Below are 72,089 nucleotides of genomic sequence, written 5' to 3' on the forward strand. Positions count from 1 at the left end.
TCATGTAAATAGTCATTTTCTTCTAAAGATCAAAACAATTTCATGTATTTGTTGTACTTATATTAACTAGAACTGAGAAAGTAGAACTTAGTTTATGATGAAGGAATGGGTTTATACTCGCCCTATGGGATTTACAACCTTTCCAATCTGGTAATTTATAACCTGAAGTTCTCTCCTAGTAACTCTTATCCCTATGTTTTAGTCTATCAATTAAGCTGCAATTTCTTATTTCTCTCTATTTTGAAAATGACTATTCTGTGTAGGTTAATTAAAGGAATTGAATTTGAAAAATAAATGACAATCTGCCTTTGAAATTCTATAATTCTGTGGCATATTCAGTAATTGAAAAGGAAATGAAGAGCATGTTAACTAGAATTTGAAAAGCTGTTTTTTAAAAAAATATGAGAAAATGTTCATTGATCAGTTTTGGGTACTGCCATGCAAAGAGGCAAGAAATTAAAATAGTAGTAATGATCTCCTATTGAACCATGTCACAGTTCCATGTGTTTCAAATTTCTTAAGTAAATTGGTATGTTTTTTCTTCTCTGTGACAGCCAAAAGCCTTGGATAATCATCCTGTGCATGGGTCAATGCATTAGCCCTGTAACTTCAATTAACTATACCACCACTGAGCGCTGAGAAATCTCCTGTAACATGGTTGAAACCATTAGGTTAAAAATATCCATAAACACTAAGTGTTGTTGTAAATGGAGCCTACTTTAGGATATATCATCTGAACTTCAAATCCTCATTGAAGTTTATGTATTTAATATTAAAATGACCAGAAAAATGCCAAAAACATCAAATCTGCATTTATTCTTTTGTGTGTGTCTGTGTGCTTTGCTCTGACAGAAGAACAGGAAAAGACCATTTGTTCCAGCATGTAAAGAACAGGGCGATATGTCAGACTAGATAACCTGACATTTCTTTTGAAAAAGTTGTGTGGTGATTGCTGGGGGGAGGGAGGTATAAGGGGACTAAAAGGTAATGTAAAAAAAAATACAATAAAGATTAAAAAAATAGAAAAAAAAACTACAATAAGACTTAAAATGCTGTATAAGTGATCACAATCTTTCTTCTTAATACATTACTGAGTTTTAAAAAAATATAAGGTCATTACCTGAGAACCAAAACTGTAAAGGGCATTGGAAACTCAGGATTATAAATGCAAGGTTACTGTGGCTGCCCTAGAGAGGAGACAGGCATTGCCATTCTAGATCATTTGAGGTCCGTGGGCTTATGCCCAAGTGGTACCTGATATCTACAGACATCAATCAGGACAGGCCGGTAACAAATTTGCCCACTCAAGGGAGAGATGACATTGTTTGATGATATTATCTTTCATGTCAGATGGCCCAAGCCAGAACCTTTTCATTTTGTCTTGAGAATACTACCTAATAGTTCATTAGCACAGCAAGGGCAGATGTGTTGTGAAATGAGAGAAGAAGGAGGGCCTGAAGTCATGGCCGTAGAGATAAGTTAACGATGTCATAAGTGGTTGAAAGGCTAAGAGGAACCCACAACCATAGCCCCCTTGGGGAGAGAAAGAGAGACAACTGGCTTTAACCCTTTGGACCAGAGCAACCTCAAGCCCACCAGCTTCCTCATGGAACAGTGAAAATCTCACCAGAGCAAGCCACCTTTGAGATTTCGGGGGCTGAGTCCTTCAAGTCGTATAGGTACAAAATATGTCATGGGATGGGGTGTAAAATTTAATTTAGAGACATTAAGAAATGGAAGAGGTGAAGTAATGAGAAAGGCAGAGTTTGCTTTAAGCTGAAGGCAAGGCTCCAATGGTAAGGGAAGGACTGAGAATTCCTACAGGAGACCTAACAGGTGAAGCTAGGCAATATTTACCTCATTGCATTATGATGACTATAGAAGGGGTGCGAATATGTTCTGAAACCAGCATACTGTGGTTAGTCATAAGGCATCCTTGGTTCTTCTGTCCTCTGAAGGTCAGAGATCAATGTTAACTAACAAGTAAGATACAGACATAGACACACCCACTAAAATTCAGTAGTAGCCTAATAGTAGAAAAATAAGAAATGATGACCGCTTTAGCAATTATGCTTAAATTTAAGAACCAATACAATAAATCCAAAGATTCATATTAGCGTTATAACAGAGTTGAAGTGCCACAGGGACTGGGCTATATGAAAACACTCAGTGAGGTAGCTGGTCAAAACTTTTAATGTCCTCACCTGGGAGACTTAAAAGTAAGTGTAAGATGGTGTATTTTAACTTTATTATTCCTATAAAATTTAGATGCATTTAATTTTAAATGATACTTATTTTATAAACAAAACCTTGAGGACATTTGACAGGTTCTAGCATTTGCCCCTGTTTATTCCTATCCAATATGTCCAAGAGAAAGAAAAAGCTATGTATTTTAATATTTCTCATTTTGTTCCTCCAAAGGGACTTTATTTTTTTTTGTAGTGTTAATTACCTTTTAGTATAATATCATGCATATTATTAAATTTTAAATTAATGAGGTTTTAAAATGATAGTGCTAAGTTAACCTAATATTTATGGTATTTAAACTGCTTATTTTCTATTAACTTCATTAAAATTATTTTTTAAAGTTAACATGCAGGCCTGTATTTTCATTGGCAATAAAAACTCATATGTAAGGGTGTTTTTCAATGGATTCTTTAGACAGCTAAAAAAATAGTTATGGACTTTCTCAAGAGCTAAGCAGAGAAGTGAATTAGACTCATTCAAGCTCATGGGCTGATAAATCAGCTGGCAAATTATTGGCTTCCAGTATTACCAGAAATTTGCCCAAAGCTTAGCTTTATTCATGCATGGGTTCACTCAGTCATGTATTAACCTAACATTTGAATAGGTTTCATGTAACAGCACTTTGCTGGCTTCTGGAAAACTGCTCACATTTCCTTAAATGTGCTAGGATTTTTCATGGCTACATGCTTCTGACTCTAATCTTCTCCCGAAAAGACTTTTTCCTCCTGACTGTGGAGCGAGTTCCTACCCAGTTTCCAGTGCTCTGAAGCAGCCTCTGCCTCCCTCTAACCCCTTACAGGCGAGTGGGCTCAGTTTCTTCTTTATGACTCTGTACATATCTGGCATATGCCTCTCTGGTGCTACTTCTTACGCAGCTACATACTGTGCTGGCGGTTGCTGCTGTCGCCTTTGTTCTTGTATTTCTATGACTTTCTTCCCAACTAGACTTTGAATTTTCTCATAGCAAGATATCCATATAATTAATGTTCAGCTTCCTCGCATTTCCATTGTAAATGAATGAACCCGTCAGTAAACAATGCTACGCATAGGACCTTGTTTTGAAATTGATGTAAAATATTTGCCACCCCTTCAGTGAACCTTATTGCTTATTTTTAGGTATCAGTCCCTAGTCCTACTGAATCGCTACTTCGCACCTTATTTCTTTTATTCACTCACATTCCAAAGTCCCATGTGGAAGCCCCCAACTGGTTAAACTTGGGTCACATGTTTAGTATAGAAGCCAGAGGGTGGGAAGAGGAAGTTTCCAGTTATTTGGTCTTCCAAGGAAACAGACTCAGCCGAGATTCACATCATAGGAATTTCTTCCAAAGAGGAAGGTGTTTGGGTTGCCAGTCAAATAATTGTAAATAGTTTCTACAGCCTGTAACTATTGTCTTCTTAATCACATGTTTCCCTATAAGCCTTTCAAGAATGAGAGTTTTTTTAAATATGCTCATGGGGATCTGCTTTTTCCTTAGAGACACCAATCTTTGCTAAGATTGGACTCTTCATTCATATAAACCCCATTTTAGTAGTAATTATGAATATAATAATAATGACAATAATAGCGGTGGCAACATTTATTGAGCACTTACATGTTAGTGCAGTCAGTACACTTGGAACATGCTATTCTCAGAGCATTTATTTATTAATAAATTTAATCCCCATGTTAAAATCATTCACAGGTGTGGTTATTCCCATTTACTTCCTAAAGCGATTGTCCCTGTGAAGCAAACCTTGAACAATTATTTTTTATTTTTAATATTATTTACATTATTTCAGACATACAGAAGGATTTAAAGAATAATATAAAAAACATTCTTGTACCCACCACCCAACTTAAATAATATCACCAATAGTCTCAGCTCCCCAGACACCGTACCCTGATGTTCATGTCCTTTCACACTGGTATTTTCATCAATCTGTACTTGATCTTTATCAAGCCTATTCATCTCTTCCAACTTCTACACATGTGTATGTGTCCTTAAAAAGATATGTGGTTGATATTCATAATATAATATTTATAGACATTACATACTCACATACCCTATGACAATTTACTTTTTGCTCAGTGTTAAATATGTAATACTTATATTTATCACATGTGTAATATTTATGCAGTTTGATACTTGCAGCTATTAATTACATATTTTTATTAGTTGTATAGTTTTCTATCAGGTGTAAATAATGAAATTGTCAAGTAGTGTCTATAGGATGGCCACACTACAATTTGCTTATCTTTGCACTAGTTGAAGGACATTTTGGTTGTTTCCAGTTTTTGGTGAATATAAATAAATCCACATAACATCCATGTTTGTTTGTTTGTTTTTAAAATAATTTATTTGTTTGTTTGTTTGTTTTTAGAGAAGGGAAAGGAGAAAGAGAGGGAGAGAAACATCACCGTATGGTTGCCTCTCACTCGCGCCCCCAACTGGGGACCTGGCGTGCAACCTAGTCATGTGCCCTGACTGGGAATCGAACCAGAGACACTTGGTTCGCAGGCCATGTTTGTTTGTTTTGGGGGGAAATGTTTTTTATTGCTCTGGAGAATAGGAATATAACAGAAGGGTCATTAGGAAAGTGCATATTTCCAAGAGGCTGCAACACTGTTTTCTAAAATAGTTGTACCATTTTGCATTTCCAAATTAACATATACATTATTTCATTAGAAATTTAGTTACCCCAGACAATGGATGTTGTATGGATCTAACTATATTTTGCTTTCCAGTTGGTTACGCAGTTGTCCCCCCTCAATTTATTGATATATATCTGTTCCCTACTAATTTGAAATACCATCTTTATCATATTACTAAACTCTACATCTATTTTTTTTTTCACTTCTTATTTTACTCTACTGATGGCTCAGTATGATGGATGAAAAATGATTCATGTTCCACGACCACACTTTTCAAATTACTGAGGCTTTATATTTTAAAACACAGAAAGACTAGTTCTCTATCATTGATCTTCTTTTTAATTTTTTGCATGTTGACTTTTCCATATCCATTTTAGAATTATTTTATTAAGTTACAAAAAGATTTCTTTTTTATCTCTCGGGGAAAGGTTTTATCTTCATGGTTTTTGATCCTTCTATCTAGGAATATTATTTTCCTTTGTCTTTACTCAATTCTTCATGCATGTGTCACCTGTGTCTGTCACCAGGACCCACCACAATCTGGCCCTTTCCTACTTTTGCACATCTCTCTCCATCCTTCTGTTCCTGGGATGCTCCAGGCTGTCCCCAGTCTCAGGAATATTATGTAAGTTTCTCTCTTCTATCTCTCAGTCTTTTTCTTTCTATGGCTAATTGTCTTTCATCATTCAAGACTTTTCTCACATGACAGCTTGTCCCTGTGTTTTCTGTCAGCTGCAGCCATCTTTTTCAGATTCTCATGTTATTTCTACAACGCTTATCACTATTGGAAGCATGCCTACTTATTTCTCTACTTGTTTATTTAAGCCACCTCGAGGGCAAGGGCATTGTCTTCTGGTTTCCTGCAGAGTCCCTGGGGCTGGGAACGGTGCTGGGCCCTTAGTAGGTGAATGAATGGATGACCTTTCTTCAACTCCAACAACCATATCCACTGTCTTGCTCCTGATACTTATGTAAAGCAGTTGTGTGGGTTTTAAACTTGAAATGTCCTGGCTGCTTGAGAAACCCAGTGAAGTAATAACTGGTAACTTTCCCAACTGAGCCCCAGAATCAGGGGTCGGAGTTCAAGCCACTCCGCTGCCCAGGCCCTGTGCTCTCATCTCTCATCTCTCAGTCTGGCCTTCGCTGGGACGCTAAGATTGCCAGGACCACCCTTTGTGACTCCTCGCAGCAACAATGTGGAAGAATTCAAGCAGAACGTACACTCAGGAACAGCTGAACAGAAGGCACAGTTTGCTGTCTGTGCCTCAGCTCTTTATCATTAGAAGTCATTGTGAGCAGAAAATTCTCTGAGATAGCAGTTTCCGTGCCTGGCTGGTGGTGTGTATGAGTCACCCAGAGTGTTTAAAAATGCAGCCGTTTGAACCTCACCCTGGTCCTGCTGAACACAACCTCAAGAGCTTATTCGAGTAGCTCCTGTGGGATTTGGATGCCCTTTGACATTTGGGGATCGTTGTTAAGCTGGACCAGGCAATTGACCAGGGTCAGAAGCTGTGTGTCAGCAATGTGAACGGGTGTAGTTACCATACATAACCGCCCGCAAACTATAGGTGTGATGGAATTGTTAAATTGATGGTTAAATAATAAACTAAAAATGTAACTTTATTGAATAGTCTGCATTGGTGAGAAAGTTCTATGGCATCTGCACAACACCCACAGACCAGAATAAGCCTTGGTTTTACAACACAAAGCCTCCCTCCTGCTCTCTTCCAGTTTCTATTCTCCCAACGTAATCACTACCTTGATTTCTGACAGAATAAATTAGTTCTGGAACTTTATGTGGTTCTGTAGAAAGAGCTTCTTAGATTTGTGGATTTCTAAGTTTCATCAGTGTCAAAAATTTCCCCATTACTATCTCTTTAAATATTTCTTCTGGCCCGTTTTCTTTCCTTCTTCTTCCATGACACCAATTACACACATTTTAGACCTTCTTACTGTGTTCTCCCATCTCATCTTTTTTGATCTCTGTTTCATTCATATTTCCTGTTGACTTATCTTCCAGTCCTCTAATCCTCTCTTCTGATTCATCTAATCTGATATTAAACCCACCTATTAATTCTTCATTTAGGTATTGTAGGTTTTAGTTGTACAGTGGTCCCTCTCTATATCACAGTTCACTTATTGCGGCCTCTCTGTATCACAGGATTTTTAAAAATATTATATTTAATTATTTATCATGGGTTTTTCGCTATATTGTGGGGTTTTGCGGTACTGTATACGTATATTGTTAAAGTTACGTAGGTTTAAGAGGGTAGAATATGTTTAAGAACATAAGTACTGTTTATAAAAGTGTGGAAAAGGTTAACAAGGGAGTGGGAAAGGTTAATAAGGGACTGAGAATGGTTTATAAGTGTGTGGGAAGGGTTTATGAAGCCTTAAAATACATAGAAATACGAAAATAAATGTAAGGTTCCTACTTCGTGGATTTTCACCTATCGCGGGGGGGTCTAGAATGTAATACCCGCAATAAGTGAGGGAATACTGTATAATTTCCACATGATTCTTTTTACTGTTTTCAGTCCTCTGATAAAATTTCCCATCATGTTGTCTATACTTTAGCATATTTATAATAGTTATTTAAAAGTTTATGTCTAATAACTTCAGTACACAGATCTTTGTGTGCTCGTTTCGACTGCGTATTTCCTTCTCTTTTTGTGTTCACCCTTTTATTTTTGTGTCATGGGAAGCATTGTAAATTTTTACTGAGTGCTCCGTATAACTTATGAAAACATTTAGAGATAATGATGTAATATTCGTCTAGAGAGTATTTCGTTTTGCTTCTGGTGGGCATTTCAGCTAGGAAGAGCTCCCCTAATCCAATCAAGAAAAGATCGGATTTTAAGCGGGATTCCAGTCTCTGTGAGAACCAACTGATCCATTTGTTTATACACAGTGTTAGGGTATAGTCCGCCATTAGTTTCCACTGAGGGTCTAGAGGGCTGACCAGATTCCCGTTTCCTTTGGGGGCCACATGCTCCAATGTTTGCTCGCTCCCAGTCACAACATTGCCGGAAGCTCTGCTCAGCTTCTCAACCGCTGTCACCTCTTCAAAATCAATAAATGCCTCAAGAAAAATGTGGTGAGGAATAGTGGACTTATTTATTTGGGTACTTTTGTTTCTTTTGGGATTGTTATCCTTTTATCTTTTTTTTACCTCTTTAATGCTTTCTGACAGATGTTTGTTTTTAATCAAGCCTTTCTAGTTGTTCTCAAAAAAGAGTTGGTTTACCAAATGCCACGTTGCAGTTACTAGAAGCAGAAATCCTTGGGGCCCAGTTTGAGAACTTGTTTTATAAGCATATAGTCTTCTTTACATGGACTTTTAGTACAAAAATAGAATTAAATGCTTTAAAATTAGACATTTCTCCATTAGTTGCTCCCATTATATTATTTTGGATGTCTGCATGAATCTCCTATCAAGAATTGAAGTTTTCTTATAAAAGTTAGGTGAGCGACCTAAATATTTATTTATCCTGAGCATCTTCAGTAACAAACAGAACAAAATGACCTGTTTATAGACTCAGATCTCTAAGGTTAAAATGTTTACAAAGCCAGGTGCTACCACAGCTACTATTTGACTGACTTATTTAATTCAGTGACCCATAAATTAAGAATAAAATCTTTTAATTATGTTAAATAAAAATATAATAAGAAATTGGGTATTTTCTCTTTAAAAGCCATGTCAAAGTTATATTCCAAAAAGTAATTACTCTCATATAATATGAAGATTCATACTTTGGGAGATATAAACTGCTTACATTTTTTTTCTTCTTTTTATCATTAAAAAAATAGTGAGTCTTATATCTTATAAGATGTGTCTTTTAAAGGCCTGAGAAAATAGTTTCATGATATTTTCAAATCATTTTCTTTGGTGCCCTCAAAGACTGGTAGCCTAGTAGGAGGGAAAAATGTAGTGTCCTTTATTTGAAAGGAAATAGAACCCCTTATAATCTCTGAAATTGTCAGGAGACTTTATGAAAAGATAATCTTATGCACGCAACTGCAAGTCCATCTGTTGTTTTAATTTTTCTCTCCAATAATTCCCAGGAGTTTCTCCTGGTTTGAATGCTGGAATAAACAGAAATGAATCAGGTTGTTTTCTTTTAATATTACTCTGAAAATCCAATGTGGTGTATTAACCACCACCTACATCCCTTCAAGGTTGTTTGATTTCATTAAACTTCACAATATTCCAACTAAACACAAATATATTCATTTTATCATTTGTACTTGATTTCGTTAGATGATCAAACTGCAATTCTCAGTGATTCTAGATGTGCATACTGCTGCAATTTATAGAATGTTTTTTCTTAAAACAATGGCACATATTTAAGTAATACAGCAGTACAACCTATTTATTCCTTATCTTGGGAATAGGACCATCTATTTTTATTATGTGTTATATAATTTGAAGGAAAATCTTTAATATATTTTAATAATTTTAAAAGACCATTTACTGTGCTCTATCCATACATCTTGTGATTTGACAAACATGTCATATGCCCAAATTTTCCTATACATAGATTACATAATGTTGTTTTTATGTTATGGATATTATTAGTAAGTTATATATATATTTATTGTTCAACAAGCATACTTTTTTGTGTGTTAGAATCTGCAGCACTTCTTCGACAATGTTTATGAATTTAGAATATTAAATATTTTTTCTTATTTGAGGTATGATCAAACACCTGTAATGAAGTTCTTTGGGGCACAATTCAGTGCCTGGTCTGTTGCTATAACTAACTGTAAGCCACCGCAGATCCACTTTTGATTCGACCTTCACACCACTGTTTAACTAGAATAATTATGTTCCCGCCACTTCCCGATGTGAAGACCATATCCAATGCCAGGCGATGAGAGGAAGGCCAAGTTAAAGTGAAGTGAAATAGATGGTCCTCTCATTTCTTTTAAAACTTCCTTCTCCTTTGCTATTCCTTCCACCCCTCTCCCACCCCAACCCTACCTTATGCCAGCCAAATTAGTGTGTGGGAGAAGGTGTACAGGCAGGGGCAGCTGATGAGAGTCCATAGTCAAGGACAGCTAAGAGTCAAAGGTCATGAGTCTGAAGGTTCAGGCCTGGGCTATTAGAGGAGCAAACCTGACTTCTGAATCCATTGTTTGCAGTTTTCATCACGCCACTTTCATTCAGGCACTGAACCTTCAAATGTTACGAAGAGGGGGAAATGTTAAGTCAAGGAGGAGACATATACAAAAACCTGCAAGTTGTAAGCACCAAAGGGCATCAGAAGAAGCCAAGACCAGGGAAATTAGAGGAATCAGGTTCTAATCTTGCAGAATATTGATGAAAACTGACTGTGTGTGTATGAGGGTATGTGTTTTGTTTAGTGCAGTTAAAACCTTTGCTTTCAGTAGATGTCCATACTGACCAAATAGAGACGTGATGTTGTATTTTAGAACACGGATATGCTCTAACCTGTAAGAGACACTGTCAGTAGCACCACACTTTGGGGGTTAGGAGGCGTGGAAGGATTCTGAACAATCTTGTACCAGTGGCATTTGGCAGAAGCAGGATGATAATAACTTCTAATGTGCCGATACTGGAACAGAGGAAGTTCGATTCGAAACGAATTAAGCTAATGAAGTATTGACTGAGGGAAATATTTAGTGTTAAATGGGTGGCATTCTGAATAAGACTGTCGTGTAACATGGCTTTCTCTCAAGAAGGACCTACATTTGTCTTCACGCCGTCTGAAATTGCTGTGATCCCTTCACAGCAGATTTAAATGAAAACCTAGTAAAGTAAATAGAATCTTAGTGTTTGAGTATGTGTGTGTCTAAACCTATAAATCAGTTTGGTCTAATTTTCCTCACTGTTCCTTTCAATATGGCCATGGAAGAAAATATGACAAATGAGTATTGTGGCGTCTACATAAATTTTATGTATAGTTTTAAAACCCTGGTCAGGTATGAAGGAAAAGGAAATAATGGGAATAGGTATAACATTCACCTTGTAATTTAGACATTTCAAGAAGGTGATAAACTGAAAGTTGAGTGAATGGTCAGTGTTGGATGATTAATTTTTTTTTATAATTTAAGCACACATATTTAAGAAACTATCATATTTAGGTAAGACAATACAATTTAAACAGAAAGACAAGTACCACATGATTTCACTCATATATGGAATCTAATAAACAAAATGAACCGACAGCAAAATGGTGACAGGCTCATCAACAGAGAGTAAGCTGACAGCTGCTGGTGGGGGGCGGGGGGCTGTGTTGGGGGATGGAGGGATTGAGGAAAAAAGAAAAAATAGAGAAAAGATCTTGCGAACATGGATAACAGTGTAATGATTGCCTGAGGGAGGGGGGTGGAGGAGAGCATGGAGGGGATAAATGGTGATGGAAGGAGACCTGAGTGGGGGTGCTGAACACACACTGCAGGGTACAGATGCTGTGTTGTAGAACTGTACACCTGAAACCTGTACAATTTTGTTAACCCACATCACCCTAATAAATTCAGGAAAAAGGAAACATCATTTAAAGTCCATACAGTTCACCCGTGTTAAATGCACATTTTTACTAAATTTACAGTTGTGCCACCATAGTCACAGTAAATTTTAGAACATTTTCATCATCTAAAATAAGATAGTAGGCTTATTGATCAAGACAAAAATTGGTTAACTATGTATTTTATATTTATTCAATAAGTAGAATTTATCTATGGATATACATTAAACAAGTGATTTACAACCCATTCGACCTTTAATTTCTGATAAGTATATGTATCTGGTTAACACAGAGTTGTGAGGTGACGAGCCAACTGTGATACAACTTTCAACAACCTGTGCCTATTAGTACCTAATAACAGTGCTAATGAGGGGACTTAGTAAAAAATGTAACTGAATTTATAAAAGCTAATGAGTAAGTTTTTCTCTAACATGAAAACATAATGAAACCGAGTCTCAGAGATCACATATGAGACATCCAAAAAGATAATTCACAATATCCATTTATACATGTGGCAGACAGTTACTATTAACTATTATTACCCCTATTCGCAATCATTACTAATAGTTAAGAGTAATGCTTGGCACAGCATCTCACATATGGGAGCGTGTATTTTGAGTCATAGGATAAAGGAGAAATTTATTGGAAGAAGATGTTTTCTGTAAATTGGACATCAGGGAGCTAGGAAGAGCTAAATACATGGAGAGGACCTAAGGGGGCATTATAAGCAGAGTTCAGTAATAGAAGCCAAACCATACCAATGGGAAGCTCAATATTCCCAGAAAAAAAGACTGGTTTGACTGGTTGGGAGGTAGAGCGTAAGGAGGGATGGGACACCAAACTGGACAGGGAGCTTGCTTCCAGCTATCAGTTGACCTTACAGCAAGTCGGGACCTGAGCCTCTTAGGGATGGGGAGCTTCTGCATATCTTCAGCAGAAGCCTAGGACCGAAGGGTTGCTCAAACATTAAATTCTGGATGCAATCTTGAATTGCTCAAAGAAAAGAATTGGTGAAAACAAAGTTTCACCTATGAGAGTGCTGTGGAAGTCTGAGGGAGACGCGCTCAGTTAATATGGCTGCCGTAAGTAGAAAAGGAAGGACGCAAGAGAGACATGGGATGAGAAGCAGCAGGCTTTGGGGACAGTAGATCTGGGTGGACAGGTTGGAAAGAAAGAGCAGAAGACAAGACACGCCAGGTGTGGGTGAAAAATGTGCCAGGTGTTTGGCTGTGTTGGGGAAAGGAGGTGCACTCTTCTTTTGATGAAATGCCCCCTTTTCCTTTCATCTCCTGTGCATGTACTCCCCAAGGGCCCTGGAGTTGGCCTCGCTGGCTGTAAGGGTTCAGGTTTGGATGATTAGAGAAAGCACCAAGTAACCTGCACTTGCTGAAGGGAGGACACAGACTCATGTTGTGTTTGCAAATGCTGCAAAAAATATATATATATATCTTTAAAGACCCATTGACTTCTGATCTTATATGCTCCCAGGTCAGTCCTGTTCTTTAATTATCTAGGTCAACAGAAGTAGGTGAGTTTGTTTCATTTTTATTTCACGTCAGTTTCACTTTTTTGCTTTTCCATTCCCAAGCGCGGAAGGAGCAGCACATTGATTTTGGGTCCAATGATCCCCACACCGTGCGTTTTGTAGCGCTGCACATGGCGCCTCCCTGACAGCTCTCACGGCTCTGTGCAGGTGACTCATAGCTTGCAGATGGTACAGGTCTGGCCCCTGAAAGGCACTATCAGATTATTAAAAATCACCATTTATCAAATAATGTGGATAATAATCTGGAATTTTGCTTATGCTGAATCCTGTGCACTTCCAAGTTGTGTGAGTTCTTTACAGACCAAAGTTTGAATTTACAAGTTAGCTTTAGAGTTTTTCCATAGTTGTCTCACACCAACTCTGGGCCAGCTCTTTTTTAATTGCAAATTAATGTATCATGAAAATTCATTCATTGACTTGTAAAAAAAATCATAAGCTTTTTGGGCTTTGAGGAAACTTTGAGACAACTTCAGTATACCCATGATATTCCCATTCATCATCTGAGATGCAGAGAAAATTCAATGACCTTCCCAAAGTAACCACAATTAGTAACAGTGTATAAGGTTCTGGTCTCCGCTCTGTGTTCTTTGTGCAATCCTAAGCAACTAGACAAATTGTTATGCATAATCATAATTTATTTTAGGGATTTTTTTGGTGCAAAATGATACCATCTCTCCAAAATCCCCCGTCCAACTGCATTGCTTTTCCTAGTACACAGAGAAGTGAGCAACCCACATTGGTGAAAAAGAGGTCTGTCAGACTTATGAACTGAACCTACTTCCCGGGCCGTGGGAAGCCTCAGCACGATCTACCCTGACAGCTGGTTCTGGCCGCAGTGGAGAGCCACGCTGAGTCCTTTGATACATTTTGCTCCTTGGTTCATCTTTATGAGCTCTTCTCCCAGTGAGATAAGTGAACCCTGGAGGGGAGTTATTAAGACATGGGCAGAGGGAAAAAGGGATGCTTACTAAACTCTGAATCTACTACAGGATGGAGGCCAGAGGAACAAAAGGAGTTCAGGCATCTCAACAATGATATTTATTGAGCTACTACTATTGTACATCAGGTGTTGTTTTTGTCTCTAAGATGTGGTTTTACTCCACTCCTAAGAAAATTATCTTAGAGCTTTCTTATAAAAGAAGATTGGGCCTGTTACTGAATTATGTACATACCTTTCATATAGAACTTCCTTTTACTCATCACAGAGACCCCGATGGCTCTCTTTAGTTTGGGTTCCCTTAGAAGACACCATGGAGACAAGTACCCAGTGCAAGGAGTTTAGTTGGGAGCCGGGCCCAGGGGACACTGACAGGGAAGTGGGAAAGTGAGAAGGAAATGGAAAGAAGCCCACAAAAGATGCCTGATACAGCAGATTATGGCTGCGGGCAACTTCTGTCCAGCTGTGCATACAACCAGAGCCGTTTTACTTGCCAGAGAAAGCTCTTTGGCTTATTTTCTCACAGTTCTGGAGCTGGAAGTCCAAAGTCAAGGTGTAGTCAGGTTCATTTCTCCTGAGGGCTCTCCCCTTGGCTTGTGGGTGGCCTTTGCTGTGTGTGCTCACATCCCCATGTAAGAACCCCAGTCATATTGGGTGAGGTCCAGCTGTATGGCCGCTTGTAATCTCAACAGCCTCTTTCTAGCCCCTATCTCAAAATACAGTCATATTGAGGGTTAACACTTCAATCTGTGAATTTGGGGAAACAGTTCAGTCTATAACTGCACTGAATCCTTTATTATTCAGATGCGTTTATATAAAAATATGCATTGTCCTTACTGATACTATTATATTTACTCAGATAAGCTTTCCCTCTGAACTTGTCACGCCCAGTGACAATGTGCATATACATTTCTATTCATGGTGACCCTGTTGTGGTGCCATGGCTGAAATCAGTATTTTGTGTGGCAGGGATCTGAGCCTCTGGGAAAAGACAGGATTGAATGGAATGCTGAATGAAGTATGTCACAAAGGCAGATGCTATTACATATTCTTAGACATGCATGACTCTTTAACAATGGACACCAATTTCAAATATGAAGATTGATTATATTCTTACAGACTAGAAAACAAAAGGAAATCTGGGAGAACTCCTAAATTTTATAACCCATTCCTTCTGGCCACTTAAAATCCCAGTGGCTTCATAGGAAACTGTAGAGTCAAGCAATTACACTAAACTGCAAGCAATATTCCTTATGATAATAATTAATGTGATTATTCAGATAACTGCTGTCAAATTTTAGGACTATGGAGATTAACAAGGAACAATGGGCACAAAATAAGAAGTACGAAAATATGTTTGAGCTGACAAGAATCAACTGCAATTTGCTTCACAAAGCTACCTGACCATGAAGGAGACATTACAGCAGGTTGAAATCTGTTAATAAGTGTTTCTTGTGCAAGCCTGTTGTAGCAGCTAAGGTTTTCATCTGTCAAAGACAAAAGCATACATATCTAGAAATAGGAAGGGCCTGAGTCATGACGAGCTGATGATTTTGTTTCTAGCCATAGTTTTACCCTACGCCTAAGAAAAACGATCTTAGAATAGGGCTTTATTATAAAAGAAGATTAAGCCTGTTGTTGAATTATGCTTATACATATTTACCGATCATAATCAGGCTAATTTTTATTTCAGTTAAACTGAGTATGCGAGTGGATTTTCACACAGAGCATAGTTCTTCCGGGCTGCCATTATCAGTTATCACACAAGACACACCAGCCTGTGTAAACGTAAATAGATTTGCTCTGGCCTAGATTTGATGAATGCAAAGCTTAGAATGAAACTAAGCTTTTGGCAGCTAAAATTAACTTTAAGGTTTTATTGTCTGCCCCTCCCCCCAAGATGAGACACTCTGCCATTCTGCCTCCATTTCACGGTTCTAGAACACCATTTAGGGTGGTAAAAGAGAACATGGACAATCAGGAACTCTGAAATCTAGCCCTGGCCTTTCTCTTCGTTGGCTAAGTGATATTAAGGAAGAATGAGCTGATTGTCAGGCAGGCCTGAGTTCAAATCCCAGCTCTCCAGGTCCTCATTAGGAACCTTGGGAAAGTATGAAATGAAGAATCTATTTCTTTGTGTACAGCTAATCTAGGGATAAAGAAAGATACACTAGGTCTCAGCCTATGTTTTACAGATTGTCCTCTATAAAATATTTTAATGTTCGCTTGTTCTATATAAAAAAAGGAATTATGTGGTTCCAGTAGTAAAATTTTTAATTTTTAATATTTAATAGTTACAGTGGGTAAAATAATTTTCCACAGAGGCCATAATAACCTAGCAGGCAAACCCATGAATTTTTAATATTGTCAAATAGGGCCTTCCAAAGTCAGATAAAGTAGTTGAGACAATAATAGACTACTCCTTGTGTGGTCAGTAGTTTTACTAGTCAGTGTGACTAGGCTGCAGGACCTATTCAGTTAAACATCAATCTGGGTGATGCTGTGAAGGCATTTTATGCAGGCAGCCAGTGTCTACATTCAATTGACTTTAAGGAGGGGAAATTCTACTCGATTATCTGGGTGGGCCTCACCCAATCAGTGGAAGGCCTTAAGAGCAAAACGTGTTTATCTGAAGAAGTTCTGCCTGTGGACTGCAGCGCCAGCTTCTTCCTGAGAGTTTCCAGCCTGCTGGCCTGCCTACAGATTTTAGGCTCTCTAGCCCCATAATCATGTAAGCCAATTTCTTGAAATAAATCTCTTTATATTCCACTATGTCATCCTACTGGTTCTGTTTCTGTGGAAGAACCCTGACTGATAACACCTGTTCAGGAACTGGGCCTTAGGAGTACATAAATTAATGAGAAATAAATCCCAAATTCTGACGGCACAGCATTGGAGGAGAGAGACTGACCATGCTCTCAGAAGGGACGGATCAGGCGAGGTTACTAACAAAGAGCCAAGTGCCAGCAAGAGGCGCTGCTGGGGGGATAACGTGTTTGTTTGTTCAGGTAGTGGGTTAAATAGCACCCTCCAAATGTGTGTGTGTCCATAACCTCAGAATGCAACTCCCTGTGGAATTAAATATATTTAAGTATCTCAAGCTAAAATCACCCTGGATATAGAGTGGGCCCTCAGGCCAATGACTGGTGTAGTTATCAGAGAAAGGACTCAGAGAGAGAGCCACACAGGGAAGAAGGTTTCGTGGGGGCAGAGAAAGAGATGAGCGTGATGATGCCACAAACCAAGGAACCCTGGGTCCCTCTGGAAGCTGAAGGAGACAAAGAAGGATTCTCTGTCTCATAGCTACCTGGGGGTGAATGCCAAGTTGAACCACAGAACCTACGTTTTGTCCAGTAGGAGAACCTCTAGCTTATAAGTTAATAACAAGCCAATTGCCTCACTTTAATCCTGGTCCTAACACTTGGGCACGTTAACCTCTCTCTTCCCCAGTCTTCTCATACATAGACTGGGAATACTGGCAGCACTGATCTCATAGGACCGTTATAAAGTGTAAATGAGTTAATAACTCAACACCACCCATTCAGAAAAGCCTGGAGAGGGAGGGGGAGCAGTATAATTGTCTCTTTCCGAATGTGTTTGAAAATAAGCATGACCATAAAACTGGCACTTCTTCAGAACCATTTTCTCAGACCAACCCCCCCTCCCCCGGGATTATTAATTAGGAAGGAAAAGAACAAGGTCATCTTAAAGCAGGAAAGGAAAGTTGATAAGAAATCACTTGCAGTTACTAAGGCGCAAGAGACCGATACCCTTTCAGCTATTAATGCAAATCCCACACACAATGGAAGTTCCCTATAATAGCCTCCTTCCCGCTCAATAGGATGTTCATTAAAATGCTTTAATAGGTTGCGGAAAATTCTGAGGCAGGCTTTATACATAGAAAGTTAAATTTAGAGTGAATTTTTGGAGAATTCTATTGAAGTCAGAGTTGGCATTCCAGTGTCATTCTCTTCATTAGCAAGGTCATTTACCTGGAAATGGGATCCTCCACTCCTGATGGTCCATTTGTCCCTGGTGCTGTCCCCCACCCTCCAAATCTCCTTCCTCCGTGTGCCACAGAGAGGATGACACTATCTCAACTGAGAGTTCTCGTGCACGGGAGGTGAGAAGCAGATGAAGAGAGTAGTGGCCTTTATCCTTTCTTTTTGTTTTAAGGAAACTTTGAATAGTCCCCTATTTTTTGCTACACAGTTTAGAATCCTCACATTAGGCAGGACTATAAATCTCACAGAACTGAATACTGCTTTGATTACTCTGTTACGCTTGAGGAATGAAATTCAGTTGAAATAGGAGTGAGCTTCAAGTCAAAAGACTTGAAGCATCGGGAGAATTGAATATTTGGAATATTTTTAAAAATTTGATATCTCCTCCATTCCTCCAGCCCCTCCCTTACTTATTCACCAGCCCTAAAATACCACCTTCCGCACTTCCAACACACACACACACACATGCACACACTCATACCCATACAGAAAGCATGCTAAGTTGGTTTTGCCATTAATAGTTTGGTGGCTTTAGCAAACCTCTTTGCCATTCTATAATTTCAGCCAAAAAAATATATTGGCAGAGTTGGTGAGGTTATTATAGTCTCTCGAACCTTTTGTTTCAATGTTCTGAGATTCTTATTTCATTTTGTTCTGTTTTGCTTAAGAATAAGACTCTGTACCTTCCTCATCATTTGGCCTCCCTTTCATTTATTCTGCACATATTACATGTGTCCTTGGGCAAGGGACTCTGTAGACAATTGAATCAATGAAGATCATTTCCTGTTACAATAAAAATACACATTTTGATCTAGAAGCATACAAGGTGAAATAGCAATAGTGACTCAGCTGGGCTCAGAATTACAGGAGGTTTGATCAGATGGGAGAGCCAGAGCCCAGCTGTTTTTAAAATCATAGAGCCTGTTGCCCTCACGTGTCTTGTTAGCCAGTGGACTGGCTGCCCTGTGGGTGTTCATTGGTGCATGACGTCAGCTATCAGTCAATAACAACTGGCCTTTACTGATGTGAGTATTACATTTCCCAAATGATTTTACCTCTAAATGCATGTTTCTTAGAGATATCCTCCCTGTTCCACTTATTTTATATTCCTAATCATTGGCCTTTCTATGTATATGGAAATAAAATGAAGAAAATGATGTATTTTAATACTATTCATCATTTTTCTTTATTACATACCAAGTTAATCCATAAAATTTTAATTCTGTAATTCAAATAATCTCCTAAACCAGTACCTATATTATTTACATTATATATATTATTTTATTTTTCTGTTTTAAGAAAAGGTTGCTTGGGCTTTTGGAGAAATCTAAGATTTGCATTGCCACTCATAGTTTAGGATTCAAATTCTAACATAATTTATAAGAAAGTAAGTTATGCTTTGTAAAAGGTTTACATGCATCAATATAGTTCAATCATTTTCACAGAATGAGCATTTTTGGTAAATATTATTTTTAGAAACCCATCCCCTTTTATCATTAGGATTTTGTTAATGTTTTCCTTTTAAAATGAGTAGTCATCATCAAACATTTCTATTTCACTTATTCAAAACAGAAGGACAAGTGAGATCTTTTGCAGAAGAAAAGAATGGGAGGGTTACCAAATCAGTAGCTTCATATTAGAGGAACAGTTGTGCTTTTTCAAATAATATCTGTCAGAAAGAACATACAATATTTATACCATTATCACTGAATAGTCATGTAACTCACCCATTATAAACATAGATCTTCGAGCTTCTGCCCTTTCTATCCCTTCCCTCCTCTCCCTTCCTTTCATGCCCCTCTTGTCTCTACACTGTTTCCCCAGCGAATCTCAGGACTGGCTCTCTATGGTACCAGTTTTAACTGTATGCATCAGTCAGGCATCACATCTCTGCAGTCTGTTCTTTCTGTACTGCGGTCCTAGGTCCAGCAAAACAAAACCGAATCCACAATGCGTGTGTCCCTAAAATAGATAGTGCATCTGACCTGTCTTTTTCCCAGTGATCCATAATGACAGTTTCCTCAGCCTGAAGAGTCCTTTCACTTCGAAGGCTTCCATATCTTACCTGCCCCCAAGCCTGCCTTTTTCCCTTTGATCGGTAATACCTACTAGGTAACTACATTTAGTGAATAATTAATGACTGTTTCATGAAAATAAAACATGCACTTTTAATTTTCATCTGTTTAAGTTGATGATGCATAAAAACGTAAATGATAACACTTAAAACAATGGCTGAATATAAACTAACCTGAGACATAGCCTCACGTCCCCTGAAAGTCCAGGGACATTCTATAAATGAGCACTTCTCTGCAGAGACCCTGTTGCACAGTGCTAGGAATGGCTCCGCGGTGTTCAGCATGTCCCTTCCTCTGGGTTTGATCACTGGAGGCAGGTGGCTCATTACAGCTAGAAAAGTGCTTCTCCATATTCAATTTCGGGTCCGCTGCAGGAATAGGATTTGTGGAGTCTCACTGAGCACAGAAGGGTTTGTTGGTTTGTTTGCTCGTTTGTTTGTTTTTCTCCGTAGTCACTATGGAACTCACTTAACTTGATTAGCAGTTAGAGTTAGGTCATTGCAAATTATTCTCTAAGTGGCGCTTTCATATCCAGAACCAACAGGTTGCTATTAAAGTCCTGCTAGTGGGCCATGGGTTTTTACTTCCTGTTCACAACAAAAACTCTGCTATATCGGGTCAGAAGCAGGGTGAGTTTCTCTGATCGGTGCAAGTCCTTTGAAGGAGACTTTATTATAGCACGGCAATAAAAATTTTACTGTATCTGACAACAAAATAAGTATATATACATATATACACACAAGTATATATATTATATACAAATAAGAAAAAGACTCTTTAAAAATAAAACGGTCGTAAAAACAAATTGTAAATCAAGAAAAGTAATATCATTTTTCCCATGTTACAGGCAGTAAAATATATTTGCAGTGAGACAGAAAGGTTAAGTGTGTTATTCAAAACCATAAAACCAATGAGTGATGTGTCTGAGAAAAAAAAATAAATCCAGGTTCGTTTCAGCCTTATTCTCTCTCCTCAGTCCTAAAACTGTATTTTCCATTTTATACCCTGTCTCACAATGCTTTCCCACTAGACACGACCTTTGTTGGTGAAAAAAGGCAGCTCTGCTCCTTAGTCCTATGATGTTTCACTCTCAATTGCCGGCTACCTTTGTCGGAACATCACACTTGTTTCTATCAGGTGCAATCATCTTACCTGGTCTTCCAAGACTACTCATACTTTTTTTATGATTGCCAATTAATATAATATAATAATTATTAGGAATTTAAGCCTTAAATTTAATTTTTAATTTAAATTTATCAAAATACATACACAGAATTTTTAAAAATCAAATAATTTAACAGGCCCCATAATGAGAATAAGTCATTGATTCTTGCCCCTGCCCCAAGACCTCAAAGGAAACCATTTTTAATAGTCTTCAGGCTTAGTTCTTCTTTTGGCGACCTATGCAATTCCAAATAAGGTGCTTATGTGGTCATTTCTTGATTTATCTTGTACCTCAGATTATTAAATGCAAATTCATCATGATTTTATACACACACACACACACACAATGTCATTTTTTAAATTCTCTCCCAAGCCACTTTGATAACTTTAAATAATACACTGCAGCCAGTGTTCCTGGCATTATCACGTTGTTATGGGTTGAGTTGTATCCCCAAACCCCCAAATTCACCTGTTGAAGTCCTCATCTCAGATGCGATTTTACTTGGAGATAAGGTCTTTACAGAGGTTATCAAGTTCAAGTGAGGTCATTAGGGTGGGCCTCAGCCCCATAGGGCTGCTGTTCCTTTAAAAGGTGAACATTTGAACACAGAGACAGAGAAGACAACGTGAGGATGCACAGAAAGAAGACAGCCACCTCGCTAGGCGAGGGGAGAGGCTAGAAGGGCTCCTTCCATCACGGGCCTTGGCAGGAAGCAGCCCTGCCAGCACCTGTCCCTCAGCCTCCAGCTTCCAGCACTGTGAGACCATCCACGTCTGCTGCTGTAAGCCACGCGGTTTGCGGCCCTTGGTTATGGTGGCCCTAGGAAATTGACACATAAGTGGCCAGCCCATCGTCTTGGCCACGCCCCTCCACCTCTGGCTAACTGCTGCTGTTACTTCCAGGACAGACAGACGGGGCCCAGTTAGAGCCGCCCCGCCTTGACTGAGGCCATGTACTGCTTTAAGTCTGTAAAACTCTCCTTAAACCATAACATCCCTTTTAAACATCTTATAAAAGTTCAGCACAAATCTGCGACTGAAAAAGAATAGACGCACATTAGCATCAAGAGCATATGCTGTCACGATGTTCCAGCTTCCTTTCCGTCCCCGCACCTGCCCCCTTCTTTCCTCCCAGTCGCATTTGTAGAGTAACAGCACACATGGAAGAGAGTCTATTTCAGTTAACTAGGGAGCCCCCGAAATGGGTAACACCATCATAAAACCCTGCAAGAGACGTTTCCCTGAGGAAGAGAGCTGCTCGGGGTTCAGAGTAAGTGTGGAAGCAAGAAGCGTGATGCAGACTGACGGATAAGGAACTCCATGAAGAGTTACAGAAGGTTGCCGATTTTCATCTATTTTTAAATGATTATGACCTTGAGAAAACGAGTTGGTCTATATTAGTATCATTTTGCTTATTTATTACATAAGGATAATAGAGCATTTCCTTTCTCTGGATTTTCTAAGAATGCTGGAATTGTTTAAATCAACTATAAATTGTCTGAAGCACTTCAGAGAGGAATTTACTATAAAAAAATTAGAATTTTTACTTGGCAATCACAGTTTTGGAAGAAATGCCACTATTTGAAATTATTTTAAACAGAAGTACAATTTTAACCTAAAACCCCAAACCAAGAATATTCTGTCAAATTGCTACTTGCAGGTGCATGATACTAACTTTGAGAACTATTATTTGGCAAGTTAAACTTCTTGACAAGCAAGTTTCCATCAGCAGAATGCCTCCATTTTCCTTTTGGGTTCATTGAACAATATGCTATATATTAAAATGTCATATTTTTAAAACACAAGTGTTCTCCAACAATAAATGAATGTGTTTCTAAGTGTATTTCATTCTTCCAGTTTAGTCCAGAATCTCATCTTTCCTACTGAAATTCGGCAGTAAATGTTAGCTTCTTCCCTTTTCTCCCACACCTTGAACATTTATTTTCTTGAAAAATTAACTCAAATGTGCTTTTCCACTTAAAGCACTGACTCACTCTCTGAAATAATAATGGAAACATTATAAGGTTGAGGGAGACTTTAAAATCTTCTGTAGTTTATGAAATGTACCGAAGAAGAAAGTAACGCTATAAAGAATAATGAAAACAAATCTAGCCTTGATTTAACTAGCCCCTTTCTCTGAAGTCTCGTAGGGAGCCACCTGATTAGTTAGATCACATTGATCCTTATTTTGGTCCAGAATTAATGTTCACATCTCTGCCTCCTAGTTCCTCAGCAGAGTACAGATCATCACACGTGAACCTCACCAACTCACTTCTCAGTCCAGATTTTCCATCACATTTACTTCCTCTTTCCTTTCGAGCTCATCATGGTCCTTTACAGTCCCCAGCCAGCTCGCCACCCCTTCCCAGTAGGTGAGGAAGGATTATTCCCCTAGACTGGAGGGCCACCCTCTCCCCGGAGACTCCCAAGGGATCTTTCAGTGCCAGGACAGCCCGAGGCCTCAACCCTTGCTTTGGACACCATTGCATCTTTGCCTCTCCAGGATCTGATTACGTTCATTTGCACTTTTATTTCCATTTCTGGTATCTCCTCCTCTGTAGGCTCATCCTCTCTATACACAAATTTCAACCTTAAATATAAAGAAACTAAAAAAGAGCATCAACGCGCACACACACACACACACACACACACACACACACACTTATTCAAGCTTCTGTCCTATTCTAGATCTTCCAGCTCTTACCACCTTGTGCCCTGAAAGAGCTGACGTATTGATAGCTGTTGCTTCAAATTTGCTGCAGGCTCTGCTTTCTTTTAAGATCCCTACATGTGGCTTCCAACTTTGCAACTCTACCTCATCTCTTAGTAGCCCAATTTTACAATGTTTTCTCTGTTCCCTTGCTCCTTAAAGGCTGAAGGATTTTACAGTATTCACCATGATTTATTTCTTAAAATTTTACCTTCTTGGTGTATGCAAGCATTTCAGAAACTGTGTTGTACAAATGAACTCTTCCAACTGTTTTCATAATCCCACAAACACAGCTCTTACATCTCTCACCAGGCTCTCCCTCTCAAAGAGTTTTTAATCACTTGGGACCAGAAAATATGAAACATGTTTAAAAGTATTTAAAAATGTTGTCTATCATTCCCAGTGTTGATAAAGTGCTTAGTAAATATTTATTGAATTGAGTTGAATTGAATGAATGTAATATATAAAATTTATATATTAAATTTACATATTGGTTCCAAGATCTACATAACTAAACTATTATTATATCCAGTGTCAGGCTGTCAATATTGATTATTTTTAATTAGACAAAACTCATACTCTAAAATTTCTTTCTGTGGAGGTAATTCTTTGTAAATACTTCCAAGTAGATGTGAACTTGGCTACCCTTACATCTCATTATTTTTATATTTCCTTTACATTTTTTGGGCCTGTTTTCATAAGTTATAAGACCCTTATACACACACACACACATACCAAAGAAAAACTAATAAACATAATATTCCATAGAAGAAACAAATGTAAGGTCTAGACAAGTCTTATCACATCTCTTTAATCATTTCTCCCAGACAAAGTCCATTTTATAATTCTGTTGAAATCAGTTCTGCTGCTTCTTCTCATTTACAGGGTAATTCAGATGCAGACCATTCTAAGAAAAGTAGAGATTTCTTGAACTTATTCTAAATAGGACCGTTAAAACCTTAAAATCCCATCATCCATGACAAGCATTCTCGGGACTAGGCATTTTTCCTTTTCTGTGTTGAACATTTGCTCATCTGTTCACCCATTCTTTTTTTTTTTTCTGTTTAGCCATTTCATATAGAAGGAAGACACAAATAAATCCTCCCCTTCAGATCATGGCAATTTTAATCTATCCCATAAGCATAGCCACTGAAATCTACTATAGGAGAAAATGTGGAAGTCAAACGGGAATGCTCACCCATTCTTAACAGCATTACAGCTCCCAAATGTGCCCCACCCTGCCCTGCTGTGCCCATCATTTTACCAGGGGTGCCAGTTTCTCACCCACATTTCCTCACTCCGGACTCCTCCCAGAGTTGTCACTCATAAAAGTTAGGAGGTGGAGGTTCATTGAACTATCCTAACCTGACATTTTGATATCGGAAGAGAGAGCAAAAAGCTGAATTCTTCTTGTTTCTCCCTTGAACGCATTACTTTTCTTGCCCGCCCCCCCGCCCAAATTGCTAGCGGCAGATGCGGAGCTTCATACTGAATTTGGAAAGTGAACGTGGGTCACTAACACAGCAGGGCCACGCGCCACAATTTGCCCATCGGCCAGACCTGTTTTATGCTCTAATTTCAGTGAGAGGCTGCTGACCCTTTGCTAAGCGGTAATCACACCTGCAGGTACTAAAGCCCTTGTCCACGCCTGGGGAGGGGCGCTCACTCGCCAGCAACCCGTCGTCATCTGCTGCGCCCTGCGGAGTGTGCCAGCCCTGACGCTCAGAATGAGCCCTCGGTTCTTCTATCAGACGTAGTCCACGCCTTCCAGACGGCCCGCCGCTGCTGTCAGCGGGAGCCCCGGCAGACTGTGGACCAGAGCTTTAGGTCAGTCTTGTGCTGCACTCTGGGGCTCTTAAGGAGAAGTTTCATATGCTGTCTGGGACCTGAGGGACTCTTTTACATCCAGGGTTCAAGCCAGGTCAGAAGGATATCAATGGTAGAGATCTTTGTCTGGGATCCTAACCTTAATCCATGAGTCTACCCACAAATGTTATGTGAGTGCAAGATGCAGGATCTCTTCTTTGCGAGACAGAAAATTCAGAGCTGTTGCTTTTCATCCTCTTCTGTGTATATTAGTGCTGGGAGAAAAACAAAATAAACGCACCCCCAGAGCACACTCCTCTGTAATGCAAGCGAGATTGAGCAGTAATTGATCGATATGACTCAGTTTGACATTGCAAATGTTCAAACATCTATAATGCCTCTTTTAGATTTAAAATATATTCTGATTTCATGCTTGGCTTTAAACAAATCACAGTGTTTGCTTTCTCTTCTTTACTATTAATACTAGATACTTTTATGTATCTCTTCACTCACAACAGAGAGGAGCAAATATTCTGAGATCCCCAGAAACCAACGCTAGCTTCTGGCACACTGATGCATGATAAATGTTTAATGAATGGGTGGGTGGATGAAGGAATGAAGATGTTTTAGCATCTTAACAAAATTCGAACAGAAAAGTCTAGTTTGGGATCAGCAACTGGGTAAGAAGAGATTAGATGTGGTTAATTAGAAGCTAAATGGAAATGAGGAGAGAGATAAGCAAGGAATAGATGGGAACAAGATAAAAGTTTTGAGATAAAAAGCATTTAATAGAAAGTTAGAGTTTTTCTAATCTATTTTAGAAAACCGAGGTTACATTGTTACTGTGCAGCACACGAAACTAACGCCATTAGTATTAATAGAAAATAAGAGAAATTAAGGGATAAGTGAGCAAAAGAAAGATTTGGCATCAGAAATATTGGTTCTCCACCTCCTCCCTTAGGACTGGGGCTCATAACACAGCTGGTTGACTGATTTCTCATCTATTGTTATTGAACAGAATGAAGAATCCTGAGATAAAGGTGGGAGGAAAGTAGGAAGGATATGTTTTTAGGGTCTGCAAGGCATGATGTTCAGGCTTTTGACAGACAGAACAGGGCCTCGGGAACCTGCTGAGTGAGGACATAGGTAGAGGGAGGATTGCAACAGGAGACCTGGCCACTCTCACAACGCCCTGCTTGGGGTACTGAGCATGCGTGCTCCTAGGGGAACCAAACCTCTTGGTGGTCTAGGCAGTTGACATGTAACCCCTCCCTTCAAGGAAGCTGTCCTGGAAAGGTGAGTCTTCATCCTGAAATTCCTGTTCTGCTCTTTAAGGTGGATGCTTACCCTTTGGGAGAGGATCCCTAACACCACTTTAATCAACAATGGAAATAACACTACTGCTTAATTTCATGTGATATGCCAGAAGCATTCTGGACTTTTCTCTCTCTCAGTACTATCGACTCAAAAATCCACAAAGTCTAGAGGCACCTTACTAACAAATTACTAACAAAAAAGAACAGGGTTTTATGGCATTTGAAGGCGCATTTCTCATCCCTCTCCAAGACCCCACTAAAGTCACCTCTGAAGGTAATGTCTGGCATATAATATGCTCTCAGTAAAAATTGTTTTAAATGAAAGTAGGAGAAGGCATATAATTTGTGCTGGGAAACTTTGCCATATCCTTGCAATGAGAAAATTTCATTCAGGACCTTGACAGCAACACTGTGTGTTCACTAAGTTTGATACTCTTGACCTCTGTGAACCGTGGTTGAAGAGTAAATCACTGCAGATGAAAAGAGAACTGTAAATATTTTTGGGAAAAGCCAAAAATATTAAGGAAACCTCTGCTTGGCCAGAGATCGCAGACAATTTCTCTTGGCAAGATTGCTTGCATCAAAATGTGGAATTAGAAGCAAGTCACTTAGAATCGAAAGGCAATTACAGGCACCCAACCACTTCAAGGAAATTATTACTAATTTAGTAATTAATCAGTATTTATTGAGCATCTCCTTTATTCAGTGCCGTGTCCTAAGCACCATTTAAGATTTACCTTTAATGGGCTTATGTCATTTGAAACATAGATCATTTCTAGATCTAACAAAGATTCTGTGAAGCCCTGAGATGAATTTAATCTTACCATATACACTTTATGCTATGTAAAAATGTCATGTTGTCTGAACATGAATTAGCTCTTGATTACTACAAAGTAATCATATCTGAAGATGTCATGTTCCCCATGCTATCGGTGCTGCCTTGTCTGCTTCTCTGTCTACAGCATGTTGTACCTGTTATCCTCACCTTCCCTGGGCAGGCCTGCTCCCCCATTCACTCAGTGTCTACTTATCAACACCCAATAGGTGCCAGGCACTGTGGCAGGTCTCCAGTGGGCAAAGCCTGCGTGGTAGCTAACAGGTATCAAGTCTATAGTTCAATTAAACAGAAGAGCACTGAACAGATGGATGTGAGTGTGTTTTGCAAAACAAGTGCCAACTGTTGTGTGTACCATGCAGGAAAAGAATGGGACCTCACTTAAAAGTAGCGATGAGAAGCCATTGTAGGTAAGGTGGTACCAACGCCTCTCCCAAGGGAAGGATGGAAGAAGCCAATCAGGGAGGCTGGACACGGGAGAAAGCATAGAGAAGGTGTCAGGGTGGGGACAGCAGAAATGATACAACTTGGAAAGGCTGGGGATTCCAGGGGGGTGAGAAGACATTTACCAAGTGTGAGGCATGAAAATATAGTGATAAGGACAGAGCTTATACTATGTGTCAGGCTTGGTTCTAATCACTTCTTACATATTTGTGTCTTATTTGCTCCTCACACCAACTATATAATATAGGCACTAGGGTGCTCTCCACTTCAAAAATAAAGAAAGGAAACTGAGGCAGAGAGAAAGTAACTTGCAGAGGTCAAAAATGAAAGTAAGATTTCAACAAGGACTTAAACTATACGAGTCCCTGTTCCTGAAACCATTACATTATATTGCTGGGGTATCACATCGGGCCGGCAATGACCCGCTCACACAGAAATACCTGGGCCAGGGAAAAACATTCTTGTATTTTAAACTAAGATCAATGAAGAGCAATGAACAGTTTCAGTAGATGAAAAATGCCATCAAGTCTACTGAAAGTGGATTAAAGTTTTAGTTTGATGAGGACTAAAGTTTCCATTGGATTTGCCTTGGTGGAAGTCACTGGTCCCCTTGGCAGGGACTTCGGAGTGGTGGAAGCAGATGCTGCATTGGGATATGAGGAGGACTGCTTGAGCAATGGTAGGAGGCGGCTATGGAGACCGTTTCTGATTTCCCAAGGTTTGGCCGGAGAGGAGAGCAGAGAAGTTGAGGGACAGCTAAAGGGAAGATCGGGAATCAAGGGAAGCTTTGCTGCTCGTCGGCAGCCGTCCGTCTCGAGAGACAATGGTGTAGCTTCTTAAGAGTCTATCTGCACCGCCGAGAATGGTTGTGCAGTCCGACTCGGGAGTGACACGGTATCTGTCTCCTCCCGTGTTGAATCGACATCTTGCGATGACGCTGGAGTGTCCTCTCCAGTGAAGCTGAAGCTACAGAGCCTGGGCAGGGTGATATGGAGGGTCTGCTGTTGCCCATGCAGCAGACCCCCCCTCTCTTCGCAGCTGAAGGATCCAAGGGAAAGACGGAGTCAATACAGCTTGGCTTCAGGTGCGCCGCAGGAGTTGCCGGTGTTGACTACAACGTCAAACCGCCTTAGGGACTCCGGCTCCGGATTTTCTGTCGGGGTTTACTCCCCTAGCCTTTCCCCTGAAGAGGTATGCCGCAAGGCAGCGGAGGTTTTTTGGAGTCAGAGTTTTCCTTCTCTGATGTACCCTGACTGGAAGATCGAACCAGCGACACTTAGCTCGCAGGCCAACGCTCAATCCACTGAGCCAAACCAGCCAGGGTGAGCTTTGCTGCTAGTGTTACTATTAAAGTCAAGGCATGGCGATTAAAAGGAACTCATCTTTGCTCCCCGCCTGCTCTGCCCTAGGGCCTCCCTTGAACCCTGCTGCCTGAACCAAAATCTGAAGGCCTTTGTGGTGGCTCCATTATGTTCTTATCTCTCCCCTTCTACTCTCAAGTTTGGGGAACTCAGTTTTTTATCTCCAACTTGCTGCTTCCTGGTATAAGGAAACTTCTATTAGGATAATACTAATCACTATAACATAGAAAGTAAAAATTTTGGTGGGGGTAAACACTTAAACTTTATTTTGTGCTCATGAAAACCCAAAGGGAACACGCAGGAGAAATTGGTAGGAATTTCTTGCTTGCGCCGGGAGCAGAGCCCAGGCTCCTTGCCAGGGGTGATATCGGGGTCCTGTCAGTAAAAGGAAGGGGCCTTCATGGGAGGTCTCACAGGTCCCGCACATGGCTCTGAAGTGCATAAACCTTCCGGTTATATGTCACAGGCTAGAGCTCAGTCCCAAGGACAAATCTGCCACAAGGAAGACTGGGAACCCCACGCTAGCTGTGTAGTGAGGAAGAAAAGGAATGGGGTCGGGTGACTGACTTGTTGCCCCTTCGGTGGATCAGGACACTTTTATTCCCACTCTTTTTGGGGTTTTTTGTAGTACTTACCCCTGTCCTGCCTTTACTGAATAAATCAGGGCTTCCTGCCTATAGCAGAATTTCTGCTCCTGCCCCTATTGTTCTCTTCAACGTCACCAGTCACAGAATGGCATTGGCATTGTGTCTTCCAAGAGAAACAGACAACTTGACTCCATGTTAAGGAGAACCTCACTTAGCAGTCTGACTCCGATTATAGCTGCGAGAACAATTGCTGGACCTTTCAGCTACAAACCCAACCAACCTAATCCCAAATGGAGTCATTCAAAAACTATGTATTGACATAGAGCGTTTTATTATGTAATTCTCATAATATTTCTGGGAGGCAGAAATGTTAATCCTCTTATAGATGAGGAAGTTGATAGTTAAGGAGGTTACATTTCATTTAAGTAATAATGAGTGGATATTAGAATTTTTTTGTAAAGCTCTTATTTCTGAAGCCTGGAGGATGGTTTTCATTCATTTGGGAAAGTATATTTATCTTCCTGTGGGAAGTATGGAAAAAGTAGTGGAAAGTACAGAATTGTATGAGGGAAAAAAAGAACCGTTTAATCAGGTCCCAAAAGTGATAGGTTTGGTAAATTTTCATTATAATCTATTTTCTAACATTTTTTCTTTTTAAAATAGTAATTCTGAAAAACTACATTTAGTGAAGAAAAAACATATACCCATTACCCAACACTTCTTGAGAAATTAATATTTTCTAATATTTACTTCAGATCTCCATTTAAAGATACAAAAATGCCATAGATAAAAGTCATGCGTGCTTTTTCTTTATATTGTGATTTTGTGGACGTATCATTTCATACTCTGCCCTTTATGTAAATATTCCATCATGAAATTAAACTAGATCATTAAAGGTTATCATAAACTTAACTTGTTGCATGGTATTCTATTGTTGAATATTTGAAATTTTGTACAGTTATGCTATAATTGTATTATAATGTGTTTCTTCATGCTTAAATCCTTTTCCATATTACAGATAAGTTCCTCTTGCTTTATTTCCTAGAAGTGGAAAATAAATGCAAATTTGTTTCTACTGTGTCTACTACTGTTTTTAGGTCCTTACATTCTTAATTCTGATTTTAGTCTCAACTGAAGTATATCCGTATAGCATTTGTTTCCAAGATGGGTAGGTGATTAGTATACTTTGAAGATTTTGCTTATAAGAGAATGTCTTTTTGTTGGCTTCACAAGTGGAAGACAATTTAGCTAGTTTGGACCTTTTTTTTTTTTTTTTTTTTTTTAGTTAAAGCCTTTTCTTTTAAAATGCATTATAGATACTATGCCAACATTTTCTGGCACTCAGTAGTGCAGAGAAAAAAATATAAAGGCAGCCAGTTTTTCTGGGTGTTCTTTCAACATTTTCTTTAACCATTTAATTCAAAATTTCTGCCAAGGGTATCTAGGGATGAGATTCTTCAATTACTTGATGTATATGTATGATGGTATGATTTTTCAGTTGACTTATTTAGATTTTTGTTTGCGTGTTTACTTTACATTTTACTTATATTCAAATGCTTTTTCTTTTAAAATGACCACAAGTATTATTTTCCATAATTTGTTCTTCATATCTATCATCCTCCTTTTCTTCTGCCCTTGTCTTTTTAATCTCTTGTTCATTTTCCTTGCATCCTGGAAAAATGATTGAAAATTTTCTACTGTTATTTTTAATCGACTTGAATGTCTAATGTGAATTTAATTTTTTTCATTACCTTTCAGGTTTTCTGTTAATAATTATTTTCTCAGCCTCCTCCCTCCATTTTACCCTGTTTTACATCCACGTTAGCCTTTTCTTGAAGTGTATCTGTCACATACGCTTGATGGACTCTATTGTTTTGCGTCCTGTAATGCGTCTAAAAAGCTACTGTAACCCTGGCTGGCGTGGCTCAATAGTTTGGGGGTCGACCTGCAAAGCAAAAGTTCACCAGTTCGATTCTCAGTCAGGGCACAGGCACATACGAGAGGCTGCTTCTCTCTCACATCGATGTTTCTCTCCCTCTACTTCTCCCTCCTTTCCACTCTCTCTCAAAATATATATAAATAAAAAGCTAGTGCAACCAGTTAGGATGCACAGCTCTTCGCCTAACTTTGAACGTCTCTTATTTGGATTTTATATAGTGTGACTTCACTGTCCTGTGATGAGATTGTCGGTTCCCACTTTCTAAATGGCTTTCACTCTCAACAGAAGAAGAAAAAAATAAACGCCAGGAGACAGTCTTCTCAGAGTTTTTCTCAATTCCTGTCACCATCAAAATCTTGAAATGCGTGTCAATCCTTTTTCTTATGCCTACTTCATAAAAAATTTATTTCTGAGAAGTTTTACTCTTCAACTGAGAATAGAAGGAAAAGTGCTCGTGGGTGGGCAGCAAGAGCTGGAGTGTTTCCTGTCCGCCTGATCTCCTTGCAGAGACACAGCTCAACTCATATTTGTCTTCTTTATTCTAGAAACAAACAACAACTAAATTCAAACTTTTGAAAAACATCCAACATTTTTAAATTCGAAATTGCCCATGGACTTTATCGAACCTATTTGTTGTTCTTTCTCACTCTGCACTAAATGATCTTTTTGAAACCTTATGTATTTAGTCTTCAAACTTCTGAAAGTTTTACATAATATGAAATAAATATCACATTAAAATAGATTTATTGCTACGATCATCAGCCTACTCCTGATTTTGATAAGGTATTTGCAAGGCAAGCAGATAAATATTATTATACATCTCTCCAAGAGCAACTAGATTTATTGTAGAGGAAGTATTTACATTGTGAGAGTAAAAGTCAAATTTCTGACTGAGAAAAACCTGAGTAAAATTGTTAGAATGTATCCTTTCATAGCCATGGAGCTCATTAGAATTTCTTGTTGTGAAAATGCTAGCAAAGCGAACTATTCCTGATACACCTTCAGAGAGTGTGTGTATATTCCTGATCTGGGAAACTTCAGTGTCCTCTCCAAACTGTGCTCTTACAGCGATGGTGGGAAAGAGTGAAAGTTATTTTATTTCTGAGGAGATGAGCAGGGTTGTGAGACAGCCTGGCAAAGGGTACAGGACATGTGATAAAGCTGACACCTACAAGCATCTTGGGATAGAAGTGTTCAGCACGGGGATAATGGGAATACTGATGGAAATATAAACATGTGATGGTAAGAATAAGGCTGGCTGGTGGCCTCAGCCGACTGAGAAGTTGGTTTTCTGGTTGGTTTCACATTAAGCTACCAGCGCCATCAGTTTCAATACCTGTTTCGATGATAACTGATCTGCACAATCATTTTCTCTGTTAAGCACAACTGTAGACCCACTAAGTGTGCACTGAGTCAGAATTCTTGACAGCCAGTGCGGAGCAGCATTTTTACCTCACTGTGTTTATCCGTTCCTGCGACACTGATAGCTAGGAGAGTTGTTGCAAATGGTTTTGAATTTTATATTGGTTGTTTATGTTTATTTTATGTCTATAACACAATTGGTAAAAACAGAAGCAAAAGGAATACTTACACTGAAACACAAGTTAAGGAGCCTAAATGCAAAGTTGGCAAATTTTCCTCAAGATATAATCATCACCACGTCCAAAAGTGATATTCGTTGTATAAATATTACTGTATAGTACATTAAGAGCCCTAACTTTTATTAAATTGGTTTTTACTTATTGGAACTAAACAATAAAAATAAAAGCTGTTCTCATAATATGTTGTATACTTGAAAATAACAGCCAGAAACACTGCCTCATATCTTGTCATTTAGAAAAATAATATAAAAATCATAAAAATAAAATAGGGGAAAAAATAAGTAAACAAGTGGGCTTTTAAATTTAAAAAATTTCCAACATAAAACTTTAAAATATTTTTATTATTATAAATACAAAAATTTTTATTTTATTGATACGGAGTTCCAAAAGTCAAGGTAAAAAGAAAAACAGTGACTGGGGGGCACCTTTGTGAAAGAAAGGAACCTGTGTCCGTCTGAGTGGCAGTTTCGCAGGAAATGGAATGGCCTGCAGCCTTCGGCTTTCTGTGGGAAACTGCTCTTTCTTTCCCAGCACCGCAGCCTCACCCTCTTCCACGCACAGGCCCTGCCGAGGCCTCAGGTGGCAGCAGCTCACTTTCCCTTGGGCCGCGGTAACAAAATGCCATAGGCCGGGGGCCTGAAACCACAGGAATTTACTTTCTCACTGTGTTGGGGGCTGCAGGACCCAGATCCAGGTCCCACTGACGACAATGCCCGGAGAGGACTCCCCCCTTGGACTGCATGTGGCCATCTGACCACTGTGTCACACGGTGGAGAGAGCAGGGCTGAGAGAAAGACACGTCGGGGGGAGGGCAGGAGCTCCATGTGGGGCTTCTTCTGATAAGGATGCTACTCCTTTTGTATCAGGACCCCACCCATAGGACATCAGTAAGTCTTTATTGCCTCCTTCTAGGCCCTTTCTCTGACTATAGTCACATTGGGGTCAGGTCTTCAGCATATGAAAGGAGGGGGGTTACAGTTTAGTTCCTAGCACCCCGTGTTCCTTGGGGCAGGCAGATGTGGGCAGCATTATCCTCGTTCCTTCACGTGGCTTCCCAACCATCGCCTCTGCGCCTTCATGTGAACCCTCTTGTTCTTCGGGGGCCTGTGTTATTCAGAGACTCTTGGAAGACCTCACTCAGCATGTGCCGTCCCTGTGCTGTCCCGTGAGATGCCACACCTGCCTGAGGAAGCCAGACAGACACACAGACAGGTACCCCTGCAGAGCCATGTTCTAACACCTTCCCCGCATTCTCGGTGTGGCCCAGAATTCCTTCACTTCTGTGGGGAGTTATCTGGTTTCTTCTCCAAAGAACCGCATTAACTAGTCTTCTGCTTTCAAAATATGACTGGTTAGCTTGCCCTTTGGGTTGATTAAGTCATTGATTACTTGGATTAATTTATTGCTCGATGATTTGAAGTCATTGCTTAACAGGTGGAAAACTCAGTCTACTTTCTGACATCAAATTTAAAGCTTATCTGCAAATCTTTCATCTTCTGTTTTCTAGAACTAATTCTTCCCAACTATGCTGTGTACAGTAAAATATTTTTAAAATATACAACTAAAGATGTTAAAAGCAAAGTTGAAAGATGAGCCATAGACTAGTGGAAACAGTCATTTGCCATGCATCTAACCAGCCAAGTGCTAGTATGTATGTAGTCTGCAAATTAATAGGATGAAAAATAACCAAATTGAAAAATGGGCAAAGGCAACAAATAGGCATTTCAGCGTAAGATGCTTTTCACTGGGACTGTTAGGCAAATGCCAATGAAAACATGTGATCCCAATTCACCTCCATCTGCCAAAAAGAATTTGAACAGCATTATGTGTGAGCAAGGACATAAGCTCTGGGATACTGGTGGTGGGAGCGTTCATTGGCACAATCCCTTTGAAAAGCAACTTGGCAATATCTAGGAAAGTTGCAGATGTACATTGTACAACCCAGCGATTTCTCATAGGACTATACCCTAGAGCAGCTATCAGCCGTGGACACGGTTGGTCTCTGCTACATTACGGAAAACAAGAAGAACATCATAAATAACCAAAATATCTATTATTACAGAAATGGATAAATAAAAAATGATTATATTGATAGCCTAGAAGACTATACAGGAAATGAATGAATGACCTTGATCTCCATATAACATTAATAAATTTAACCCACTTGATGACCCCTTTGAAGAACTTTCTTCATTTAACATCCAGACTATGATACCCAGGTTTTCTCCCAAATTTCTGGCCATCTCTGTCTCCCTTCCAGGTTGCTAGTCATCTATAACCTCCTTTTTGATTTTCTCTTTTGTTTATCAACACTTGTTCTTTAAGGGATCTTATCTGTTTTTATGGCTCTAAATACCATTCTTGTGCTAATGACTTTAAAGTTGCATCTCCAGCCTAGATTTCAACCTTGAACTACAACCCCAGGCTCCTGCATCTCACTGGCCCATTTATTCAACATTTCATCTTAACATCTTGGGACTTAGGATCCTGTGACCTCGCATCTGCTCCTTAGGCAGGCTTCCTACCTCTGTTACTGGCAAGACACCGCATAGTTGCTCAGAGCCTTCTGATTTTGTCTCCAATCTGGGTCGCTTCTCATCACCCCACTTCCCCCTGCCACCATCATCTTTTGCTTTTGCTGCTGAAATCGAATTTATAAGATTTCCCTGCTTCTGCCATTGGTCTCTTTCCATCTTTTCTCTCCAGGACTGTTCAGAACCATTTGTTAAAATGAAAGTCAGACCCCGCCATTCCAGAGGAGGAACTCAGTGACAACCTTCCCGGACCCTCAATGCCAGCTTTCTATCTGACCCCCACTGCTTCATCTCCCCGCTTTCCCAGTTAATTTTTTCTTGTTAGCACTTATCATACTATAGAGTGGCTCATACTATGAGTCTGCCCAGACTGCCATAACCTAATGCCACACGTGGGGCGGTTTCACCAATAAACATTTCTGTCCTCACCGTTCTGGAAGCAGAAGTTCCTGACTGAGGTGCCGGCAGATTTGGTTTCTGGTGTGACCTCTCCTCTGGGCTTGCTGATGGTGCCTTCTCATTGAGTCCTCACGTGGCCTCTCCTCTGTGCATGGGGACAGAAAACTTCTGGTGTCTCTACCTCTTCCTATAAGGACACCAGTGATGTCAGATTAAGAGCCCCCCTTCCGACCTCACTTCACCTTTATTGTCTCCTCACAGGCCCGCTGTCCAAATTGAGTCACTCTGTAGGTTAGGGTTTCAACATATGAATTGGGGGGCAGGCGATTCAGTCCATAATATTAGTCTGCATAGAATATTTCATATTTCATTGTTCATTGTCTGTTCACCCTACTAGAATATAAGCTTCATAAGGGCAGAGACTTCACTGCTGTATTCTCGCACTTAGAATGATGCCTGAGCATGGTAGGTATTCAATAAATATTAAGTGAATAATCTCAAAAACCAGATGTAAAGTATAAAAAGCAAGTTATCATTTACAACAAAAACATCATTTCAAAGTTTACAAAATAGAAAATTACCATATTTTTCACCCCAGAAGACATACTTTTTTCCCCCAAAAGTGGGGGGTAAATGTCTGTGCGTCTTATGTAGCAAATATTGAGTCACAGAGCGTGATGTGTATGACCTGGACTGTCAGTGGTGGCGACAGCTGTTAGAAGTGGAAGTGGTGGGCCCATGTGAAACCCCTGGGGACGCTTATATGTTCCACTTTACTGCTCAATCTTGGGGTGTCTGGTCAGTTGCCATCCGTCTCTGCCCATCACCCAGGACCTGGGAGAGTGCAGAGAGCCACCTGACACTCCCAGCTACAACCGCTCACCTGTCGAATCAGCTGAGACTAATAACGGGCATGAGGCACAGTGCCAATTGCTAATTGTCTTTGACACTGGGTGGGGTCCATGTCAGTAGAACCGCCTCCAATCACCAATCATTGTGTCTTAAGCTCTGCCAATCATGAGAGGCAGATGTGTGGAGCTGAAGTAACATGTTCTCCACTGGCTATTGGCTCCGTTAGATGCTACGGCTGTCTCGTCTACCTCCACATTGTTTCCTGTGCACCCCAGATTTCTGTGTGAGGAGGCCAGCAGTAACTGGGTGAGCAGCCATAAATGCTGAAGCTTGTAGTATATAAAGGGAGATGGTGGGGTCCATATTCTAGTAGTAACACAGGCACTGAGGGGGTTAAGGGGGATCACTAGCCGTAACACGCACTGGGGGTAGTCCGCCAGCACCTCTAACTAGGATAGTGATACTCTCCATGACTGTTACAACTAGTGATACCTCTTAACTCCCTCAATGCCTGTTATTAAAACCCCCCATTAATTCTGACACTAGCGATGATGAGTTCTTGGGATTCCCAGAAAACTAGAAGAGTACTTGAACCTTAAAGTCTCTCCTCATTTGTTAATGACAATGATGATGGTTCTTAATACCGCTATTGACTGCTGTTCACTTTACATGGTTGAAATATTATTCTATTATATTTTATTAAATATTTTAGTACACCATTTGGTTCAGAATATTTTTTTCTTGTTTTCCTTCTCTAAACCTAGGTGTGTCTTATGGTCAGGTGCATCTTATAGTGTGAAAAATATGGTATATATTTTTTTGAACAAGTATGTATGTGGTAATATATTTTAAAAGAATTGTAAGAATGCCAGTTTCAGGACAATTAATTACTTCCCTGAAGAGAGGAAGGGAAATGAAATTAAAGAGAGGTCAAAGCAGCTCTAACTGTAACTATATGATTTTATTTCTTTAAATGAAAGTTTTGAAACAAAGATGCAAAATGTTAACATTTGTTAAATCTCAAGAGGATACAGGAATACGTGACATATTATTCTCTGTTTTCTATGTTTTATACATTACAAGATAAAGTTAAGAATTTCTATAAGAGAAGAGACCATTATGTTTTGTTCCTGCATGCATTTCAAACTCCTAAAATGGGTGATCACCCGCAGTAGGACCTCAATAAATATTTGGTGGATGGATGTCATTCCAGACCATTTGGACTCATTCATCTTTAGTTCTGAGCATAATACTTGGTACATAGACCCAGGTAAACAAATGGACAATTAAGGAAAGGAAACAAATGAGAAATACATAAGCAAAAAAGCAAAGAAACATTTTCTGAAAACGACACAAGTTTTTCTAACTGTAGTAATCTCTTCTCCCTCCTTCTGTTCCTTCCCATCAGTGACTCGGGAAAGGTACATCTGTCTTGGCTGCCCAGACCTTCTGGCCTCTCGTCCCTAATTTACTTTTTTACCAAAAAAAAAAAAAAAAAAAAATATGAGCAGAAGCCACTGGAGAAAGATCTTAGGAGGTGAACATGGTTTACAGTTAAAACACTGGCCTTCTGCATTTTCTCCATAAACATGTAACCCATTTTGGGCCCCTCTTTGTATTTGTGCTTTTGTACGAGTCCTCCCTCATTAGCTCTGATGAACGATTCTGCCTGAAACTACGGTCTTGGTGACTCTCCAAAGAGTAGCAGCAGAAACCAGTTATTTCTCGCTCTGCTTAACTCACGCTGACGCCCTTTGGTAAGGTGTATCCTGCCCCTCTCACGGTCAGGTGCCCCCCATCTGGCCAGATACAGACAGCTCGTGCCTGAAATTCCATACACAAGTTACCTTTTATAAAATTTATGTTCCTAGTTTGTCTAATAATCTAAAAGTTGGTTCTTTTTTATCTTTCCTAGATGACAGATTCCACCAGAAGTTGAGTTTCTAAGTTAATTTAAGGTTTTGCTTTGTTTTTTTTTTTTTTAATGTGGCCTAATTATTAATATTTTTTGTCTGTTTGGATCAATCTGAGTCATTTCTGCCTTCATGTGATACAAACAAGCAAAAGTCGAGTTACTAACGAGAATGTGGAGATAGTCACATGGACTCTCACTCTAAACTAGGGAAACAACAATCACAGTGTTGCACACTTGCCTGTAATCTTTTGTCTCTTTTTGTACTTGGCCCTGGGTAAAGTGAAGACTCTAGAGATGACAAAGAGAAAAGAATTTGGAATAAAAAATTAAGATCCTTTGACTGATAAATACCAAGCCCAAAATGAGAAACTTCCCCTCACACCACACTAAGAAATAAGTTTCGGATGCATTAAATAGTTAAAAAATCAAACCATAGAACAATTGAATAGTGCATCAATAGTATTAGTCAGATCTCTGAATGAAAGACTTTCATAGTTTAAAAGCAATCACAAGCATCCAAAAAATGTAGATAGTTCTGTTGCGTAATTTAAAATGTAGGTATGATTTTTGCTTCAAAAAAGGCAAAAATACATAATTAAAAGCAAAAGATAAAGCTATATTAGAGAAACTGCAAAAAATGTAGTATTTTTCACTAAAAAAGGGTCTATTCAAATTTATACTAAAACAATAAAATCCTTTAGGCTGAAAAAGAATTGAATGACATGGACAGTCAATTCATAAATAACAAACTACATTTAACACCAATGTAAATGAAATATTCATTTACTTAGTAATAAGAAGAAAATCAAATTAACAAAAACTGAAGTAATATTATGTACTCTAACCCAAATTTGGTTAAATAGGTAATATCATATGCCATTAATAGGAATATAATTTATACAACTATTTTGTTAAACAATCTTGAATTTAAAACTTTAAAAACCTCCCTAAATATTGACCTAGTAACTTCTTTTCAGGATTTAAGAGTTTATTCTAAGTAAAAAACAAAACAAAACAAAAAAAACCTTTATATCCAAAGTTAGAAACTGGAATATTATTTATCACAGTAAAAAATTAAAAATAGTCTGATAGGCTTTTAGACTATTTTAAATATAGTATATTGCATTCCTTTGATGTTTATAAAGAGCCAAAAAATCAAGAAATAATGAAACAACAATACTTAAGAATATTTAATGTATCGAATATCAAGTGCAGGAATGAATACATGGATCGGTGTGTTATAGGTAAGCAAATTCCTAGGCCAGTTGCATTTGGATCAGTTGGCTGTGATTGATTGACCTCGTAGCTGTGCCCCTGAACTCCAGGTCTCCATGCACTCTCTGTGCTGCGCAGATATTGGCCTGGCTGGACTTCTCAACACGAAACCCTTCTGAAATTGGCCCAGGACAATTGTTTTCCGGCCAGGACTACCCATCTGGTTTCCTAGGGGAAACACCGTGTCTTCTGAGGTCCCTGACCCTCTGCTTGGTAGTTATTTCTTCTTCTAGTTCCTATTGGCCTGAGCTTTAGAAAGTCTAGATGTGTGATGCTCAAACCTGCCTAGTACGTGACGTAGATGTGGAACAACTGGCGTTCGTTTTCATCTGCGTCACACTTTGCCAGTTGGTCTTGAAGAGGGAATTATTGATTTCTACTGTTGCTGGGTCCTAGGAACTGTGCTAAGTGTCTGATGTGTAATACCCTTAGAAAATCTCAAGCCAGGACCTGGGCTAAATATTTAATGTATAGTACTTATTATCTGTAATCGCCACAGCACTATGACAGAAGTAGTATTTTCCTCACTTTATAGATGAGGAAGCTGATGTGCAGGTGTGGCTCCCCATTGCATTCTCAAGACCTCAAGCCATATCTCGTACCTGGTGCGTGGTCCACAGCGTTTCATCAGCGAGAGCAGCAGCCTCTTACTGAGCACCTGCTACGTGTGTGTGCACTCTGGCACTGGCTGCAAAGGCAAGAGTAATTGTGGGGGTGACTGTACCCTTCCCAGGGCTGAGCACACAATAGATCCTCATGGAATTTTAGTGGGATAAGTAAATGCTGAGTAAATCTAAAATAACTCAGATTCATTTAATTTATACCTACCCTCCTAAACGAAGGCTTTGCTGGGTTTAATATCCACCGTATTTGAAGGTATCAGTACATTATAGGTCACATTATCTGAGAAATTACTTCTTTGATTTGACCACAGTTGCGAATAAAAATGACCTTTCATAAAATGATTTGCATAGCATGCTCATGGGGTGCGCTTACTTGGTTAGGCAATTCATCCAGCATACTCCCCCAAATTATACATTTTATATATGTGAATGAAGGCAATTTAGATGTTTCAGATACACGCTAAAGCTTTTGTAGGTGAAACAAGATACGGCTTTTCATCTATACACAGTCAAATGGTTTCTTAATAACACAGTTATCTTTTGCTGGTTGATTCTGGGAATTTTGCTAGTTTTTTCCCAAAAGCACTGGAATACTTTATATCATGTATGACTTTAATTTTAAAGGAAAAAAAATACTTGTCACTTTTTCTAGGTGACATTTTGTCTTTTGACAGTGCCAGCTATGAACTGCACATGTTGAGTCTTGGATTCCTAGAATAGATAGAGAGTTAGTCAGGCCTCATAAACCCCACGCATGGTCTCCCACCGCATGCACACATTTAAAGAAAAACAAATATAATTATCAGGTTTCCAAAGAGAAGCTTCTTTAAAGTACTCTTCTGTGAAATGATGAGTTCACTAATGAAATTGTCGATAATATTTGCTACCATGTGGCATAAATTCCACCTTTTAAGACTTGCACTTTTATTATCTTTGGAAATGAAAGAGCTGGTCTGTTACCTCTCCTTATGCGCCCACAGCCCGGCGGTTTCCCTGCCGAGGGAGGTACTACAGTGTGATGGACAGCCCTGTGAAGGTAGGGCGCTGGGGTCCTTCTCTGAAAGTGGCTTCTGAGAGCTTCATGCTGCTGCCCCCTGTGCTAGTGTGAATCATTGATCTCAACCAATAGGGTCTGGTGATGTCAGAAGGGCCCCACATAAAAGTCTGTGGCAACAGAATTTGCATAAGAATTCAGAAACAGCCCTTCATAATTTGTTAAGTGGAGGTCAAAATAATCCTCTCGTGTCAAATTCATTGTGAAGTTACAGTACTGTTCAGTCATTTTGCACTAAAACGAAAGGACACAAAGGTAGTGACAGCTGTGCTGTATGGAACTCACCATACACAGCTCACAAAGTTGCATGTGATCACAGAACAGTATTTTTCTCACCCTCCTCCCCCGCCCCCAGCAGAAGGTAAAGTCTTGCGCACTCTCCCGTTTGAGGGCAAGGTTGTGAAAGAAGCCGGAGCCCGCCACCCACCGCTCCACACCTGGGCTGCCCTTGCTCTGGTGCCTCCCCATGTAGGTCTGCGGCCTCACTCATCCCTGGCGTCTTCATCCGTCTCGCTGGGCCGCTGGCAGTGCTTACAGATGCACCTGGGGCACAAGAGATGAAGCCATGTGCTTCCTAGCATCACCTACGTTCTTTTCTATTCTCTCAGCTTTATTGAGGTAATACTGACAAATAAACTTTGCACATCTATAAGGCGTGTGTGATGATTGAGTATTGTGAAATAATTACCAACAACATCACAATCAAGCTAATTAACACGTCCATCCTCTCATCTAGTTATCTCTTTATGTTTCTGGTGAAACACAAGATATATGCTCTGAGCAAATTTCAAGTATACAATACAGTATTTAGAAATATGGTCACCGTGCTATACATTAGATACTCAGAACTTATCCATCTTATAATTGAAAGTTGTCCCTTTTGACCAGCATCTCCCCAACCCCCAGCCCCTGACAACTACCAATCTGCTCTCAGTCTCTATGAGTTCAACTTTTTTAGATTTTACATATAAGTGGCATCATCCTGCACTTGCCTTTCTAGTCCGGCTTATTTCGCTCAGCATAAGGTCTTCTAAGTTCATCTATGTTGTCACAGTGGCAGCATTTCCTTCTTTTTATGGTTAATATTCATATATAAATATATGTACACAATCACATTTTCTTTATCCGCTCATCTGTTGCTGGACACTTAGCTTGTTTCCATGTTTTGGCTACTGTGAGTAATGCCACAGTGAACACGGGGGTGCAGATGTCTGGGAGATACCGCTGTCATTTTTCTCTGGATGAATTCCCAGAAGTGGGATTGCCCACATCATATGGTAGTTCTGTTTTTAATTTTTTAAAGAACCTCCATACTGTTTCCATAATAGCTGTGTCCTACCTTTTTTGACATTCATTTACCCTTTGAGTGCAATATCGTATTTTAATTTTCATTATCATGTTAATAGACAATTATGATGAAGTCACGAAGTAAGCTTTGCACAAGTAAAGGAGAAATTATATCATGATCCTAACAAAACTCTGATAGGGCCCTAGGTCTTTCAGGCGGTAAAGATGTACCTGCCTCAGGAACAGTCTGTTCCAATTTGTACACCCAGGCCCTATATGGTGGATCTGTAATTTTATTTTAATCACCATTCTATACCAGTTTTACCATTTAGTTCATACTTAGGATCAGGTACCTACTAGAATGCTGACATTTAGGGGAACCTTTGAAAATAAGGTATTTTTTGTATTAGTATTACTGTTGTACTATATATTCGGTGCTTAGGATCTCTCTAGTAAGAAGTAAAGGAAGAAGGAAGGGAATGATTAAAGAAATATCAACCATGTAATTGATACATTGAGGAAAGAGGCCTCAGGAGGTAATGGGAGGAAGGACAGGTGCAGGAGAGGCTGAGCAGTTGCTATGGGAACCAGAGGCTGCAGCCCTCTAAGCAGAGGGTGTTTTCCTGTGTCCTGTGACCCCTGCTGGAGGGACTGGAAGGCTGCCCACCTCTGTTTCAGTTTATGAATGACATTCCCATTTTTATTCCCATTTACATATTAAAAACAATATGCCTAGAGAGTTGAAAGCCACACCTAGTGTTGGTTATTTCTAGAACCCTCTGTAGCTTCATTTCTCCTGGCAGAACATGCGGTGGTGGTGGTGGTGGTGGTGGTGGTGGTGGTGGTGGTGATTTTATATGAAGAATTGCAGAAGTCTGAAACAATTGGAGGTAGTCTGCCAGACAATCTGACCAAAATGTACAGCTTTGATTATTAGAAAAGTCAGGCAAAGCCTCCCCCTATATTGACCGTTAGTGAAAGACCTTACAATGCACGCAAACAGCTTGTTTTCAGACAGGTAACAAAAGGGCCTACACATGGTGACTCTGGAATTCCTGCCAAGTGTCTTGAGAAGGACATTGGGTAAAGGTCATTGAGAAGGGCAGACGAGAAGCAGAGCTCTAGAACACTGAACTATGCACAGATGTAAATATCGCACAACTGTGAGTGAGAGCCGAGGAAAGCAAGCCCGAGGGGGTCACCCTCTCTAGTGCTGAAGGATCTATTGCTAGTGTTAACTGTGACTCAGAAGCAAATAAACCGAAGTCGCCACGAGAAGAATGCCTTCAGAAACCCAGCAGGACGGGACCTGAGGTCCGGGCGCCGCCCCCGCAGGTGCCTGCTGGGCCCTGGAGCCTCTCCGGATGACATGGTGTCAACCCTCTGGTCATAATGTAGCGAGAAGAAGCTTGCAGGGGGCATCTCTGAGGAAAGAGCGAAAACAAGGTCTGTGCAGACAGGAGGCAGCCGGCCTCGCCAGTTCCTAACATGCCAGCGTTTCTTTTATGAGCTTCGAAGGGGGGCTGAGCAAAGGCACAGCAGGTTGTGCGTTTTATCAGCATCTTCATTGTGCAAAACCCGGGCTCCGCTGTGTAAGACTGACTCAGGGAGCGTTCTAAAATAGAGTTTTCTTAACATACTCATAAAAGCATATGTGAACTTATAAACAACTTCTAATCAAGAACTTGTTTATTGTAGACTGACTCCGGAGGTTCTGAAGAAAAGGGTATTTATTGTGTTATGGTTTTGGAAGGAAAAAGTGGGAGTGTTTATGAACAACTCTATTAACTAAGTTTTATAACCATTTTTAAGAGGGCGAGATAACATCACCAGTTTAAATTCAAGGTCTCTAATCCATCTGAAAGATTTATTGTATTGGGGGAAAATTCTGCTTGTTGCTGCATTTTAATAAAATTAATCTCGATAATTTGTATTTGGGCTCATATATATGATCTCATATTTTGGATGCTGACAGAAGATGAAAATTTTAGTGGACAATAAATTACCTTTATTTTTATTTTATCCTTGTATGAGTTGGCCATTACCTGGAAGAGATACAAAGATGAAAGAGGGAAGAGTTGTTCTGCTAAAGAAAATTTAAAGTTCAAAACATTAGAGGTAAAGAGCTGGCCTAAACTGAAAAACAAACAAACAAACCCTTAACTCTTTTCCCTTTAGGATTACCTTTCTTTTTAAAGAACCAAAAATGTTTAGGGTGCTTCTTTCTAAATTGAAATAGCATTGTCCTTAATACATTTATTGGTGCCATAGGAACGCTAATGTAAGTCTTTCATCCAGAAGAACTCGAGGAATTACATTTTCATCTACAGCCTGTATTTTCTTGTGTAACAAATAGAACTCAGTCGTATATTAAAGTATGAAGATGTTACAAAGTGCCTGAAACAGGAATGCATTTTTGTCCAAACTAAAAAGTCATGTAGTAACCTTGCTTCTGTCAACATAAACATTCTGACACATTTAACTTAAAATACATATAGCATATAGAGCATTTGACTATTCTATTCTCTCTTGCTTGCTTCTAACGAGGAGAATATGGCAGAAGTGGTGAGATGTGTTTTTGTGGTTAAGTCATTAGAGATGTGGCTTCCGTCTGGCTCCTATCCTCTCTCTCTCTCTCTCTCTCTCTCTCTCTCTCTCTCTCTCTCTCTCTCTCTCTCGTTGCTTGCTCTGATAGAGCATGTTGCTGTGTTACAAGATGCCCACAAGAGGCCCATGGATTGAGAGCAGCCTCCAGTACACAGGTAGCGAGAAAGTGAGGTCCACCCTCCAACAGCCTGTGAGGAACCACATCCTGCCGATAACAACGTGCGTTACCTTAAAGACGGAAAGTCCCCATCCATGCTTGGTGATGGCTGCAGCCCTCCAGTGCCCCGAGTGCAACCTCAGAGGGATGCTAAGCAGAAGACCCAGCTCAGCTGCAGCCTGGACCCATAGACACTCATACAACAAATGATTTAAGCCGCTAAGGTCTGCTGCAATTTGTCAGGCAGCGAAGGATAACTCAGATGTCACTCATAGTTATTGACGTTACGGACTGCAGATTCTGAATCTGGTAAGAAAGCATCCAACTGGTTGGACCAAGATCATGCACTTCTGTGTCAGCTGCTTGGAGACAGGGAGGGCAAGCAGCCAGCATTTGCATCTTTGACACAGTCGGAAGTGATTTCTTTCTCGCAAAAAGACATATAAGGGGGTTTTCCCAGATGTAGAAAAGGCTTCCATATTCTGGTCAGTTAAAAACAGTGAATACTGTTCACCACAATTGAGTCCTCAGGCAAAGAACGAGCCCAAATCATAGTCCATAAGGAGCCAGTGCCTCGCCTCCCTTTCCCCACGTCAGGCAGCATTTCCCTCTGAGCGATCCTGGCAGGCCAACCCTCACTCACTTTCCTCTGGACCCCTGAAATAGGAGGGACCTAGAAAGAGCCCGGAAAGTGTTTTATTTGGGCTTCTTATGCGTAGGTAGGGTATGAGTTTATGTTAACTCGTGTGAATTATTGGCGAGAATTTAATTCTGCTGGGCTATTTCCACAGCGCCATGGTTGTGAGCTAACTGAGGCAAGATCAGGAAAGCTCTGGAAACATGAACAGGCTTTGTTTTTTCCTATGGAGCACACTCAAGCAGAAGCCCCTTCAAACAGATATCTCCAGTGGTAATAAACGGTGTTAGGAATCCGGTGGAAAGCCCCGAAGTCACAGCAGTCCTACCCGATAGCAAAACCACTGGCCTCAGAGCACAGGGGAGGTGAGCGGAGACCCACGGGCGCTGTGTGTCCTGCACAGGCAGCTCGGCAGGCCCACCTCCTGGTTCACGGCCGCCACAGATCCCGGGGAGGGAGTGACACCTGAAGGCCTCCGTGCACCAGTGGGTGAAGTACTGCCAACCTGAGCGCCGTGGACCAGAGGAGAAAGCAGGTTCACTGTGGATGCCGTGGGCTACGGGGGGAGAACTCCCCCACAGAGAACAGAGGAATCCAGGGGGAAGAGTAGCCAGGCTTTCTTCAATACCCGCCCGTGGCACCTGACATGGGCACTGGAGCCCTACAGGATGACAGCGGCCCATCCTGCCTTCACGGCCTTCGAGAAGTGCCTGTGGCCTTGTGGGAAACAAAAACGAAAACAGGAACAAGACTTAAGACATGAAGAGAGTCAGACTGTGAGAGGAGGGCATTGCTATGTACCCCATTTCATTGTATGCATATGGCAGAGCTTGGGGCCCTATTAGTTTTCTCTTTCCTTATTAACCCTTTTACTAACTGAATGGGTTCAAGGGATTTGCAACTATGAGAATTGTATTGTCTGAAAGGATTCATGCTTTTATTTTTGTTTTGAGGAGAGAGCCAGGCAAATTATGGCACTCCTCTAAAAGGTGATGCCAGAAGATGACTTCACACTTTGGCTGCCAAGGCAAAAGGGTTGTGTGAAATTTTCACATAACAGGAATTGCCTGTTTCATTTTATTTTTATTGAGTGATCATTATGATATTGATGTGTAAACAGAAATAATGTTTTAGCCCATTGACTGACCGTGTTGCTTCTTTGTGCCCTTGAATAACCTCAGTAAGTTAATTAATAATGACTTTTTTAATGCATTTTCATTAGTATGTAATATGTACTAATATTTGAAACACTATTCTTTCTGCCTAACCAAAGTCTATACAATTCTTTCTGGCAAATTTGAATCTACCAGTGATAACAAAACAATTCAGAAGAATTAATGGAGTCACAAATTGCATAGTGCATTGGGGAAAAGTCATGATTGATAGAAAAAAATTATTGTTCATTAATATGTAATTTAAGAGTGTTTCATATACAATTTCCTTCATTACTTTGGCAGATAAGATTGTAATAAGTCTGTAATTAGTGATATTAGTGGGGCACATTTTTTTTTCAAAACTACAACATATTACATTTGTGCAGAAATAAAGTTAGGTAATTTCTGCGAGGAAGTTGAGCAATTATAAAATCCAGTATGTTAAGATTTCATGCAACTGAGCAATCACTAAGAAAAATGTCTTTTAATTGGTAGGCTATTTCCTTTTTCTTCTTAGAACTATAATAACGAGAAAGAAAGTCCTATGTTGCAAACATCTCTTTCACATTCTCTTAGGTCCTGTTTTCTGGGAGGTCGGTCACAAGCTGGTGATGGGCTCTCAGTGGTAACACCCTTCCCTGACACCATTGCTTTTGATTCTGTTTCCCAAATGAGATGAAGGCTGTTAGAACTATTTCTGTCGATCAAATACATACCCCTAAAACCTGCAATTATATGTGCAGCTGTTCATTTATATCTGTCCTTCAAAACAGAACTTTTCCTTTGTACCAAATCGGCCATCTCAGATAATACTCGATCCTGTTTACTCTTGGTTGTACTAACTTATATGATATGTTTAGTTAATATTGCTCAACATTTAAAGGCCACCGTTCCTACCATATTGTGAAATGCCGTGGGTCTTGATTTAGTCAGAGCAAGGTAATAGGTAATAAACTCCTTGAAGGTAGGAAACACCTAGTACAACAGGTGTTTTAAGTTAATAAATTTAATTGGTCATCCTCCCTCTTTGACATATAACCTAGTGCTATAAAATTATGTATCCCCAGGCTAGAGAATAGGTATGTCAATTCAAGTGTATTGAATTTATAGCTGTGTTATTCCTGAGTCGACCTGAACAGTGACTACAAAAACTAATGTGATTCAATTCCCTATACAATTGCATTTTTCAATAGGAAGAGAATTGTTTTCATAAGAGGCTAGCAGGAATAATCATATGTTTTTGAGCAATCATTGAAAGAGACAATTGCAATGAAAATAAAACAAGATTCTTGCGAAGTCTTTAAGTTTGCAAAACGTAAAAGCATTTGTGTGACCTTGTGGATTGTGACAACTATAATTGAACAAGAATAGAATAGAATAGAAATAATTTTTGTAATAATTCTGTGTATTACTTACCCTTTTTGCTGATAGACCTTGATCTATGGTTTCCTCAATTTGGTTTATATATTTGTATTTTCAGTTCCCCACTATTTGGAAAAACAATGCCTAGTGAAATATGTTACTGACTTAGATGACCAAACCCCTTTTAGAGCATGGTTTGTTTTGGACTGAGGCCATGACTCACACACCTGCCATGGGTGCCCCTTCTGAAGGCAACTGCTCAGCCCACTGCTAAGCTGAGGGATGCACCTCTCCTCTGTTCCTCATTCAGAGGTGACCTTGTCCTTATTAGGCAGGATTTCCCAGAGAAGCAAACTATGTAGGCCAAGAAGTCCCAAGATCCACAGTCAGCAAGCTGGACACTTGGGAGAGCCGGTGTTTTGGTTTGAGTCTCCAGGCTAGAAAAGAACAATGTTCTAGCTCACACAGTCAGGCACGGGGTGTTGCCTCTGGGTCAGCTGTTATGTTTTAGTGAGGGCTTCTACTGATTGGGTGAGGCCCACCAACAGGATGAAAGGTCATCTGCTTTACTCAGTCTGCCGATTTCAGTGTTAATATCATCCAGAAACACCCTTACAGAAACGTCCAGAACAATGTTTGGACAAATATCTGGGCACCCTGTGGCCCCCGTCAAGTTGACACATAAAACTGATCATCATAATGCTCCACACCACAATTCCCATCTCCGGAGACCTTGAGCCTGCTTGGTGGTCCTGCCCAAACCAAGGACAGCCATTCAGTGAGTAATGCTGAGTGGTGACCTCTGAGGGGCTGTAGGATAAGAACCGTAAGCAGGGACCATAGCAATTAGCAAGGATGGCCATGGCCTCTCTCTTGGAAACGTGGATGGAATCATTCAGCTGGGACCAAAAGGAGAGGCAAGGAGACAGCTAGAGAGAAGCCAAGACTGACTGGCAGTAGGGAACCCATGCCAATGGGAGCGTCAGAGTGAAGATCCAAGACATTGTGGGACTCAGAGCCACCTTCAGTCCTGAGCAAACTCCCTGGTCCATCCTCTGTGGGGCAGGTAATACATGCGATTCTATCCCCACCCACATCCTTATTACCAGGTGGTTCCTTAAAGAAAATACAAAGCCCCAGTTCTTAAGGTGACCTGGATGAGTCTTTTCCTTACCATCAAACAAGATGAACCAATTTATCTACCACACGTGGCAGACTACAGCCAATGACCTTATTCTACTTGACTTTTCAGGTTGATTGGAGTCCAAGTTCAAGAAAAGACCCACTCCAATGCTTTCTGCTCCATTTCTTTTCTCTGTTGGCTGGGTAACACTGGGATTGGAGAAGGAGCAGGAGAAGGAGTAACTGGGTGGGGCTGGGGACCTGTTCTTGTGCAGACACACTCCTCACAGATTTTGTGGGAGAGGGAAACCTGGGGTCACGGGCTGCTTTCCAAGTGATTTTCCCCTGTGTTTGCCATCTCAGGCTTTCCAGACCACTCACATCGCCAATCTAGTCTTTGATGTTCACCATAGTACTTGTAAATCTCCCGAGTGGAGGGCTGGGTAGGTGGAGGAAAGAGATGAGGGGAGAAATGTTCTCAGCGGTACTTTATAGCCATTGTTTAAGTTACTTAGAAGAGCATAACAAAATATTTTCTCACTTGATAAGTGTATAATGAGCACCTGCTTGCCATATGACAGGTAGGGTCAGAGCTGCTTTGGGAGATGTCAGTGAATGAAGCAAAGACCCCTGCCATGGGGCACACATTCACTGTAGCAAATGAAGCAGGTGAAAAACCCCAGTATACATAATGAGACAATGATATAACAATAAGTATAATGCAATAAGGTAATAAGGATAATATATAAAATAAGCCACTGTCCCCGTTTGTTGAAGGTGTTGAGTGCACTGAAAAGAAAGGAAACAGAACAGGGAGGAGGGCATAGAACTTGCCAGTGGGAGGACAGATTGCAATTCTAAATAGGGATGGTCAAGGTCAGCCCCACGTAGAGGGTGACCTTCATGAAACGGCCTACAAGTGGTGAGGGAGTGAGTCACCGGGGCACCTGGGAAGAGTGTTCAGGCGGATGGGGCAGCCACTACAGAGGTCCTGAGGCAGGAGCATCAGGCATGTTCAAGAACAGTGGGAGGCCAGTGTGGTTGACCCTGGATCAGGGAGAGAGAAATGGGGGCAGGGCTGGGGCATAGGAATGGGGCAAGACCGCATAGGGTGCTGGGGAGAAATAGAACAGTCAAGAATGGCCTTGGGCCTGAGCATATTTGGTGTTTGATTAGTTTGATCCCTGATGGGATTCCTTTGGTGGGGGAGGGGAAATGTGTGTCATGACATGCACCGCACACCCCCAGAAGGTCTTCACACACAGCTCCCCTCTGGAGAACAGCACTGCTTTAAGGAGGCATCGGTTTTGATGGGCAAGAAGGCACCTGTCTATATGTCTTGGTCCACCCATGCGTTAGGGTGGGAAAGGGTTGGAAACCAGTGTTGTAAACACATTGAAATTAACTAACATTTGTTGTCTCTTCTAAGGCAATTCTTTATTTTTGTCACTTATCTTCCAACTAGATATCTTGACCTGAAATACATTAGACAATGAGGTACAATTTTTAAAAGGCTCTTATCTGAAGGAAGCAACTAAGTGTCTCCGTAGAGCTTTCCTTGTGCTCGTGTCAGATCACAGAGCCAATTTATACTTCATCGGTTTTAGATGGGGACAGACTCTGAGGCGTGGTGACTACCTGATGGATCAATACCTTACCCAACATGGCTTTATTCCTTAGGAGGTAAGATTTCTGTCAGCTTAAATGTCATATAAAACATTCCCTATGGCTTCTTCTGGTTTTTCTAACCATCTATCTTGCACAGTAATTATGTTTTTGGATTTTAAATTCTCCACTTTGATTAGTTGCAAGCTACTGTAGAAGTCTGTGACATGGGGTGACTTAATTTCTCTGAGGCCCCAGTCTGAGTCTCAGCTCCTGCAGGGATGGGCCCCAGAGGTGGTTCCTGCTGCCACCAAACATCTGGCCTTACTGTGGCTTTGTCGTCTCGTATGGCAGAATGAACAAGTTTCGGTGACATTGTGTTCCATGGTGATAGTGACAAATGCTATGGATGGAATGCTATATCCTAGCAAATTTGTATGTTGCAGCCCTAACCCCCAATGTGATGGCATGAGGAGGAGGTGCCTTTGTGAGGTGATTATGGTTGGATGAGGTCATGAGGGTGTAGCCTCCGTGATGGGATCAGTGGCCTTATAAGAAATAAAAGAGACTAATAATACTATTCCTCATCTTGACCTAACTGACCCAAGTGTATCTACCAAACACCAATGGAATGTTCATTTTTTTCAAGGGCATGTGGAACATACACCAAGGCAGGCCGTGTGCTGAGTCACAGAATGAGCCTTGACAATAAAAAGACTGACATTGTACAAAGTCTACGCTTTGCCCAACATCAGAATTTAATAAGAAAACAATGGAAGAATATCTGAAAAATCTCTAAATATTTAAAAATTAAACAGCATATGTCTAAATAACATGTGGGTCAAAGAAGAAATCATAAGGGGCATTAAGAATACTTTGACCTAAATAAGAATAAAAGCACAACGTGGCAACATTTGTGGAGTGTAACTTGAAGAAAATGATTCACACATCCAATTTAAAATGCTAGAAAAACATAAAGCAAATTTAGACAAAAAAATAAGAAAGTAATAAACATTAAAGTGGAAATTAATGAAATAAAAAAAACAAACAAAAGTAACGTGAATGAAACCCACAGCTGCTTCTTTGAAAAAAAGAAGAAGTTCACTGACATTGATAAATCTCTTACTGGACTTATTCAGAAAAGCAGAGAGAAGACACCAATTACCACACCAATAATGAAGCAGACGCATCACTACAGATCCCATGGACTAAAAGGGTAACGAGGAGACATTATGAGCGATGTTACTCCAACTACTTTGATAACTTAAGTGAAATAAATTCCTTTTGGTAATATTCCTTTGCGTGAATAAAAGAATGTCCTTATTCCTAGGAGACACATACAGAGATACATTTACAGTGCCACTGACTTTCACATGGCTTAGCAAACATTTAACTAGCGGGTGAATCTGAGTGGTGGATGTGCAGATGTTCATCGTGTTCTTCTCCTTTCCTGTGTATTTGAACATCTTCATGATACAAAGTTGGGAAAATAGGCACAAACGCTTGCCAGTAGAGAGGCCCTCACTCCTGGCCTGTCATTTGAAACAGGCCGATATTAAAAGAACAGTGTCCTGACCTTGTCCCCTGAGGGCAGGGTCAGGCCCTTTCCTCTGTGTCAGGGTGAAGCTTCTAGGTGATGCTGGTCAACTGGAAGTCCCGACAAGATGAACACAGAGAGGAAGGACCTAGACCACTGGGGGCTAGTCTTGCCCCTGCCATCAGCGGCAAGGGAGGGGCAACAAAAATGACTGAGCAGCTCTGTCTAGGTGTCCAGCCCCCAACAACAGCTTGTAAAACGCCCGGGGCTGCCTGCCCAGGGCTTTGCGGTGTCAACAGGGGCCTGACCTACTTAGTCCTTCCCAGAGGTTGGGAAAAGAGGGCTTGACTCACAAAGACATGAAACCTTTGACCTAATTGGATACTAATTACTCCTAACAGCTTTGGTTACTGAACATCCCTTAACTCAAGCTCCCTATGAGATGTGAGCATATATAAAGGAGCAGAATTACTGTTAGGAAAGACACAGAACATCCTTTTTCTCAGAAAGGCTGTGGCTAACTGGATAAGCGTGCATAGTACACGGGTTGATAAGTCCCACACCTGGGGGGTGATCTAGAGAAGAGCTTCCCTGCGTTCTCCGGGGGCTGTGTCCCTGGCATCGGGTGTGGGGGGGAAGGCGGTGGACCAGAAGTCAGAGAAGGCAAGGGGAGGGGTGAGACACTGTGATGCTGTGATGTCTCCCTGTGGTTAGACTCTGTGAAGGAAACGGCGGTCGTATGTTTGCTGGTTTTAATGAAGTGCAAGGGAAGAGGCCTGATGATGTGAGTTTCCTCTGGGTCTTGGGTCCTGGCTGAGTGAAGACCTGAGAGGGAGTGAGAGGCAGGAAGAGCGTAACAATGGCCACGCAAGACGCCATTGGCCCACTTAGGGCTCATCTTCTCTTGACACATTTGTGGAACAAATGGAGATCGTTCGATGCTATCATTGCCATTAGGTATAGTGGTAAAAACAAAAGGAATTGCACTGTTTATGCAGCTTATGGGATGGTTGACTTGGTTAAATCAAAATTATTTAAAAAAAGGAAAAAGATTTGAAGAAAGATGTTGGACTTAAAAACCTGGGTTTTCGTCCCAGCGTGGCAGGTGCTTGTTGAGGCCTCCCAGCCACGTCTAGACCTTGGGGCCCCACCCCCTCCGTGGGCAGCAGCTTCACCAGGTTTCCTATACCAGCCCATCCAGCCCAAACTTCCTGAGAGAAGATCTAAGTGTGGTCCAGGGGGAAGACCGTGGGCTTCGGAGTAAAGCTTGTTTAGTTGGGCGACCATTAAATCTCTGATCTTGGCCAAGTCAGTTAACCACTGTGAGCTCCCGCTGCCTCGCTGCTAAGTGAGGTTATTAGAAAAGGTCTGAAACCGTCCTTCATTCCTTTCCCTGACCCTCAGCCACCAAGCACAGCTCCAGTGTCCTTCTCCTTCTCCGTGATGACCACCCTCACCCAAACTGCCCCCATGTGTCCGCACCCCACCCTCCCCTCTTTCCACAGCCATGGAGACTTGTGCAGAGTAACACCCACCACGTCCCGCCCGCCACCCGTCCCCCGAGTCTGCACCATCCCCCCACCCCCAGTGTCAGGACACTGCACCAAGGAGTCACCTGTGCAGAGGGCCGCTCCCCGTCCCTGCCTTCCCTGTCAGCTTTGTCCCATTTCTCTGCCCCAGAAGCCCCTGCTCAGGCCTGTTCCTTCCTGTTCTCTCTGCCTGGCATATTTTGCCCTTTGATCTGCCTGGGCTGACTCCTCTCGCCTTTAATCCCACCACGAATGTCACCTCCTGGGTGTCACCCTGGTTTCCCAGTTACCCATCCCCCTGTTGGATTGTCTGCAGAGCGGGCGATGTCATCCCTTCTTTCTTTTCCTTTAGTACCTGACCTTCGCCTCCTAGGATGTAACCGCTGGGGCCGCTGGGGCTCAGGGGGCTGACTTTCCACCCCTGCGTCCCGATCACCTGGAAGAGTCCTGAGGTCAGTGGGGCAGCACCAGGGACAGTTTACTGAATAAATAAGGGTGAGTGAGGCAATGAAGCCCACACACATTTTGAGTCAAGCTGAGTCCGGTGGTCATTCTCCAAGTGCTTTCGGGCCCTTTTCAGGCCTGCTCATGCCTGAGGCTGACCTTGACCTACACTCTCTGGGTCTAGGGTTGGGGACACTTTGTCTCCTGTTGGCACCTGGACCCCACCCTGCTCCCTCCCTTAGCCCTGACACGCTGGGGGATGGCCTTCATCCCAGCGTCTTCTCCGGCTGCAGTCGTGAGCTGCTTCCAGTGGGATCATTCGGACACACGGGGCAGCCCTGCTCCTGTGTGTGTGTGTGTGTGTGTGTGTGTGTGTGTGATCAGGGAGTGTCTCTCTGGGCACAAACGACTGGCGTGCCACTTTGTCTTTCTGCAACTTATTAATTGAAAATAGTTATTCAAGTTCGCAGCACTATACATATTCTTCAGATTCAGATCAACAAAGAGGATCTTGTGTCTTCGTTGTGTGTGTGTGTTTAAGAATGAGCACACGTGTGTGTGTGTGACGCCATCGAGAGAAAATTTCTTACTGTGACTGCACACAATTTAGAAATGCAGGACAATAAAAAGTCTTAAGTAAAGGTGAAGAAGAACAGTATAGTGCAGGAAAGAAATGTAAAGGTTTCTAATCTATGACCATAGGGCCAAACTATCCTATGACTTTAGAGGTAAATATGAATTTAGGACTAAATAAGCATATTTTGTAGTTTGAATATGGTGTTACACTGTTCAAGTTCTTGTTCTTTCTCCATATTTTTTTTAAAACCAGGTGCATATTAAGTAGCTTCTATAGATTTGTGATAATAGCCATGACATAGAATCATGGTCTTTGTTTAATCCACGTCAAACTTAGATGATGGTTTAGGCAATAGTGAGTGGTCATGTAAATCCAACTAAAGAACAACACAAACAAAGGAACTAAATAGAACAAGGAGCAGAATAACAGTCAATAGGGGGGAGGGGGGAGGGAGAGAAGGGGGATAAGTAAGGGAAGGGTCTAGTCAAGGAACGTGTATAAACGACTCATGCACATGGACCACGGGGAGGGATATGAGTGTGGGAGAGGGGGTGGGCTGGGTGGGGGGGAGCAATGGGGGAAAAATGGGACAATTGTAATTGAAAAACAAAAAAAATAAAAGGGAAAAAAAAAACCAAAACAAATACAGTACTTGCAATAAACAAATATTTATTTATAAAGGGTCTCTCGGGGAATTGTGTCCTCATGAGTTACAGTATCGCCTCTGTAGTGAAGTGATACTACTCTGAGGTTCTAAAGCTGGGTGCTCCTATGAGCGATGGTGGCATCAGTTTAGTAAGAACAGCTTAGCTCATGAGAGATGGGACAGAAACGCAGGCAGATGTTGTGTCCTGGTTGTGGGGGCTCAGGGACCGGCTGGTGTGAAAGCTGAGTCAAACCTGGTAGGTGCCCCTGGATTCTTGAGCTCTTACTTCGTGACCAGGCTCCTTCCTGGGACCTGATGACCCAGGGGACGGCGTGGCCCTTCTGGGCCTCTGCGGGCGGTAGGAGGAGCGGCGGCAGCAAAAGGGCCACGTGGCAAAGGCTGGGACATGGACGTGGCCTTGGCCAGCATCTGCCTGTTGTAATAATTTTCTATCCGTACCTCCTGAAGCTTTATGCGCATGTTCTCAGCTGCCATCCAGGCTTCCTCAGCTCTTTCCTGGTGGTACCGAATCTCCGTTTCATAATAGGAAGACATTCTTCGTAGCTCCTCGTTCATGTCTCGGGTCATCTTCCTGTAGGTGTTCAGATGCTGGTAAGTGGAATTCATTCTTCTCTGGTCGTGGAAACAGATCCTTTCCATTTCCAAACAGTGCGTTTCCGCCTCAGACAGCTGTTGCTGGAGCTCTGTCAGACGGTCTTGGTAGGTGTCAGGCGCAGACCGAAGAAGCCTCAGCTTCAGCTGCCGGGTCTCAGCTCTGAGGGCTGCGTTGTCGCGCTGCAGCGATGCTACCTTGGCTCGAAGACTGGTTCTCTCTGCTGCGAGCTATTTCCTGATGTTCTTTCGCTCCCGCAGTTGCCTGGCCGTTCCCCAACTTTCCTTGTCAGCTCGGTGAAGTGACACGTTGAGGTTATCATCACGAGGCACACACCCTTGACATCTTCCCATGCATGGGCAGATTGATCCCCATTTTCTGCCTCCTTCTGTAGCTTGACCATCAACTTGTCAGGAGCCAAGGGACCTCCGAGGCCCTCAGGCCCGGGGCTGGTCTGCGGCAGCTTGCCCCCCACGGGCAGGGACTGGTCGGCCGTCCCTTGCATGTCCCGCTCCACCCGTGCCGTCGAAGGCTCTCGCGTCTGTTCCTCCTCCTCCTTCTCTCGAATGCTCAGCTTCCTGTCCATCGTTCCATGTTGCTGCAGGTCTGGGCCTCTGGGGTAATGGTTGTTGTTCTTCACGCCGTGCGGTGTGCTGTCCTGAAGGTGTTCTTTGTCAGTCCCCGAGGCCTTTGCGATGGGCTTCTGGTCGGTCACGTGGGAACATTTGGGAAGCAGGCTCTTGCGAGCCCTTCTCACTGACTCGGCCAGGTCCTGAAGGGACAGCATCCTGCCCAGCTGTTTGTTCAGCGCCTTCAAGGACAAGATCTGTAATGTGAGAGGTGCGGGCCCCACCCCAGGTGACTCGGGGGCATCATCGGCTTCTCCCGTGCGTCCAGGGTCCTCACTGCCTGCCGCAGAGTCTTCGTCCCGGGCAGGACGCCTTACTCTCGGCGCCATCACTCTTCCTTTTTTCTTTTTCTTCACACTTCATGAAGAGTATCTTTTCTTCATTCTCCATAACACCACCAGCAGAGCCCCCACCAGCGCTCCCACCAGGACCACCCAGGGGAACCCGTGGAGAGACTGGGCTTCTGTCAGGCCCTCATAAATAAGCAGCATAACTGCGAACAAGTGCTCCAGGATCAACCTGAACATGGCTGTGGCAGTGGCAAACACCAGGCCCTCCATGGCTGGCTTGGCTCACCACTCTGCCACCAACTGCCAGTGTCCTGTGGACACAAATAATGGCTCAGAACCCTGCGGAGTATTCTATCTCCATGGTGACCAGGTGCCTAGCAACCAGGGCTGATCAGCTGCGCTGAAGGAGGGAGGCTAGTAGGTCTTTAAAAAACGTCCCTCACTTTGCTCTGAAGCAGGAAATGGTGGCATTCTCCAGGCCCTGGGACCAGAGGAGAGTGTTGATGGCAGCCTGGAGTTCAGTCCCAGTTGGCCCACGTGGTTCCAGAGCAAACCCAGGGGCTCATGGCAGGGCCAGGCCACATCCCTTTCTGTGCACAAGTGCCAGTCAAGGCCCTGGCTCCTGTGGCTGAGTTGGTTGGTCATCGTCCAGCAACAAAATGTCACCAGTTCAATTCCCAGTCAAGGCACATGCCTGGATTGTGGACTTGGTCCCTATTCACAGTGCATAGGGAAGGCAACTGATCCATGCTTCTCTCCCTCTTTTTTCTCACCTTCCTCCCTCCTTCTCTCAAAATAATTAAGTAAGTAAATAAATAAATAAAAAGTCAGCTGACTTTACTGCTGAATCTCAGGGCATCTGGTCAGTTGCCGTCCACCTCTGCCCATCTCGTGGGACCTGGGAGAGTGCAGAGAGCAGCCTCAGTCCCATCCATTTAAAGTCGGCTCTTAAGCCATATTATTGTAAGTTTCTTTTTATGGCTAAAGCTGTGATGAAATTAGCAAAAAGAATTGCAAGAATTCTACTTCTTTAAAATAAAAGTAATATTTAAGATATACATTTCCAAGCTTTAAAGTAGCTTTACTGTGGTGTCTAATACTGTGGTACAAATGTTGAGCCCACTCTTTCTATGTAAAAGCTCTGCAGCCCAGCAATCTGCAGTTGTTATTTATTCTGCATACACACGGCTTGTCAAAGGGTTGAGAGGTGAAATAATTTAGAAGTAAGATTAATGTATAACATGATCCCAGGGACTGTGTGTGGGACAAAAATCTCTACCTTTCCTGTGACATTATTCAAAGTTACATCACGTATGGGTCTCTTTCATTAAACAATAGTCTCTAAAAATTAAAGATAAAAGTAAAAGGAAAATAAAAAAATAAACTAAAATTAGCAGGGGAATGTATAAATCAGTGTTCACCTTCAATGGAAGAAGAGACCTATTTCAGTGCAATCTGACTACTTTAATACCAAAATGTCCTAGATCAACTGAAACAGTCTCGTCCATCCCTCACCTGCATCCTCAGACACCATTGCAGGAGTTATAAAGCATCATCTAATTTGAAATTGGGTGCTTTAGCTGGTGCACTTGAAGTGAGGAGCTGAATGCTTTATCTATTCATTCTTAGTCTTCTTTTGGAATTAGTGAGCAGACTTTTACACAGTAGTTTTGTTCAGAGAAAAACTGAATGTTCTATAGCTGTAGCTAAAAACACATCAACACTGTGTCTTCTTTTTCTGTAGAGACTGAACCTTTAGGCTTACCATGGCATATTTTGGAAGGTGAGATTTCCCTAACACGATGGGTGTGAGAAAGCCCTGTCGTCCCCATAGAAATACGTGCACATTTAGTGAAAGAAAGTTTTTTTTCTGGGTTTCCTATTATTTAAAGTTTTATGGTGATTGATAATTTCCCCATAGATAGAGATGGAAATAATTGTTAAATTCATTCCATAGAAATAGATGGGTTGAATAAAAATGCATATGCGATGTCCAATGTCAACTGAGTTATGACCCTACAAAGGAAGGAAATTCTGACATATGCCACAACACTGATGAACCGTAAGGACATATGCTGAGTGAAATCAGCCAGATCCAATGGGAAAAATGTTGTATGATTCCACTTCTAGGAGGTACCTAGAGTGATCCAATTCATAAAGACAGAGAGTAGAAAAATAGTTACCAGGATCTGGGGAGAGTGGGCAAGAGGGGTTATTTTTTAATGGGTAAGAGTTTCTGTTTGGGAAAATAAAAAAGTTTCAGAAATTCATGGTGGGGATGGCTGCACAACCATGTGAATATACTTAATGTCACTGAGCTGTGCACTTAAATCAAGGTTAAAATGATAAATTTAATGTTATGCATATTTTATCACAATAAAGATAGAGGTATTCCTCTCATCAACACTCTTGCCCATATGTTTTTCTGCCTGGCAAAACCCCCACCATAATTAAATTCAAATCATTCTACCCCATGCACCTTTCTGGATAAACTTGACTGAAGAGAAGTGACAAACTTTGCTGACTGATCTTTCTTTAAATTTAAAACCACAGCAGTCAGAGTGGTCCTTTATAATACAAGTCATCATGTTGCTCCCATGAGAAAAAAAAAAACACCACAAATGACTCTCCATAACCAAATAAAAGTTCCTACATGACCTGGCCCATTCATTTCTTTTCTATTTCATTTCCTCTATCCTTTCCCTTAATCATTCTATACCTGGCCACCCTGGCCATCTTAGGGCACCCTGGACTTGTCAAGGATGTTTCCACACTGGGGCCATTGCACTTGCCATTCTACACTTGGAATGCCCTTCCCTAGGTATCTCTTTAGTTACTTTTCTTATTTTCTTTGTCTAGTCGAAGTTCACCTCCTTAGAGAGGCTTTCTCTGTCCATTCTGTCTAACATAGGAACTTCATCACTCTCTTTACTATTATGCTACTTTATTTTTTTTCTCACAGCGCTTACCATTATATGCTGTTATTACAATATAATTTACTTATTTGTCCATTGTCTTTTTTTCCTCATTGGAATAACTCCATGAGGACACTGACCTTTTTATTTATTTTCCATTACAGTTGACATACAATATCATGTTAGTTTCAGGTGCACAAGATAGCACACCTGGGTTCTTGACTTACCTGGGTGAGCACTTCGTAAGGTATATAAATGGCTAATCACTACATTATAGGACGTTGGCTTTTGTTCACTGTGGCATTCTCAGCATCTACAGGAGTGTCTGCTAGTTGGCTCTCAATGCAATAAACATGCATTAAATGATGGAGTTATCTAATGAGTCCCCATATGGAGCTCAGAAACCAGCCCAGAGTATTAGTTATAAAGGCGGACCCTGATTTCTCTTAACATTTTTATGCTTCATATATGAAGACCTTCCTCTTTTGAAGAGAGGATTTTTGTTGTCCCATAGTGAACGGTCTCTTCTTTAACCTATTAAGCAAAGCATGTTTTTTATTACTGTAATTAAATAGCCTAAACCATGACAGTCTATTGCTATGTACATTGACAATCTTGACCCATGTGGCTGAATGTGATTATGGAGATATATTGAACAGCCTTGGAGTCTTCTTGCTTCTTGAACCAGTGAATTTGTGTAAAAGCTAAAACTAATCCTAGAAAATGCCCCTACTGATTTTTTTTTTTCCCCAGGATGAGGGCACCTTATCTAAGTAATTCATGTTTTCCTATTTTAAAATTATCTTTATTCTGATCCTGTTCACTGCTGATTTGTGGGCCTTCTAGGTGAATAATAAGAAAGAAGTATGTTTTTCTAAAGAAAACAACTATTATTTAAGGAAAGTACTTTAATGGGGGTTAAATATTTTACAATACTTGTTATTCCTTTATGAGAGGTCCTTTATGGGGGTTCCATTGATATATAACTATGTGCATATAGATATACGTGTATACATATACATGTGTACATGTATGTACATGTATATATAATCATGTATGCCCTACAAATGAGTGTGCCCTGAAAAGTCTTGCTATGTTTCTCTACATGACCTCTAGTTATGTTTTTCTAAGAAAAACTTTTACTCAAATCAGTCAGTTCTTCTTCCGCTTAACCATATGTTTATCTCTGTTGGAAACGGTATATGCAGTGGAAACCTGCTGATACTCATCCACCAGAAAAATGCTGGTCGGTTTTCTCTTTGGGACCAGATACAGTCGAAATTCGCTGTAGCTGGCTTAGAGCGCATCTTTAGGTATTTTAGTGCTGTCTGACTTTGGAAACTCCAAACGCTTTTAATGATTACAACCATTTTCCAGAAGAGGCTTTGTGGTGAAAATGATTGACTAGTTGCTATCTGCAAATAGCAATTTATCACAAAAATGGGCTGTAAGGTCCTAGAAATAATTGGTAGCTCATTATTGGGACTAAATTGCTGAGTTTAGCTTTTCATTTAAGTTTTAGCAAAACCTCGTTTACCAACTATTAGTGGAGGCTTGGTAAATTAGGACGCTGTCTCCTGCCACTCTTCCGGAATGACAAAGTGACAGGGGAGCGGCGAATGGGCAAAGGTGCCAAGGCTTAATAATGCAATTAACTAAAACAGTACTCAATAACAAGGAGGTTTGCTCCCACCTTCAAAGAGCTATCTTTGCCTTCAAGTTTTCTTACAAGTGGCTCCCAAACTAGTTAAATAGGAAGGTGTTACTTGGAGCCTGGTACTGAATGAGCACCAAGTGGGTCCCTCGGGCATAGAGCTCTTTACAGTCCCATGGCCTTTAATGAGCATGGTCCATAAATTAGATGTAGACAGAGACAATAACAGGAGTGGGTCAGTGCCACTGCTCAGAGCACGGGGGTGTGCTGCTTGTGGGCTTCCCTGTCACTTATGTGAAGGACAGCGTGTGTCGTCATCCTAGAAAAGGTCTCCTGATTCCAGCCCACCAAGAAATGCTCAGTATAGCCAGGCACTGGATGAGACATTCAGCCTAATGCAATTACAATCTTCACAATAACCCTGTGAGGAGAGCTTTATTGTACACAGCTTAGGTATGAGGACACTGATCTTCCTAGCTAGTAAGTCACCTGAGTTATTGGGGTTTTTAACTGAGATCTTTTGACTCTGGTGTTTGGCGCCTTCCCATTTAACCGTTTTGTCCTTCTTAAAATAGGTTTCCAAACAAAAACAGATCTAGCTTCTCTGTGCTTCGGAGACAAGTTGTCAGTGGGTGGTTTGATGGTCTGGTTTGGCCCCAGTGGTTTCTAAGTAAAGTTTGGGACTACCGCAGGAATGAGTAGGTCGGCTTCACGGGCGCGGTAGGAGGGTCCCTCGGAGCAGGTGTGCAGCCCACGGTGCGCACAGAGACAAGCTCCTTGCTGTTATTATGCAGCATGTGATTTCAGGGCCAATTTATGCCTCTCCCAGGGAGCCTTCTGGAGTCATAATCACTGACAAATGGCGATCTTGTTACACCTTGGCTCCCAGAATAGCTCCACCAGAATTCCTTTTGCGCGTAAATTACAGTGCTCATGTCAAAGGAGAATCCCTGCTTACTAAGGGGGAAAAGAAAAATGTGATTTGTTCAGAATACCTTTCAATCAGTCTGCACTTTCCCCCAAGTATTAATTTTCTAGTAACTAGATTTTAGAAACCTGGGCTCCCGTTCCATAAAAAAAAAAAAAAAAAAAAAAAAAAAAAAAGTCATTGTGAAAGTTTATGTGACCAGGTTTTGCAAATAACCAGAAGTAAATGTGAGTGGGCAATCTTAGCATATCGAAATGGTACATGTCCACTTCTTGAATGCTCAAACATCAGTAACAACTTTATTTTTCTTAAGTTTTACAGGGAATAAACCTAGTCACTGCTGTTTTATGTATAGTTATTAACAACATGCCTATCCTTGACCCTCCCCATGGCTCCATTCATGGCCTCTGGTCTCATTCCCATTAGGATCTCCCCCAGTTGCTTCAAATTTGAAGTGCTGAGTTCAAGGCTGATGTTCTTACCCCTATCAATGGAAATGTCTCTGTGAAAATAATCACTTCATTCCACCTTTTTTCTTAATCAAAGACAAACCGAAATGTGGACTTAAGAGAGGATAGATTAGAATAAAGCTCTCTTCACCTTATCTCTGAATTGCTTTTTGAATAGCTTGTCCCGAGAGGTCATTAAGTTTCGTTAGTTGATCAATACCCATTTCCAGCTCCCGCTCCCACATGGTTATGTATTGTATCACACACTCTTTCGGTAGCTAGAGTAATACCCACAGCTTACAAATTCTACCTACTTACTGGTCTTGACTTAGTGAAAACCTAAACAAATATTCAGTAAAAGCTCAATTGAAACTTTTGCAGAGATAGCATCTGTTTTCCTCGCTGTGTATCAGGAGATCCAAGTTGTCTCTCTTTCCTCTTGGAAAAACTCCATGTTTTTCTTGATAAAAGTTATTTATTCTTTCTATGATTGTTTTTTTTTTTTTTTTTTTTCCTTTGAAGGGAATGGGGTAATTTTAAGCTTCTATTTGAATGCTTAATTACTTATAAAATCAAGTACATGTTTTTTTTTTTATGAAAGTAAAATCATTTTTAGTTGCTATTTAGTATTATTGAAGGGGTCTGCAGTCAGGATTCTTCTTAGTTGGCCACGTCGCATTTGATTTTTTAGAAATGTGAAGAAAGCATCCAATAACTTTTAAAAAGATAATGTACAATGCATTTCTGTCTTTCTGATAGGTCTCCTTTGTTAGTGGAGGGCTCCTTGCCTTGCTCAGAAACATAGTAAACTCAAGAGGAGATAATGGATACATAGATAATTATTAATGTTCTGTGGTACTGAAAAAATGAATGCTGCCCTCTGGAGGCCATGAATAGAAAATGCAAACCAAGTGATTCTACCATCTAACCACTTTTGATGCTCCAAGTTTGAAAATAAACTCTCTCTTACTTCCGCCATAAATAAGATTGAAAGTAACACAATAGGGCAGGGTTAGGCTGAATCTGAATTTCACCTTATTACACATATTTTTGTGAAATGATGGGTTCTTTCCTCATGTTTTACTCACCGTGTCTTTCCCCATTACCAAGGATAACAGAAAGAAACGTGTCAAAGAGAAAAATGGAAGATGGGGTTGACAGAAAATAGTCTACTTAACTCTCTTTAAAATACATATATTCTTTCTGCAGAAGGGCAATGCTTCTCTTATGAAAGTTAAAATATTATAATTAAAGAGAATAGCCTTTCCAGAGACCTACTTAAGAGCGTATGTACATATAATCTCAGTCTTGGAATATGAGATATAGATTAATCATAAAAATGCATAAATTTACATTTTAACTATTCGGAAGACTACCAAAGTCACCATTAGGAGCCCAGATATTTGGTAAGTTTCTTACTAGAAGAGATCTCCTTTCTTAAAAATTTCATTTTTATAACCCTTCATGGGCTATTTAAAATTTCAAAACCTTCCTCTATGTCAGTTCATTTTAGGAACTTACTGTTTGTCTTACTCCTCTGATGGTTCTCACACCTTTCTACAGCGTTTTAAACTATCACCCATGTCACCAAGTTTTTAAAATATACACAATTAATGTTACTCCCATAGCACTCTTCTACAATAGGGTTATTTATCTTATTTGATAGATGGGATAGTGAGAATCAGGTTATTGGACTTGTTTCTTTGTAAGAAGGTGGTACAGTCTGGATTAGGTTCAAAACGTAAGACTTCAAAATTGCTTCTTTCTACCATATAACATTTCATTTAAGAAAAAAAGCAATATTTCTGTGGACTCAAAATGTGAAACATTGAAAAGAGATGGAAATTGTAGAATAAATTGTGCACAAAGCCATACTGATGAACAAAATATCAAATAGCAATGGAGGGTTCTGAGACACGAAAGAAGGAAGAAAGGAAGGGGGAAGGATAGGGGAAAAGAGGGAAGGTCTTTGGAAGGAATGGAAGAACAGAAGTTGAGCATTTCGCTCAGTCCCAGGTATGGCATTTGTATTTCTCACTTGTCAGAGAAAAGAGCATAAAAATGTGATTTTAAATATGAGGATTGCACAGGTATTTCTGGAGTAGCAAACTCAAGTATAGAAAAAAAAGAATATTATGGGACAGTAAAAGAACCTGGGGTGGTAATGAGACACCAGGGCATAGCTGTGGTTGATTAGAAGCAATAGTTAACTATACGAAGACATTTAATGAGGAAAAAAATAGAACACTCAATTAAAGGGCACATTTTTAAAGCCATTTTCCATCTGTGTTCCTGGAAATGTGAGTTAAACCAATGAATAATTCATCCAAGGCAGCAAAAGGAAAAATACAGAATATATTCACTTGGCCAACATATGCAGGATGGCCAACTGGTAACAGCTCCAGTTGCCCTGGCATCAAGGTTTAATTGGACCAAAAAGTGGTTCTGAAATTTCAAAAAGAAAATTATTTCTTTTATGAAATCTGTAAAATTGTACAGACGCTTTTGAAGACATAAAACTAAATTGAGGGTAAAATGGGCTTATGAATTCAAACCACAAGGGTTATCAATTTTATCCCTATCTAGTTCAGCTCAGTAGAGAGCCATCATTTCCTTTCTACCCAGCTTCATTTCCTTTGCTCTTATATTCACACGTCACAAAGCCGATATGCGGATACTGTTGCAGGATGTAGAACGTGAACAATAGCAATATCTTGCTTCCAACCAGAAGCCATGATATTCTGGGACCATCTTTCTAGGAAAACATTTTTATCAGTTGGTTTTAACAGCTTTAAAAAAAATACAATAAACTCTATGAGTTGAAACAGTAGCTGTCTGTTTGGTTTGGGTATATCCCTTAGTTTGAATCAGCTAGAAGATTCTTCAGCTGGTCTCAGTTGGGTTTATGTATGCACCCCTGGTCAGCTCCTCTCTCCTCTTCCTCTTCGGGTTCCTCTTCCTCCAAGTCTGCTGTAAAGAGCTCTTGAAATGTTTGGAATAACCACATCAACTGTAGTTATTAATAATTTAATTTTTCTCATAATATTCAGGATAACGATTAAACTTGGAACACAAGGATACTGATGCTCTAATCTGCTTTTTGTTTAAATTCCCCAAATCATCTTCACTAAGCCCACATATGTCATTATTTTTAAGTACTTGCCATTTTTGCAATACCCTTTGTTCTCTCGTGATTTAGAAAATAATTAGCTGCCCCCTGGAGTATTAGAATATTTTTCTGTCACATATTTTTAACAACCCTAGCTCCTGTTTATCCTAATTCAAGGTTCCACATGTGTCGGTCATGCCAGGAAGACCACTTGATGTCTTCTTGCATTAAATACCTCTGTGGGGGCTCGTTTGAGAACACACATCACACTTTATTAAGTGCCGACTGGTTTTCCCCTATGTGTTTCACATGACCATATCAGCTAAGAGAAGAGTTGTTAACATTGGTTGCTGTGCCTTTCGTTCTTATGATAGTATTTTGGTATATAGCATTGCACTCAACAGAGGTTTGAAATAATTAGGTGGGAGAAAGCATGTGCCACAAAGGGAAAAGAAAGTTGACATATCAGTTACTTAATACTCTAATACTGCTGTGTAACAAACAATCCCAGTCCCTTAGTGGTAGAAAACCTACATTTATTTTTGCTCTGAGTCTGTGAATTAATCAGTGGCTCTGCTGATATGGACAGATGTGGCTGAGGTGACTAGACTTGCTCATGCACCTGAATCAGTCTGTGGGCTGAGTGGGGGCTGGCTGCTTTAGCATACCCTCCAGTGAGAATCCTCATCTCTCCTCAGTGTCCTTAATCCTCCCCTCTGCTACTTCAGGGGTGTTCTCCTGGCAGATGCAGGCATCCACTAGAGTTCCTAGGCTTGGATCTGGGAAAAGCCTTTTCTGCTTCATCATACTGGCCAGAAAAGTCACAGGACCAGCACAGACTCAAGGGATGAGAAAAGGAAGAGCAAAATCACACTACAAGGAGCCCGGATAGAGTGAGGCCATTAACTGGGGCTGCGGATGCAATGAGTTCAGCATACCCTACCTACAGCACATTATGCTTATTTACATATATATCCTCATCAATCAAATAAGCTATCAGTTCTCTCACAAATGTATAAAGAACTATAATCCCAATGTAGACGTCAGATTTGTTCAAACTACTTTAGTTTGAAATAAAAGTTTCTGATGAAAAATAGAATCTAGAGACAAAATGATCATTTCAACAGTGAGCACCACAGCTCAAACAGGAAAGAAAGTATAAAATAAAGATGCTAATGAAATGAAGAGAAGTAAGGAAGGCGGGGCTTGGGGGGGCGCAGATAATGACTTGACGGAGCCAAACAACTAAACCGTAGCAATCGAAGCAAATAGCAAGAAAACAAAAGCCACTGATCAAATTCAACCTCGGTGCTCCCAAAATGGTATGTATGCTGCAGCCTTTTTTTGGCAAACAGCGTGGTAAAGACATAGGTCAGAGCACAACTAGCATTCTCAATTCTATTTTCATGACCATGGGAGGAGAGAGGCATTTTCCTGATCAGGTAGGGGAAATTGTCCCTGATAAAGTACTCTGTGTATAATGAATGTGGGCTCCTTGAAGCTAGCTCATCCTTGCTCTGGCCACGAAGGATTGGCAGGAAACTTTATTATCATCCACATTCAGCTTGGAAGAGAGCAGAATGACGTACCTGTGGAGGCTCTGTTTCCCAGGTGAAGGGACCAATTCTCTGCTTTAAGGATAATCTCCATGGTGCTGAGGCAAGACTAAAGGCTGAGTGTCAAAAGCATGAAGTCACCAGCTAAAGAAGGCAGCGCTCGCCATGCCAGACTGGCTTCTCCCGCCTCCCGGCCCCGGATCCCAATTCCCCCGTCTCCTGCCTCTTACAGAATCCACACAGGTCCTTCTGCTTCCTTTTCTTAGAGCATTTACTTTAGAAATCATCGTTGTAAAATCTTCCTCTGCTCCTTTGAGATGAAAATCCTTTAAAAGTCTTCTTGCTAGTTTTACAGGCCAGGACTCTGTCTTAAGGACCTGGGACCATCACTTTAAAATGTCCTCATATGGGAGAGAGTGCTCCGGTCTCTGAGGGTGGGTGGGATCCTGTATTCCCTTCCTGGGTGCCTTCCTACAGGCATGAAACCTCCTCCTGCCAGGAAGACACAGGAAGTTTTCTTTTCCCTTAGGGAAAGCTAATTAGCAATTGCAGATGGTCTGTGATCCTCTTGAAAGCTCAGACTGAGGTCTGGTCTCTCTCCCCCTTGTCATGGCCTGTTACGAAGTCTTCCCTCCATGTTTAAGTTTGTCTGGTACAGTTCGGTTTTGAGAGTGGCATGCACACTCCGTGCTGTTTCCCACAGTGGCTGCACCAATCTGTGTTCCCACCAACAGTACATGAGGGGTCCCTTTCCTTCACATCCTCACCAACACCTGTCTGTTGATTGATGAATGAGGGCCATTCTGACCAGTGTGAGGTGGTATCTCATCGTGGTTTTAGGATTCTTCTTTTACGAATGCGTTTCTGTAACTATAACAGCATCCGCTGCTGCCCACCACCTTTTTCTCCTGAGGTTTATAATCGGAAACTATGGCCTACGTGTAAATCAGCTAAATCCAAACCTTGTTAAGTTTAACTTCAATGTCATGTATATTTAATATCCATCCCTTAGATTTTAGACCTGTTTCAGAGCCAAGAACACTTAGTCAAATGTTGATGAGCTTCAAGCCTAGTAAAGAAGGTTGGTAGTCACACAACTGTCTCTAGAAAGATGCAAAGAAAAAGGAAAATTCTATGAGAGAGGCAAACAAAATTCAAAGAGATTTATAAGCATCCAGGACCACAGAGGAGGGAGATGCTCTATAGCCAGCTCTTCAAGGGTGAGTGGGTATTCGAAGGGTATACAGAGAAAGGAGGAAGATTCCAGATGAAGGCGATAGCCTGTAAAGACACATTCTTGCTCATGTCATGTTCTGTTGAGCTGCAAACAAATTAAGAACATTGCATAATCCGACACTGCTTAATTACTCCATTAATAAAAATTTTCATTGATTTTAGAAAGAGTGAGGAAGTGGGGAGGGAGAAGGAGAGAGAGAGAGAGAGAGAGACATCGATTTGTTGTTCCACTTATTTATTCAATCATTGGTTGATCCTTATAGGTGCTCTGACCAGGGGTCAAACCCACAACCTTGGCATATTAGGATGATGCTCTAACCGACTGTCCTACCTGGCCAGGACCAGTCACTCCATTTTAAAGAATTAATGCTACCAAAAGTTACTAAAATGTGAGATTTGCACTTTTAATCACTAATTTATGAAGCTGTTTTGAGCTTACATCCATACTATACTTTTATTAACTTCCTCAAAGGTTAAAATATGTCAGATAAACCACATCCATTAAAAACATGCAGTTGGGTGTGTTCAAACTGACGTGTACATCCATGAAATCACCACCTCAATGAAGACCGTGAATACAAGCATCCTCCTCAGATGTACAATCTATTCTCTGCTCTTAGATGCACACAACAATTGGGCCACATTTTGTCATTATGGATTAGGTTTTCTAAAATTTCATATCAATGACATTATACTTTTTATGTCTCTTGCTTATTTTATGCTGTACAGTGAACTGGAGAATGGAAGATAGTAATTGTAAGATTACCTTTTTAAGAACCTGACCGATGATTTTACAAAGTGGCTGTACCATTTACCCTTCTACCTGCAGTGTAGGAGATTCCAGTTGCTCCATGTGCTTGCCAGCAATTGAACATTTCAGTCAAAAGAAAAATAAAAAAATAAAAAAGAAATTGACCATTCTAGGGTGTAGGTAGTGATATTTCCTTATACTTTTTTATTTGCGTTCCCCTGTTGACTAACACTTTTGAACACTTTTTCATGTGTTTCTTGGTTATTTTATACCGTGTGGAATATCTCGTTTCCCTGTCATCTATGAAGTGGGTTGTCCTCTTAATACTGGGTTGTAAGAGTTATTTGTGTATTTTGGATACAAGTTCTTTGTAAGAAACGTATATTTTGAATATTTTTCCCTCTCTGAAACTGGCCTGTATGTTTTCATTAAGGTTGTCTTTTGAAGAGCAGAATAATGTAATTTTAATAAAGTATAACTTCTTTCAAATTTTAAATGACTCATGCTTTTATGTCCTATTTAAGGAAACATTGCATAATCTGATATTGCAAAATATTTTCTCCTGTGTTATGTTTTACCGGTAATATTAGTAGAAAAGATATTTTTCCACATAAGTGCCCTAGAAACTTTGTAAAACAAATCAGTTGTCCATAAGTGTGTGGTTCTATTTCTGGGCTTCCTACTGTGTTCCATTTATCTATTTATCTATATTTTTTAAGTAATTCCACATTCTTGATCATGTAACTCAAGTCTGAAGTCAGGTAGCATATTGTTACTCTAGCTCTTCCTCTTTTTTAAAGTTGCTTTGGCTATTCTACTTCATTTGCACTTCATATATTTCAGAGTCAGTTTATGAATTTTTATGAAAAAGTATGCTGGAATTTTGATTGGGACTGCATCTATAAATCATTTAGACAAATTGCCTTCTTAACAATATTGTGTCTT

The 72,089-nt window shown here is 40.7% G+C and overlaps 1 non-coding gene across 1 annotated transcript; it reads right to left on the reverse strand.

Annotated features, from left to right (window-relative positions):
- Positions 1–24,863: 24,863 nt before the first annotated feature.
- Positions 24,864–25,001, reverse strand: LOC150002497 (small nucleolar RNA SNORA29). The gene has a single exon (XR_016512878.1). It is a non-coding gene; the product is annotated as a small nucleolar RNA SNORA29 (small nucleolar RNA).
- Between the last annotated feature and the right edge of the window lie 47,088 nt (positions 25,002–72,089).

The sequence above is a fragment of the Furipterus horrens genome, unplaced genomic scaffold, assembly GCF_987537825.1.
Source record: "Furipterus horrens unplaced genomic scaffold, mFurHor1.1.pri manual_scaffold_8, whole genome shotgun sequence".
Lineage (NCBI taxonomy): Eukaryota > Metazoa > Chordata > Mammalia > Chiroptera > Furipteridae > Furipterus > Furipterus horrens.